The sequence below is a fragment of the Prunus persica genome, chromosome G6 (genome assembly GCF_000346465.2).
Source record: "Prunus persica cultivar Lovell chromosome G6, Prunus_persica_NCBIv2, whole genome shotgun sequence".
Lineage (NCBI taxonomy): Eukaryota > Viridiplantae > Streptophyta > Magnoliopsida > Rosales > Rosaceae > Prunus > Prunus persica.
In genome coordinates this window covers 15,058,559-15,129,526 of record NC_034014.1, presented here as the reverse complement: position 1 = coordinate 15,129,526, position 70,968 = coordinate 15,058,559, and the positions used below count along the sequence as shown (strand labels likewise).

The 70,968-nt window shown below is 39.0% G+C and overlaps 7 protein-coding genes, 3 long non-coding RNA genes and 1 pseudogene across 11 annotated transcripts in view; 8 read left to right on the top strand and 3 right to left on the bottom strand.

Annotated features, from left to right (window-relative positions):
• LOC109949654 (protein FAR1-RELATED SEQUENCE 7-like) lies at window positions 1,980-3,341 on the bottom strand. Its single transcript, XM_020565745.1, has 3 exons — window positions 3,032-3,341; window positions 2,332-2,785; window positions 1,980-2,073 (listed from the first exon to the last, which is right to left on the bottom strand). The coding sequence occupies exons 1-3, from the start codon at window positions 3,339-3,341 to the stop codon at window positions 1,980-1,982; spliced, it is 858 nt and encodes a 285-aa protein (XP_020421334.1).
• LOC18780288 (probable mannitol dehydrogenase) lies at window positions 18,519-22,008 on the top strand. The gene is made up of 5 exons (XM_007211426.2): window positions 18,519-18,760; window positions 19,363-19,476; window positions 19,999-20,512; window positions 20,981-21,134; window positions 21,546-22,008. The coding sequence occupies exons 1-5, from the start codon at window positions 18,663-18,665 to the stop codon at window positions 21,743-21,745; spliced, it is 1,080 nt and encodes a 359-aa protein (XP_007211488.1). The 5' UTR covers window positions 18,519-18,662; the 3' UTR covers window positions 21,746-22,008.
• On the top strand, window positions 23,238-24,286 carry LOC18778289 (citrate-binding protein). The gene is made up of 2 exons (XM_020567175.1): window positions 23,238-23,653; window positions 23,774-24,286. The coding sequence occupies exons 1-2, from the start codon at window positions 23,366-23,368 to the stop codon at window positions 24,164-24,166; spliced, it is 681 nt and encodes a 226-aa protein (XP_020422764.1). The 5' UTR covers window positions 23,238-23,365; the 3' UTR covers window positions 24,167-24,286.
• Window positions 33,120-35,751, bottom strand: LOC109949923. Its single transcript, XR_002272244.1, has 2 exons — window positions 35,442-35,751; window positions 33,120-33,316 (listed from the first exon to the last, which is right to left on the bottom strand). It is a non-coding gene; the product is annotated as an uncharacterized LOC109949923 (long non-coding RNA).
• Window positions 40,619-41,256, top strand: LOC109949653. The gene is made up of 2 exons (XM_020565744.1): window positions 40,619-41,190; window positions 41,247-41,256. The coding sequence occupies exons 1-2, from the start codon at window positions 40,619-40,621 to the stop codon at window positions 41,254-41,256; spliced, it is 582 nt and encodes a 193-aa protein (XP_020421333.1).
• On the top strand, window positions 41,249-42,305 carry LOC109950026. The gene is made up of 4 exons (XM_020567505.1): window positions 41,249-41,383; window positions 41,459-41,608; window positions 41,696-41,884; window positions 42,002-42,305. Exons 1-4 carry the CDS (start codon window positions 41,291-41,293, stop codon window positions 42,296-42,298), a joined length of 729 nt encoding a protein of 242 aa, XP_020423094.1. The 5' UTR covers window positions 41,249-41,290; the 3' UTR covers window positions 42,299-42,305.
• Window positions 43,196-43,648, top strand: LOC109950028. The gene is made up of 3 exons (XR_002272371.1): window positions 43,196-43,297; window positions 43,405-43,500; window positions 43,621-43,648. It is a non-coding gene; the product is annotated as an uncharacterized LOC109950028 (long non-coding RNA).
• LOC109950027 lies at window positions 43,781-44,828 on the top strand. The gene is made up of 3 exons (XR_002272370.1): window positions 43,781-44,069; window positions 44,152-44,294; window positions 44,721-44,828. It is a non-coding gene; the product is annotated as an uncharacterized LOC109950027 (long non-coding RNA).
• On the top strand, window positions 55,196-57,200 carry LOC18778768 (annotated as a pseudogene).
• On the top strand, window positions 57,708-62,760 carry LOC18779952 (probable mannitol dehydrogenase). The gene is made up of 3 exons (XM_007212996.2): window positions 57,708-57,721; window positions 57,828-57,916; window positions 62,318-62,760. Exons 1-3 carry the CDS (start codon window positions 57,708-57,710, stop codon window positions 62,758-62,760), a joined length of 546 nt encoding a protein of 181 aa, XP_007213058.2.
• LOC18779808 (probable leucine-rich repeat receptor-like protein kinase At1g35710) overlaps window positions 69,189-70,968 on the bottom strand; it is a 4,527-nt gene continuing 2,747 nt past the window's right edge. For both annotated transcript variants that reach the window (XM_007213993.2, XM_020565352.1), the window contains 2 exons: window positions 70,272-70,968; window positions 69,189-70,181 (listed from right to left, as the gene is read on the bottom strand). The exon at window positions 70,272-70,968 is cut by the window's right edge. In XM_007213993.2, coding sequence (XP_007214055.2) covers window positions 69,787-70,181; window positions 70,272-70,968 — 1,092 coding nt within the window. In that variant the 3' untranslated portion in view covers window positions 69,189-69,786. The remainder of the gene's footprint in view (window positions 70,182-70,271) is intronic.

Sequence of the window (70,968 nt, the reverse complement as noted above, 5' to 3'; positions counted from 1 at the left end):
GTGAGGTTGACATGCTTGAAAAGCAAAACCTGACACCTCTTTTTTAAAAAATTGAAAGAAAGTACATATGTTGACTACACACAAGCTTTGGTATGTTGGTCTATAAACCTATGTTCCCTTTCTCAAACGAAATTGCATATTCAATCCTCATCCTCCCAAAACAAATAGGATTATTCAAGCATGTCAACCTCTTCAGGCGCCAGCAACACAATTGAAGATGACAAATTGGAGTCGCAGGTTCTATTTCCACATTGTACTCACCGACCCCTTTCATTTTCAACATCATTTGGGAGTGAGGGCGACTCCGATGATCCATTAGAGGCAATACATGCAGTCAGTAGCAAGCTGGATTATAATTCCAGACTGATAAATTCATGGCACGAGAAATGTGTTGAAGACAAGGCCATTTTGGCTGATCTTAACATTAGAGTGAACAAAGCGTTCTCCCAAAGGAACAAGTACTTGAAGCTGAGTCATAAAAGGAAGCTGAAAGCTGAGGAGTTGGATAAAGTGATGAATGATGAAATTAAAGGTTGTTTGATGAACCATATGCGATGCGAAGAGCACCATAGTGAACTGGAGTTGGCATTCAACGAAGGATTCAAAAAATTCCGAGCATTTGCGGCAACTACTCATACAAGTTATAATTGGGACTATGTGTCCCCTGATGCTGTGAGAGAGATACTAGACGATGGTGGTGACATGAATGAGCATAAGCACGTCAAAGCTGCTCGAAAGAAGCCGACCGATACGACTAAGTGATTGCGGCTACCGCTGTTCAGTTGGTTGAGGGTGATTGTGGTATTGCACAAATTAGAAGTATATTCCCTTAATGTCATTATCTAATTTAAAATAACACAAATATCAGTTTTATTTGCTTCATATATAATTATTGGGACTATGTATTGCAAGTCATCATGTGTTCCTTCTGTCTAACATTATATTTTGCAAATATTGAAATATTATTCAATAAGTAGTCAATATCACAGCAAGTTGGGAATCAGTAAAGCCTCATTATCATGTCCATTCACATTAAAGAACTGGCGTACTTTTTCTCAAAAAATTGACACGTGAGTCATAAGTAATATAACATGTGCTATACATTGTTTAGTGAACGGTTTATGGTTTATTTATATATAATAAATTCCAAATATTGCTGAATTTTTATTTCGTCTATATCACTGGGGACATGAGTGACCATAAGCATGTGAGACCTGCTAAGAAGAAGCTGACCAATACGACCGAGTGATTGTGGCTACCGTTGTTCAATTGGTTGGGGAGATCGTGGTATTGCTAAGAGGGAGCACATAATATGTTTTGCAATCAAATTTTCTTCTGTGCGTGGAATTATGAGTAGTTCAAATGTTAGTGTACCCTTAAATATTCTCCAACCGTTCGAAATGTGATTAGCTGCAATGTACTTTTTTACATGCTGCTTTCTAATAACTCTGTTCCAACAAAGTGCTTCAAGTATCCTTCAGTTACAAATGTTTACAAAATCGTGCCCCTAATAACCAGTCGAGCTCAGATCTTAATAACCAGTAAAACACTAGAACATAACATTCGGAAAAAGTGGGTACTGCTGGAAATCATTACTGGTAATGGAAACAACAGCTGGCTCCTGGAAATGCTGCATTAGCCTGTGATATAATCAATGAATCTCTGTTAAAACATAATTCACCATAAACTACCCATTTTACATGGTAAAAGTCATTGCTTCTTCACATAACTCAAAATTTGATACTTTATCAAATGTCTATGAAAATTTCTAAATAGGGAGAAGACGTAAAATTAACATGTGTCCAAATTTCATGCAAGAATGAAACCAAGCAAATTTTCATTTCAATTATCAGTGGACATAATAAGAGCTCATCGGTGGACATGAACAAAATAATAATAATAATAAAAATTGAATCTAGAAAACTTCACCTGATCATTAGTCTTCATAACAACTGGATTTCGTCTAATAGAAACATAAATCATTCAGTTGGTCCATGCATCCTGTCAAATTCGTCGAATAATGGGTCACTACGATCTATTGGAGTTGATTCGTCATTGTTCGACGGTGATGTCCTGCATAAACATCAAACACAAGCACATAAAAAATTTACCTATTCAAATTTTAGGTGTTATTATAAATAGTGTTAGCATCTTACGGTGTGTTCAAATTTCTTGGGATTGTCTTCTATCATGACTAATGTGTCCACACTCCCGACAGTGTCTAATCCCTTGCTTCATTGCCTTTTCCTTTGTTCCCGTTACTCGTTTTTCGACCTTCCTTTGCACCTCACTCTCTTAGGGTCTTTCATATATTATGTTTGAGAGCTGGACCATCCAACTTCGTTATTACTTGGTCCATCCTTCAACAACTTCAACTTCACCTGCAAACTTTTTAGAGTCTCTGACAGTAGCTCACATCCTTCTTCACTCATTAATGCATCCTCAACCACATCTGAAGCAAGTCGAGACATTGTACTCCATTTTATTAAAAGACCAGGATCTGCAGAGTCTTTAATTTCGTTGCCATTTGCATCTGACACCAATCCAGATTTCGCAGTTTTCTTCCACCTCTTCAAAATATATTTATTGGGCATATATTCAATCTGGTCCCTTCTGAACAATGCTAGGATGTGCTTGCAAATAATTCCAACAAATTCAAATCTTTTGCAGCTACACGATGCGTGGTCAGAATCTTTGACATATACGACTTCTGCCACTCTTGTTTCCCAATTTTTCCTTTCGCTCACGTTAAAGACAACTTTAGAAGCATCCTCTGTTTTGAGCTCTAGGAAACATGTTGTAATTTGTATTAGTTCTTGCTCAAACTTTTGAAACATTGTCCTTGTGTACAAGGTAGCCATTTGTTTGTTCATTGGCATCGGTAGAATACATTGAGCCACTTCAAATGCATCTACGTGATCAGCAATCAACTCTTTTTGATGTTGATGAGAAAGTGCCCTCTCAAATCGTATTATGAAATCCATCAACGAATTTCTCTTTGATATGTATTGCTTGAAAAAACCATGAGAACCTTCCGCTCTTTGGCTGCTTGACATTCCAACGGCAAAAACTTGTCGTGCGTAGGCTAGAACCCAAGATTTCCTTAAATCAAACATTGAACTTAGCCATGGATGGTCAGTCAAACCAGCCTTTGTAACCACAATATTCCATTTTGCATCAAACTCATCCTTATTGTCAGTATCCCATATGGCTTTCTGAAAGTCACGCCAATACTCCTTATAAGCAGAATGTGGTAACTTAACAGAGAACTTTGATGTGATGTGCCATATGAAAAGTCGATGAAATGTAGTCCGGAAGGCTATTGAAATTGCTCTGGTCATTGCCGCATCTTTCTGTAATGATCATTTTAGGTTCGCCACCTGGCATGGCTTTCTTAATCTCCTCAAACATCCAAATAAACTCCCAACATGCGCAAATGTCGTTTCCTTGCTCAAAAATGCGCATGCTAAGACAATTGTCTGACCATGGTTATTAACTCCCAACATTGGTGCAAATGTCAAGTCATATCGATTCGTGTTGAATGTGGTATCGAATACAACAATATCTCCATAAAACCCGTACGCCCGTCTAGAAGTTGCATCTGCCCAAAAACATCGACTAAACCTGTCATGGCCATCTCCCTCAATCTTGAAATAAAAAGCCTCATTTTTTTTTCTGTTCAGCCATAAAATACTCAGTCACTAGTTCAACATCGTGGTTCCTCAGCTTCCCATTCACACTACATTCAAGATTGTAGATATCTTTTTTGATAAAACAGATTTTATTCATTCCTCTGGATTGCACCTCGAAAATACTTACCTTCTGATGAATGGGAAAATTAATTGAACCCAACTGTTTTGTGAGTACTTTTGTAGAATCTGAAATATGACGGTGTGATCTCAATAAATTTATTCTTTCTGAGGGTGTCATCTTATGATTGTGTCCCTCTGCAAAAAGAGATATGGTATACTTCTTGCTCCCATTTGTCTTCACAACCACAATCTTAGCTTTGCAATTGCATCTACTTATTCCCCGTTGTCTTTTTCTCTCCCGAGTTTCATCTCTCCTGTATGCACCTTGTTTGCAACATACAAATTCTTTCCTCAAAATCTCTTTCTTATTTTTCCCCCAAAAGTTGGAATGAAGTCGAATACCAAAGCCAGCTAAGAATGCATATCTATTATAGAAATTGTAAACGAGGTCAAGCGAGTCGAACTTCATCCCAACTGCTGGTGTTTCCTCATTTCTTACTTCAGGAATATAAACCCTCCCATTAGCTGTTACACAGTCATCACTCTCTGAGCCCCCAGACATTTTATCTACGTATATTATTGATCCACTTCTATATTACTGCATAGCAAATATTAATTCATTAATCAGTCATTACTGCATCACAACATATCAATGCATTCCACTTACACAAAACATTGCCCAAATTGACACAAAACACGCATAGCCTAACTTGTTGGATTCCGATTACACAAAACGCAAGCAAAATTTAATAATAGTTACGTCATCTCTTGTGAAATAATCTGGAAAAAAATAACATTAGAACCAACATGTTCAACTAAGAACACAAATGTAATTCAAACCAACAATTACAGAACTTCACCCAATATCCTCTCCAAATGCTTACTCCTAATGTCATTAAGCCCAAGTTTAGGATCTTTTACCTACATTTCATAATTTCCCACCCCCACCAAAAACAATCAACTAAGTATATTGAATATTCATAAGGAAATGACACATTATTGATTCCACAAATGACGCATTATTGATGCCACAAATGACGAATTTCCCACCTCACAAAAAATAAACCAAACCTAATAAAATTAATCCAGCAAGTGAACTTACCTCTCAAAATCAATCGGGAGCTCCGAAGTCAGTCAGCTTGAGAGAATGTGGTGGACATTAGAGAAGACTCTTTGGTATTTGAGACTCCATCTCTACCAAAATCGAGGAACAACTGCTGCTGCGGCGTCTAGCTACAAAAAGAGATATGCTACTTTGCTTTCATCTAGAATCTTGTCTGCTGAATGAAAAAGAGAAGGGGTTTTCACTTGAGCCATAGAATCAAAACAGGGCAACAGCTAGGTAAGAGCCATTAATCGTAATACCGAGGATACCATAGATCGCAGGCCTCCCAAGGAGCTGATGACAATGGAGCGACTATAGGGTTTGGGAGCTTTGGATCCTTCTAATTGTGGGTTTGCTTTACATTCAAAAAGAGAGGATTGTGTTCTTGAGTTTTTCACAGAGAGGGAAAGAGGGAAAGAACTTCAACTGAAGTTGGGTTTCTAACGGGTTAGATTTCAACCCGATTCTACATGCACCCTCTTTTAAAAACTCACCGTTGGATGAAATCCAACGGCTCTTACATACCCCTCAAAAACACCCCTTATAACTTTCCACTCACTATAGAAGCTCCCCTTTTTTTTTGGGTAAAATTCGCATCAAGTTTTATACAATTAGCCTATATATTGGGCTTTTGTAAATTCGAACTCAAACAAATTCTCACGAAGGAAATACATAGAGAGACTGTAATTAGGAGTTATAATAAGGGTCTATACTGAGGGAGTCAAAGGCCTAAGAATTCTATAGTGAGGGACTTATTAAGGCTCTTAGATAAGGCCATATCTCTTAACTGTTGGATCAAATTGATTAGTCTTTGGATTAAATTGGTTAGTTTGATCCAACAGTTAAGATTTAGGACCTTATCTCAGGATCTTAGCCCTCATTATAGAATAACTTGGCAAATGTCATCTCTAATAGTGGGCTCTACCCTCACATTTAGCCATTTCACACCCAAAACTCATGTCCAACAAATGGGTTATATGTGCCATGTCACTGGGCCAAACCCAGTAAGTAGGTCAAAAAGGTCAAATGCTAGGCCAAATGTGGCCTACTTCTTGGGTGCGCTATATCTTATTTTACTATTTCTTGGGGGGCCAGTTGTTTTTAAATTAAGGTTTTAGTTTCTTTGGTGAACTGTTGTTGTTTTTAAATTAATCTTATCCTATCTGAAAATATTTTTCTTTTCTAAAATCCTATCCAAAAATATATTTTAAATGTGAGTACTTTAATAAATTATCCCATATATTTAAAGAATATACTAAAACTAATAAAATATTGAGGGGGCTATGATTTAGCCTTGCACTGCATCCTTAAAAGGCTTTTTATTGAAAATGGTCCCTAAGGTTAGCGAAATTATTACATTTCATCCTTAATGTTTTTTTGTGACATTAATAGTCCTTAAGGTTGCTCTTTATATATCAAATTAGTCCCTACCGTTAGCTTCCATCAAATTTTCTGTTAAAGTGCTGACATTGCACATATATAGAGCTCACACATCCAATTATATAAAGCCAAGTGATTTTGAATAAAAAAAAATACCATAAAAATTAAAAACTAGACAAAGGAGCCCACATATCTATAGAGATACAGCCCACACAACCACCAAATCCCAAATCCCATACCCAATTTTTTTAAATTGTAAATTTTAAATTTATTTTTTTAGGGAAACCATTGGCAATGTAAGAGCCCTTTCTTCTACTCTCACTCAACTCAATGCCCGTGACCAATTTTGTATTTGCTCCCATCTTTTTTAGATGATTCTTTCTTGGAGAAGAGAGAGAGAGAGAGAGAGAGAGAGAGAGAGAGAGAGAGTGGGTTGTGTTGCGGCTCTAGAGAGAGAACATAGAGAAAGAGGGCAGAGGGGAGGGATAGTGGGTTGTGAGAGAGAACATAGAGAAATAGGGCAGACGGGGAGAGAGAGAAAGAAAAGGGGGAGGAATGGCTTCAATTTTTTTATTTATTGAAGTTTTAATCTCATTTTTCTTAAATTTTTTAGCCAATTCTATATGGATTTTAACTTTTATGATATCTTTAATTTAAATCCACTTGGCTTTATATAATTGGATATGTGAGCTCCACATATGTGTCATGTGAGCATTATAACAGAAAATTTGACGGAAGGTAATGGTAAGGACCAATTTGATGTAGAAAGAGTAAATACATTAATGTTACCAAAAAAAAATTAACATTAAGGACGAAAGGTGATAATTTCGTTACACTTAGGGACCATTTGAGATAAAAAGCCTCCTTAAAAAACTATAAATGGTGGGCTAAATTTTAATACAAGCGATAGTCTAAACTCACACACACAACTAAGATACCATGTGAGTTTGAACCTGAGACCTCTGTTGTAACACCCCGTCCCGAAATTTAATTTAATTTCCTAAATTTTTTTTATGGTCATAAGAAATACTTCATAAACCCCAGACAAGGGAGCCAAAAGGAGAATACAAGATAAGCATACGCTGGGAAAGGAGCACATGCTAGACACAGCTTAGTGCAAGAAACCTAACCTAGCAAAACAAAATATTAAATAACAGGGGGGCAAGGAAGCCCATCAAAGGTTAAAACACCCATAAGGGATGGTGGCGGCTGATCCAGCCAGATGACCCTATGCACCGCTCCTATACCAAATGAAGCCACAGCGTGAGCTGCTCAATTCTTCTTGCGAGGGATCCAACTCCACTCGACTGCATCAAACATAGCTTCCATACGCCTAATTTCCAAAAGGATAGGAAGAATTTCCCAAGTGCGATTTTCATGCTTCCCATCAACACCAGCCTTGAGGACAAGGGAATCTGTCTCCATAGTATCCTTACGATAATTAGAGAGCAATGCCAACTTCAGCCCACCCAAAGCAGCTTCTACCTTAGCCACCAACACAGAATGACATATCATACTTTCTGCAGAACCATCGCATAGCAGTCCTTCCGAGTCACAAATCATCACTCCAAGACCAGCACCATTGGTGTCCTTTCTCCAAGCCGCATCAGAATTAACTTTAAACCAACCTCTCCTTGGAGGAGATCAACAAGCAAAGAGGTTATCCACACTTAGATTAACAAATGAAGCAGAGGCAGACCTCAACACATCAATAGGCTCTAGTTTAACTCATTCAAAACTAAAACGACACCTACTTTTCCAAATAGCCTACAAGATAAAGCTTATATAGGTCAAGCACCAATTTTTATCTACTTTAGAAGAGAACTCCATTTGGGTCAAGTTAAGAAACCAATGATCAAAAGTTTGAAAGCTTTAGGGATTGATTCTATAATTTAACTCAGAGCCAAACCAAACTGTTAGGACCCAAGGACACAAGAAAAACAAATGTTCCTCCGATTTCTCCAATTCCTCACAGATAAGGCATAAAGGAGACTCCCTAATTTTTCTTCGAAAAAGATTCATACATGTAGTGAGAGAACGAGAGAGCAGTCTCTAGAGGAACAATTTAATTTTTGGCTGAGAAGCCAAACTCCACAATTCTTTCCACACCGCCGGATTGATGATATGGGAAGAGTGAGCACTGACTCCAGACAATTCAGAGCATAGAGCATGAATTATCTAATACCCCGACTTAACATAGTATTGGCCATTAGCACTCCATGGCCACACTATACGGTCTAGATTACCAACATTACCAATGGGAATGCTCCTGATTGCATCCATAGTTTCTCGATCGAGGACTATGCATACATTTTGGAAGTTCCATTGACATGAGTCTTTGTCCATAATGTCTGCCACCAACTCGGGTAAATTCGCAGGGACAAAACTCTTAGGATGAATGACACCGCAATGAGGAGCAGGAAGCCATTTATCCATCCAAATATTAGTATTTTCACCACTCAAGATCTAGACCTTAGCATGATTTAGCACCTCATCCCAGCCTGCAATAAGGCTTACCCAAACCCGGGAGAAATCCACCTCCTGGAAATAGCGCGCTTTAAGAACTTGAGCCCATAGGGCATTCAGGTTTCGGATTAATCGCCATACTATTTGCCGAGTAAGGCAAGGTTGAACTCCAGTAAGTCACGAAAACCTAACCCGCCATTCATCTTGCTCTTACACAACGTGTGCCATGATTTCCAATGCATACCGGAATCCTTTTCTTGATTTGCCCACCAAAATATTGCAATATCACTGTTGTTTTCTTTGCACAAGCTAGCAGGGAATTTAAAACACATCATTGGATAAGCAGGAATTGCCATAGCCACAGCTTTAATGAGGACCTCTTTTCCCACTAATGAGAGAGAGCTAGATTTCCAGCCTTGCACTTTCTTTCTCATTCTTTCTCTGATATAACCAAGAGTTAATTTTTTTTATCTTCCCCATATAGATGGAAGACCCAGGTAGACCCCTGGATTAACGACACCTTTTATGCCAAAAACAGAACAAATGCCAGCTTGACTTTCCGTGGGAGTATTATAGCTGGAAAAAAATGCAAGATTTGTCAAAGTTGATCTCTTACCCTGACGCATGGCAATAGTCTTGAAAAAACTTCTTCATTTGAAAACAATTTGATCTCTCCGCCCTGATGAAAAATAGCGCGTCATCGGTAAAAAACAAATGTGACAGAGTTGGACCCCCACGGCTCAGTTTGATCCCTTTTATAACTTCATCATTGACAAGTTTCCTTAGATTCTGGGACAAGGCTTCACAAATGATTAAGAACAGATACGGAGACAGAGGGTCTCCTTGTCTAAGGCCATGAGAAAGAAAGAAAGGACCCTAGGTTTGCCATTAAGCAAAATAGAGAACAAGACAGAGGAGATACAGGTCATCACTAAATTTATCCAAAAGTTACTGAAGCCCATTTTAGCCATAATAGCTCAAAAAAAATCTCATTCAACTCTATCATAAGCCTTGCTCATATCCATCTTTAAGCTTGCTTCAATTTGCTTTTTTTTCGTTTCAGCCTCAAGTAGTGATAAACCTCATGAGCAACCACAATATTGTCCTGAATTTGTCTTCCTTGAACAAAAGCATTCTAGGTATCCGAGATAATTGATGGAATGACTAATTTAAGATGGTTGGCCAGCATCTTAGATAGAATCTTATAAGAACTATTGCAGAGGCTAATAAGTCTGAATTGATTGGGAAACTCAAGAACAGCCAGTTTAGGAATAAGAGTAATAAACGTTTTGTTTAGCTCTTTGAGTTGAGACCGACCGCTAAACCAATCTGCAGCAGCTGAATTCACAGTGTCCTTCACTTCTTGCCAATATTTATGATAAAAAAGACTGAGGAACCCATCTGGACCAGGAGACTTGAGGGAGCCTAATTGATGGGCTTCAATAGAAATCTCCTCCTCAAAAAAAGGAGCCACCAAAAGAGCGTTCATATCAGCATTGACAGTCTCAAGGATACAATCCAAAAAGGTACCCTAATTCCGATTACCAACCGAAGTGAACACCTGAGAGAAGTAATGTTTAAATTCAACACCAATTAATTTATCACCCGAGAGCCAACAACCTCTCTCATTTTTTAGACGCAAAACTTTGTTCCTGTGCCTATGTTGAATATTTGAAAGGTGGAAGAAACGAGTATTCTTGTCCCCAGCACTGAGCCAACTGACGCGTGATCGCTGACACCAGTACAATTCCTCCACCTTCCATAACTTTTCAAGATCAGCTTTTGTTGCCTCTTGTTGTTGCAAAGTGCTGTCGGAAGCCAACGACATATGAAATCTCTCGAGCTCCCTAAGCCTAGCTTGGATTTTTTGTTTATTATTATCTCCCATGTCACGATGCCACTGGATCAACTTCATTTTGTAGGTCATAAGTTTATGGTGCCACACTGAAATGCCTGAACCTCCAACATTTCCACTCTAGCACCCTCCAATAAGCTCCTTACAATCTGGATCTTCCGCCCAACTAGCTTTAAAACAAAAGACTTTATTTCTTTTACCAAGGGATGGGGAATTGTCAATAATCAAGGGGACATGATCCGATCCCACTCTTAAGCCATGCGAAATTTGAGTATTAGGCCAACAGAGCACCCAATCAGCATTACCCAAGGAACGATCCAATCTTTCTCTAACTACAACATTATCATTACACTTTTTCTCCCATGTAAAGCATTGCCCACTAAAACCCAAATCAATCAACGAATTTGATTCCATAAACTCTAGAAGATATTGACGTCTTCTAGGATTCCAAGGGGCACCACCCTCTTTTTCAAAATTCCCTAACACTTCATTCATATCACCACTAACAATCCAAGGAATTTGATCCCCCTTATCCCACTCACGGATACACTCCCAGAACCAGTCTTCTCCGCAATATATGGAGTGCCATACAACCAAGTGAATCTTCCAAAGATATGATCTATATCAGATTTTACAGAAGTATCAATTCAATTTTTGCTCCAGTTTAGTATTTCCACTTCCATCCAAGGTTTCCACCACAAATAAGGCCCACCAGCAATCCCTACTGGATCAACAACAAAACTTTTACAAAATCCACACTACCTCATAATTTGATTCAATTTGTGTCTATTCATTTTTATTTCCATAAGGAACAGAACAGAAGGGTTTTTGGAGTGAATCAACTCTTTTAAGTACGGAACTGTCCAGGGGTTCCCCAAACCTTGACAGTTCCAGACTAGTTGTATCATTAATTCCGTGTGGCTGTTGAAGGCCAGCCACCACGACCTTGGAGCCTGTTTCGCTCCTCAAGATTCAACTTGCTTAATCGTCTTTCAACTTCTTCCATCTCTTTGGCGGGGCTAAAACCACATCTTGCAGACTTGTTTCACTTGTGACACACATTTGGTGTTGGCAGACATTTCCTTCTCGCATTCTAATTTTTCCTCCTTTATTTTTCTGATGAGGAATGTACCCTCCTCTGTTTGAGTACCGCAGAGATACTCTAGGACTAGGGCTCAAATTTAACTTGGCCTTTTTAACTAAAGAAGTGGGTCTTCACCCATGAGTTTCTTTTTTCCTTTTCTTACAATTTCTTAATAAACTTGGTCATCCTCAAGTGGGCCAAATTCCTCCATGTCAGCCACCACCTCAATACAAGGCTTATTGACTAGAAGAGAGGGGTCAATGTGGGCCTGGAAGTTGGGCTTCCCTTGATTCTCCAAAAGAGCTACACATGTGGCCCTATTCAAAGCCCATGGAGGAATAGTATCTGGGTCACACCAATTTTGATTGTGAGAGAGTCCCCCAATAGCAAGTCTAAGGGACCTGTTTCTATAATGGGTACCAACACTTTCTGGGTCCCGCATACTTATAACTCTTGATTTTATCACTCTATTCTAGGATTAGCAACATTGTCAGTCCCAGGAACCACAGCGGCAGACTGAGACGAGGCATAGGCCTGAGACATAGTAGGTGGCGCATGAAGCATGGAGTCTGAAGCCTGTAAGGGGTCAGGCGTAGGAAACATGGAGCCTAGAGCCTGTAGCCTGAGAGGGGTCCTAAGGGACAGTTCTCTCTATAGCTGGCTCATTGACTATGACAGGAACATAGTTTTGTCTGTTGCACTCATCATCGAAGAAACCGCATAGGCCACCGTTCTCTTGCTCCAGCATATGTCTCCAATGGTTTTTATCGAAGACTCCAGTATCTCTACTGTTCAATTTTGGTTTGAAGAGGAAAGTAGACCTTTTAGAGATCTACAGAGCCCGCAGTCCTTCATCATACTTCTAGCCCTCATCCTCCAGCCTTGGATTTGGTTTCAAGAGGCAACCCCTAGAATGCCCCAATCTGCCACATCTCATGCAAAAGCCTTTTAAGCCTTCATATCTCAGTCGGATTTTTCTACGACCCTTAACTTGTCAAAACATCGAAAAACCTGGAGGAAGAGGCTTAGATGCATCAATGTCAATGCACATTCTAAGAAAACCACGAAAACCCACTTCATCAATATCTTCGATTTCCAAAACATAGCCAATCCGAGCACCCAGTTTCCTTGCAGTTCCTGACGAACACAGACTTCTTGGGAGTCCATGGGCTTGTACCCATAAAATAGCACGATTTGGGACAATATCGTCAAGTGAATGATAAATTGGCCAGCTTTTAACTGTAAAGATATTACCTTTGATGAACCATAGATTACCATCCAACAATCTCCTAGCCACTGCCTCATCTCCTACACAGATGGAATAAACATTCTCTTTGGACCACATAACTTTGATCGTTCCCATATTACTCCATATTGCACGCAGCACATTCTTGACCAGTGACTGTGGTAATTCATGATTTGTGATTAGTAGACCCACCCGTGTGATCTGGTTTTTTATACTTTCTCCCACCTCACGACTACCATCAAAGTGAAAGTTTAGCTCATCTATGAGCAAGTCATCCCACTCACTATCTTGGACCTCCGTGATAAGAACCAAAACTAAGATGGATCAAGATCCAACACAAGAAAATCTCTTGAGAGATTTCACCAAAACAGAAAAAGCAAGTGTGCACTTACAACAAAACCATTCCAACCATTCTTAAGAAACAAAGACTGTCACGGGAAAAATAATTTCCTAAATTGTAAAACAAAAAGGACAATTGGTGCACTTGATCTCGTTCAACAACTGATGCAACAAAAAAATGACAAAATTCATAAACCAGAAATATCCATAATCCAATAAAAATGCAGAGGTATGCTAGTATCCAATTATACACCATCGATATGCATGCGATATGGCCAAGGATACGAAAGGATTTTTTTTTTTTATTTAAAAAATTATAGAAATTTTTGGGCGCATTTTGTGAGACCCAGCCTCTTTTTCTAGACAGAGGATAGGTTTTTTCCACACCAATTTTGACGGCTATGACACCCTGGCCCAATTTTAATTATTCATTTAAAATATTTAATTGTGAAATTGCAATTTTGCCCTCATAGTAGGGTCATTTTAGTCACTTTTAATATGGTAGGATTTTGGAGAATTGAATAGCACCATTATGTAGAGTGTGTCGATACAAGTTTATAGACACGTAGTGGGCTCAAATCGGAGTTTTAACCAAGAAATTACGATCAACGGAAGTGCAGTGGCACAACCACAAATATTTTGAAGTTGGATTTTTAAAAACCCAATCAGATTCTTCTCTCTCTCTCTCTCTCGTGAAAACCTCCAGCCGGCCATTCTTTGGCCGGTAGCACCTTTGTCTGGCTGCCATAGACAACTTTACCGGTCCTAAATGAACCTCTTCCCACCCCACCCATCCTCCGCCATAACCACCACCCCTACCGTCGTCCAAAGCTTGAAAATTGGCCGGAATTTATTTGAAATTTTCGACGTTGTTTCCGACGATTTCGGCCACAATTTTGTTAGTCCAGGTATGCTTTCTCTTCCTTTCAACGTGATCTAGCTGATGATTGGGTTGGTTAGGATTGATTTTGAAGTTTTCAAACCTAATTTTTGACCAATTTTCAGCTCGAATTTCTGACAAGCTCCAGCCACTTTTTGATCGTGACCCAAGAACAAAAGTTCCTCTACTAGTTGTCCTGATCACGTAGGTATAAGTATTGATGGGTGTTCTGAGAATTTTCCGATCGCTGAAATTTTCCGGCTCGTATGGCTCCGCATGGGCCATGGTTGGGTACCCCATTTGGTTCTAAAATTTTCCACATGTTGTCCCGAGCACGATGGTATGCCCTTTTGCCCTATGGGAAGGTCACAAATATGGCTTCCAGGTAAAAGGTTTGGTTATATATATTTGGATGTACAATAATAAATTGATTGAATAATTAAGTAGATAATTTTAGGGCATTATATTCAGTTATATAGCTTGTTGAAATCAACGTAAAGAATGATTCTAGAATTTTATTGTTGGTTTCACCTTGAACAATACTATATTATATGAATTGTGATTTATGATATAAAGAACTACTTGTGGCTCGATCCCTCAGTAAGGGTACGTAGGCAACCTAGGCTAACCTAGGTCCAACAGCAAGTTTAGGCTGTGTTTAGCATGTTCAGTTATGTCAAGATGGATTTGATAACTTATTTATGTTGTTTTGGGGTTGAGACCCGACTCAGTTACGTTTGATGAGTGGTTAATGTAAGGTAAAAGGGGTCCTGAGGCTCATTAAAACTTTTGCTAATTGGTGTGTGGTTTATAGATTGTACATGTTGAATGGTTAGGAGATTTAAATTATGTTTTCTCTACAAGTGGAAATTCTGGGTTTGGAGCCATTTTAGGAGAGACTCTGCCAGTTTTCTTGTAGAAGTAAACCTCTAAAGATGTTTTGGAATTAGGGCAAGAAGGGTATTTTAGTAATTTGAGACCACACCTACCATGTGTCGGACAAACACAGGGTTCGTCACATATTCGAAAGGGGGTTTTGAGGCGGGTCCTTTCATCTGGTCTGCAAATCAAAGCCTTTGTTCACTGGACCTTGTTGGCGACTATAGAGCTATAATTATACGATTAGATTGAACCCCTCAATTTGGGATTGTTGTCACTTTTTAAAAAAAGTTGTTTCTTCTATGCTTTGAAAATAATTAGCTGTAAAGTAAAGCAGCTCCATGTTTGGTAAACAATATTTTTAAAGTGTTTTTAGTACAAAAAACAGTGTCAAAATCGTTTGGTAAATTTTAATATAAAATTGTTGTAACTGTGAATAATGACTAAAAAAGACATGATGGTGAAATGTTATGCACTAATTATGTAGTGGTAGTAGTGGTGGTGATGGAGGTGGTGGTGAAAGAGATGGAGGTGAAGGTGGTGAAAGAGGTGGTGGTTATGAATGTGGAGGTGGTGGTTGTGGTAGTGTTGGTGGTGGGGATGGTGATTGTGGAGGTGAAGGTGGAGGTGGTGGTGGTAGAGGTTGAGGAGAAGGTGGTGGTTGCGTGGTGGCAGTGGTGTTGGTGGCAGAGGTAGTGGTGGAAGTGGATAAAGAGGTGATGTTTGTGGTGGTGGTGTGGTGTGGTGGTGGGGGCAGTGCGGTGGCTGTGGTGGTGGTGATGGTAAGTTTGGTGAAGGTGGTGGTGGTGGAGGTGGATGTGGTGTTATTTTTAAAAATTAATAATGGTATTTTGGGAATTAAAAAAATTCATTAAAGGCTGACTATGCTTCTTTTGAAAGCAGTTTTGAAAAGCACTTTAGAGCCTGTTTTTAAAAGTTACTGTCAAAAGGCAATTGCTTTTAAAATAATCGAAATATTTTATTTTTACCAAATATCTTAAATTGCTAAATTTTAAAATGAAACAGATTTTTGACCACAAAAAAAAAAAACCAATTCCAAACGAGGACATAATCCCCTCTATAAGCTTCCGGAAATACCACTATAGTGTTATTGAACAAATCTGTATGGATAGGAGGATGAACCACCTTATACTGTCGCAACTCTATTGCCACCCGTCTCCAATGCCTAACAAATTTCAGAACTTTTTTTTTTCCTCAAAAAAAGAAAGACAGAGACAAATTTCTTAATATTTATATTTTCCTTTTTTTATGCATCAATTGCTTTTCTGACAAAGCGTCAAATTTAAAACCGCACCTCCCATATCATTCAACAACTGCTTACTGCTTAAATTGATAGTAAAAGCTGGCAGTAGTATTATTAGCCATAAAGACCCGTATTTAAGTTTTAGCTGCCACTCTGCCCCACTCCAATCCTTCCCTTCCGGTGGATAGTCCGATGCCATTTATTTCATGCACAATGCAGCTGCAGCTGCAGTGACCATTTCATTATCCCACCTGCTGATGAAAATATTTTTGCTCGTTACTTTAATTTAAAATATTTATTTATTTATTTTAATATTTGACACATATTTATAAGTATAATTATAATTAATTTTTTATTTTATATTTGTAGAATTATAATTATATCCATAAATATCTGTCAAGTGTTAAGAAGAATTATTATAGTACACATTAAATTAAAATGATGAACAAAATTACTCTCATCTGCCTATATATAATAGGGAGCATTTTTGCTTACCACTTTTAACTCAATGTGTATCATCACCACTCTTTTAAAAACTTAACACATGTCTATGACTATAACCATAGTTAACTCTCTATTTTCTAATTTTTTAAAGTATTTGAAAACAAAAAACAAAGTCTAATAATTAAAAAAAAAATTTAAAAAAATTCTTTCTCTCTCTCTCTCTCTCTCTCTCTCTCTCTCTCTCTCTCTCCTCCATTGCCAACCCACCCCTACTCTTGAGACTCTATTATTTACAGCAACCGCCCTTATGTTAGCCACCATTCCCCTGCTACAACTCTAGACACCATTCCCTCCCTCAACTCCACAATTCCCTTCTTTACACGCATTGGATTGCCAATTAAATTAATAAAAAAAGGCTTATTATTACAAAACGTCTCTAAGGTTTACGAAACTATCAGATTGCATCCTTAATATTTTTTTGTGTCACTCGTAGTCCTCAAGGTTAGTATGTGCAATCACAAATGGTCTCTGCCGTTAGATTCCGTCAAAAACTCTGTTAGTGTGCTGACGTGGCACATATATATATATATATATATATATCTCAAAACATCTATGAGGTTCACGCACCTATCACAAATGATCCCTATGAAATTTTTTTATTTTTTATTTAAAATTCATAAAATTTTGGTTTTCTTTTATAAATTATTTATAAATGAAAAAATAATTTATAGAAGGATTTTAATCTTGAGGACCATTTATGAACCCTAAACCCTTAGTTTTTAAAATTTTAAATTTTATGAATTTTAAATTATTTTTAAAAAACTCAATTAGTTTGTTGATGTGACATATATATGGAGCCCACATCTACAATAATATAGTGTCACATGTATTTAAAATATAATATATATTTTTAAATAATTTAAAATTCATAAAATTTTAAAAAGAAAACCAAAATTTTATGAATTTTAAATTAAAATTTTTTGCAGGGACCATTTGTGATAGGTGCATGAACCTCATGGATGTTTTGTGATATATATATGTCACATCAACAAACTAATAGAGTTTTTTACGGAACTTAACGGCAGGGACCATTTGTGATCACACATACTAAACTTGAGGACCATGAATGACCAAAAAAAAAAAGAAAAAAGAATGCAATTTGATAGTTTCGTAAACCTTAGGTATGTTTTGTGATAATAAGCCAATAAAAAATACCAACTTTAGCAGAGAGACTGAATCAATTTAGGACTAGCCTCCTTTGATAGCTCTTCTTTCGATTTCTTATTAAATCATGAGTCATCACCATATTTGCTCACCACTTTAACCTTAGGGAGAGATGGTGATGACTCATGATTTAATAAGGTGATGACCCAGGGGAGGTTTTTCTTATTTACTTTTTTTAATAAGGTGGCAACAAAGTTGTAAAAAAAAAAAAAAAAAAATCAATACATTTAATAAGAATAAGACTTGGAAAACAAAAATTAGCTTGTATGATGCATTAATGACATTGTTTTTAGTGTAAGAAAAGTGATACATGTAACTAAGAAAAAAGAGAAGGTTTAAAAGAGAATGTTAGAGAGAAGGTTGCTAGCATTGAGATAATGTGATGGGTTACACTTTGGTATATTTGCCTGCATAATTTTTTTATAGATAAATATTTCTCTATATAATATTAGAAAAAGATCAATAATAAAAATGTTCGTAATATTCAAATTTGTCTAAACCATTTAAATGATAAAAAATAGAAACCGGAAAGTCAAAAAATATGAGCATTTATTGTAGACGGTTCAGTTTTCTTCTATATATTTGGTTGTACGCATTGAGTGCCCTGTCCCTCTCCCTACACTTGATAGTGCAGTGACCCTCTGTCTATAGATAGTGACTCTACAGAGAGAGAGAGAGAGAGAGAGAGAGAGAGAGAGCGCATTGAGCATTGAGCATTGAGAATTTGAGGGAGGGAGGAAGAAAATGGCAAAATCACCGGAAGAAGAACACCCAGAGAAGGCTTTCGGGTGGGCTGCCAGAGACACTTCTGGAATACTTTCCCCATTTCGTTTCTCTAGAAGGTATATCGTATATGCTTACCTTTCCTATTTTCTTGTAATATTCTTTATATTGCTTTTTTATTTTCTTTGAAAATGATCTAGGCTGATCCTACAAACTTGAATAGTGCATAAACTTTTTTGTTTGTTTTTTTGTTTACTTGTTTCCCTCTTTGTTTTTTTTTTGGCTTCTAACAGTTGATTAGACCCTAACACAATGTGATGGAAGCTTTGCTCCAACGTTCTTTACACACCATGTTTTTTTTTTTTTTTTTCCGCTAGAAAATACAGCATGTAATTGATTTAAGAATTTCTGGTGGGTTTTGTTTATTGGTTTTGCTTAACTTAGCAGCTATACCCATAACTTGTGTAAGATTACTTTGACAAAACGATAAAAAGAGAGTTACAAAATAACCCATTCTGTTGTTATCAAGTGTTTTAATGCTTTTGAAATTCAGGGGGATAAGAAGGGGATCACTCCCCAGGTGATTAATTTTCTTTTACTAAAACTTGCAAATATAAAGACTGATAAAAAAATTGGAATGAAAATCATTAAAATAATAGATCACTCAGTTTTTGTAGTACATTTATTTATTTACTTGAGCTGTTGTTTGTGTTATTTGCAGGGAAAATGCTGATGATGATGTAACAATAAAGGTCCTTTACTGTGGGGTTTGCCATTCAGACGTGCATTCTGTCAAGAATGAATGGGGGTTCACCAACTACCCTATTGTACCTGGGTAACATGCTAATCTCGTGTCACTCTGTATGAAAGATAATATGATGTGTCTCTGTTAAGTTTGAATGAAAATGTTATTTACGGAAGCCTACTTCACAAGGATCAATGTAGTTTTTGTCTTAATAAGAGTCTAGACTGTCATGAATCTTACTATTGAAAACATTTTACTATTATAAGTTATAGTAAATTCATTTGATTGTTATAAATCAAACGCAAATGATTTCGATAATGTTCTTGCTATAGGCATAAGGCATGATGTCATTGTAAATATTTGGTGGATTAGTTGTTTGGTAGATGGAATTTTAACATGCATATTTGTGTGTTTTTTTTAATAAATATTTGCATTTCAAAATGTTTTTTATTCTGTTTACCTCTGCATGTGACCAAATATCTTATAAAAAATTGCATTCATGTGTGGGAATTGGTTGTTGTATGCCTCTGCTTTTTGCAGCACATAGTAGAAATTATTCCTGTGAATGAAATCATTCCTGTGTGTGTTGAACATTTTCAATTGATTTTCCAGGCATGAAATTGTTGGTGTTGTGACCAAAGCTGGGAAGAATGTGGAGAAATTCAAAGTAGGTGATCGTGTAGGAGTTGGGGTCATAGTAGGTTCCTGCATGAAATGTGAGACCTGCGACCAGGACTTAGAGAACTACTGCCCTCGAACAATATTTACCTATAACTCACTTGATCACGACCGAACAAAAACTTATGGTGGTTATTCCGATATGATTGTTGTTCACCATCGCTATGTGCTCCGCTTTCCAGATAACTTAGCCCTTGATGCGGGTGCACCACTTTTATGTGCTGGGATCACTGTGTACAGTCCAATGAAATATTATGGCATGACTGAGCCTGGAAAGCATTTGGGTGTGGCAGGACTTGGTGGGCTTGGTCATGTGGCTGTGAAGATTGGTAAGGCTTTTGGTTTGAAAGTGACTGTCATCAGTTCCTCCCCAGGAAAGGAGGATGAGGCTGTTAAGAGACTTGGAGCTGATTCTTTTCTCCTCTCAAGTGACCCTGCAAAATTGAAGGTAATCTATATCTACAAGGAGGAACCATGAAACTTACAAAATCCCTTAACATGCTCCACTTAAGAAATGGCTACAACAAACCAATTTATATAACAAGAGTAAAATATTCCATTGAAATAGTTTACAAATTTATAGTAAAATATAACCGTTCTTAGCTTTCTTTCCCACTACCCTCAATACTTATCAATTTAGTTAGTCATCCTCGAAGTCAATAACAGTTTAGTTAGTCACCCTTCATGCACCAGTGCAAAGAGGCTAGTGGTAAATAATACAAGAAATGAAACATCTAGGTGCAATGCTGCGAACAAATCTCAGATCTTTGATATGACCTACCTCAACAACTCCACATTATACGTTGTTCTGCAGATTGATTCCATAATGTTTATTTTTTGGTTCCTCTTCTCAGAAGGTCTAGAATATTTAGTGATTTACCCTAATATTTTGCTGTTTCCTGCTTTTACTATGCAGGCAGCAATGGGTACCATGGATTACATCATTGACACGGTGTCTGCAGTTCATGCGTTGGCTCCATTAATTGGTCTACTGAAGCTGAATGGGAAGCTGGTCACGGTGGGTTTGCCTGACAAGCCCCTGGAGTTGCCAATCTTTCCCTTAGTTTTGGGTATGCCTATCTGACCACAAACACTTCATTGTTTTGTTTTATAACAACAAAGACTGAATTTTTCTATTAGGAGGAGGATGCATCAATGTGCAACTTTTAACTTATTTCCAGGCTTATAGCTTTTCGTGGGCATTGTGCCTAAGACGTTATGATGGGGATATTCTATTCAGGAGAAACACGAAGTGTTAAATTGCCTGATCAATCCCTGATTTCCAAACAGATATTAACAAATTGCTTATGCTTTCTTTTGGTGGTGTTTATGTTTGTTTGGTGCTTGTCTCCGCCTATCCTAGTAGAATGCAAGGGGCTCTAGAAACATGAACTAATGCTCGAATTCTGTATCATGTGTTCTAGAAACATAATCTACTGTTCAGTTTCTGTAATATCCTCTAATCTTGTCATGGCTTTCAGGACGGAAGCTTGTAGGGGGAAGTGACATAGGAGGGGTGAAAGAGACGCAGGAGATGCTTGACTTTTGTGCCAAGCACAATATTACCTCAGACATCGAGCTGATTAGAATGGATTACATTAACACTGCGATGGAAAGAATTGCCAAATCTGATGTCCGGTATCGGTTTGTGATCGATGTGGGGAACTCCTTGACTCAGTAGATTGGCTGTGATGGCTTTACTGCTAGCTTCACATGCTTTCAGACTCTCATTAAAATAAGTAATGGTTAATTATTGTATTGGTGATAAATTGATCTTCCACCTTAGGGTTTATGGAGGTTACATCAGAAACCTTTTTGTGCTGGACACTTTATGGTTGAACCCGTCTAGTTAAATTGGTCTTCCACCCTTTCGGTTGACGTTTATGATGTGAATCAACTTTCACCTACTCTTTGTGCAATTATATTTCTCGTCTTTATTGTTTTGCGCTTTGGTTCCTTCGTGAGATCTGTCTCTTTTTTTGGTCAAACCAAGGCCCCTAGTCTTTGTGACCCTGTGTTTGACTGAAAAAATGAAAGAGACTTCATGACGCTGTGACTTTAACTTCCTTGCTAAACCAAGCCCCACAATCCTAAACGTTGTGTTCTTGGAGGGAAAAATTCTCTTGTGAAATAATTTTACATGTTATGTTGCGAGATTGTGAAATTGTTAATCTAGACTAGATATGCTTTCTCAATTAATAATTTAGTAACATAACATGTCATTTATTTGGAAAAAGACTACTACCCTACATAGATTAATGCAGTCTTGGAAAAAAATAATGTAGATTTATGTAGTCATCTAATGCGGACGTCCTTATTTTTTCTAATCTTGGCATGTCATTGAGCTCATCCCAATGGATTACATTAAAACAGCAATGGCACGGCTCGCCAAATCGAATGTCAGGTATCGGTTTGTGATCGATGTCGAAAAGTCCTCAGGTACTAGTTGGCTTTGAGCCCTTGGCTGCAAGCTAGGGATAGCTTGACATGCTTTGCTTTGAGAGGCTCTCTTAAACAAATAAACAAGCAATGTTTAGAGGGGGAGGCAGCATAAGAAAGTTTGTTGCCCTGGACAACTATGGTTGTAGCGGCTGTCTAATTAAATTCATCTCCACCTTTTCGGTTGACGTTAATGCTCAATAGCATCTTAATCAACTATCACCTACTTTTTTTCCAATTATATTTTCTTGTCTCTATTGTTTTGGATTTTGTTTCCTGTCATCTGTCCAGTTTTTTTTTCCTTTTCTTTTGGGCTAGACCTAGCACTCCGAGTCTTGACTTGAACTCCTAACTAAACTAATAATTGTTGTGTTTTTTTCCGGGAATGTTCTGATTCTTACTCTAGACTATTGCTTGTTAGGTTAACTTTAACATCACATGCTAGACTTTTGAAAGAACATTACCCTATATATTTTTGTAAGTTTGTAAATATAAATTTTATTGTTTCTTTATATCTTTGTTGTTTGTTTCTGTTTGACGGGAACCCTTAAGAATGTGATGGTTGTAATATTGTTATAATTTTAATATAATAGTGCACATTCAGTACGGTTTTTACTTCTATAAACAGCACTCGTTTTTAACCACCATTAATTTCTGGTATGATTATACAATCACCTGGACTAGTTGCTCCCATGTATTATCATTTTAAAAGAGAGGAATCTACGTGAGGAGAAGTGTTGAAGAATAGTCTCACATTGTGGTTTGGCTCCGTGTGAGTATACTTGTCATATCACTCTATATATATGTATTTCAACCACTCCAACCTATATGCAATATTTTCGATAGTCTTCTTCAGAAAAGAATGGCATATGACTCTTCTTTTCAGTTGCTAGGTTTCTTCTGCTTGATGATCAGCTTTCTTCAGCCCATTCTACTCCAAGCCTTAGCTTGGGGACCTGATGTTCCTACACAAGGCTTTGTCTCCCTCCCTTTTAACCGATCATACTACCATATTCAGAAGCCTTATGATGTCCCCGAAGAGCAGCGCTACAGCTTCGTCGATGGAATTCATAAATGTTGGGTCTACTCTACAGACAAACCTCACACTACTACCAGCCAAACCATGCCCCGTACTGAGATTGCCATACAAGTAAGATTCTCTTAACAAACTAATGTTACAATTGTTTAGACCGCACATTACATTATGTCAAAATTCAACATGATCAATGGTCCACATTCACAGAACATTAACTCTTTGTATGTATTGCAGGGATACAATTACTCTTCCGGGGTGTGGGAATTTGAAGCATATGGCTATGTACCATATGGGACATCAAGTGTGTGCATAATGCAAGTGTTTGGAGCAAGTGCTCCTCATGCCACAACTCTAATGCTTGGGGTTTACAATGGTTCACTCATGTACTACACGGGTCCAGTGTTGGTACCAAACATCTATGACAAATGGTTCAAGTTGAATGTGATTCACGATGTTGAAGCTGCAAAAGTGAAGGTTTACATTGATGGATGTCTCAAATTAGAGGCAGATGGTCGTGGAGGCACATCTCATGCATTCAAATGTGGTGTATACGCCCAGCATAATGACTCCTTTTACATGGAGTCTCGTTGGAAACACATCCAAGTTTCAAGAAAGTGTAGACCTTGAACCATTAAGTAGCACAGCAATATGTGAAATATGGTATGGTCATATGCATATAACTTATTTGCTTCGACCCAACCAAAAAACAAAAAAAAACAAAAAAAAAAATGCTTGTTTTCTTTTCATGTCTCGTGAATAAATATGTAAACGAATAAATAAAAGATAAAAAAAACCTCAAAATAATAAGGGTCAAGGTCGGCCAGAGACGATAGGGATAAGTTTCATTGTCGACATGGAAACAATCCGAATCACCAGCTAAGCGATGTACAAGCCAATATGAGTTTTAGATCAGGGATCCAACGACCATCGTCGGTATCTAAAGTGTATGGTCTTGAGTCCTAGGTGAGCGTTGAGTTTGATGGCCTTGAGTCTAAATGACCTCGATTGTTTAGGTGTTACGGTTATCTATTGTTTTTAAAGTGATGTAGTTAGATTGTTCATTAATGTTGTATTCAATTATTCTCTTTTTCTTTTTCTTTTTGTCTTTTTTGGATACAGGTGATATTGAAAAATCGAACTTAAAACTTTGGATGTAGAGGTAAATGCTCTTGAATCTTAACCACTTGAGCTATGTCCAAACCCCTTGCAATTATTCTTTAATCCTTAATAACTTTTGAAAATATTCAAAAACACGTAACATATTTGTTTGAAAGAATAAGTCCCTCACTAAACATCAGCACATTCACGGAACATAAATCACGTTTTAGTCCTCATGTCACAAATTCATATTTTTTGAAATTAGGATAGCGTACTCTAATAATATGAAAAACCAATCAACAATGAAGGGAGTGATTTAACTTCTTATAAGCCTATGTTAGCTCCTTTAACTCTTCAATGTAGGACAAATTGTTAGCATGCCCCCAAATGTGTAGCGAACTTTGAAGCTAACATTTAGACAACACATATTGTGTGACATGGGAGCACGTGTGGCTGTTGAGTCCAACACGTGGATAACCTGCTCTGATACCATGAACGAAATTGAGGTCCCACACGAAAAGCAATTGGCATTGAACGGAGTAGCCTAACTACTTATAAGCCTGTTTGTATATGGTCACCAAATTCCAACCAAGTCAAGTGATATTCAGCTCCACAAGGCCTAGCCAATAAACAAATGGCAAAAAAGTTCGATAAAATCCAATGAGTTGGATTTGGAATAAATAATCAGCTAAGATAATCCAAGATTTTGGACTTGACTCACCACTCACTTGTGAGACCTTAAAACAGCCAGGTTGAGTCCACCCCATCAAATCAAGTTCTTGCGACACGATCGTATTCCTAAAGCCCAACAGCTAGATTTAAATATATATATATATATATTGTTATTAAAATAGTGGTTTTTCCCTTTTTATAAAATTCTTATTCAAAACTTTTAGATATAAATAATATATAAAATAAATATTAAACAATAAAGTAAAATAAAGAGCCAAGTAAACAAATAAATAAAACAAGTTAAGATTAAGAAAGCAAGCCTGGTATAGTGAAAGCACGTCAAAGACGCTGTCCTAAAGCCTTTGTAGCCTCCCTACGTGCAGGTAATGACGGTCTACAAGACTCCAAGATACGACCCCAATACACAGGCTTAAGATCCGCTATGAGCACGTTCACAGTCGGATAGAAAACTCCAAGCCACAGAACCGTTGCCCAAAAATAATATAGAAAGTATGGAATATGTGAAAGTATGAGAATAGAGAAATCTGATTGTGTTATATGAAATGTGAAGGAGGAGTGGCCTTTTATAGGCATCCAAAACTCGTAACCTCCAAACACATTTAACCATAAAAGTTGGTGGCAATGAATAGAAAATAAAAACTGAAAATTAAACAATTTGTAACTCCTATAATAAATAAAGGAAACCAACCAAAAATTAAAACAGAAAATAAAAACGTTTTAAAATTTAAAATCCTTTCAAATAATAACATATATATATATATAAGGAAAATGGGATGCTGTTGTTTAACTTGAAGATTAAAGAAGGAAGGTCAACTCACTTTTCTTCATGGAATCTTGGTTGCTGGATATTGGCTTGAGAACGATGCGATTGGAAATTTGAGGCCCTGTGGGGTTTTCAGCTCTGCTTTGTGAGCTTCAAAGTAAAATAGCTAAGTGACAAAGCTTCACAAGCGAGGTGAGACAGCTGAGGTTTATTGAACCCAATGAGGAAAGTGGGTCTCGTTTGTCTTCACCACAGCACAAAACCCATTTGCAATTGTTGCTGGGTATTGACTTGGAGGAGTTAGATGGCTGTGACTTCCCTTAGAAGTTGGAGGTCTTAAGCACCTAACAATAAAATGTGGGGCCCTTTCTTAAGGCCAATGGTTTTGTGAACAAATGAATGAGATTTTGGTAGCCTGGGGATGCATGCGGTTTGAGGGCTAGAATCGATGAATGCCAAGTCTATGCACAATATAATAATGCATTATTATTATTATATATATATTAGCACGAACAAATGGCCAAAGATGATCTTTTAAGTTGGCTGGAGAAGTGTGGCTGAGAAGATAGTAGCTGGCGGGCATGTTAAATGGCATTCTGACATAAAGAATTTAGGATATTAAAATATTAATTGGCCAGCCAAATGGTCATTTGGCCAACTAGACTTGATTGTCCATAGTCTAGGCCAGAAAAACTTATTGATCTATGCAAATATATATTTTGATATGAAGGGACAAGAGGCCACATCACCTTGGCTGAGCTTCTTCAAAAAGCGAGAATTCTGTGGTGCCTCAGCTGTACCGGTACAGCCGGCTATCCAACGGTTGAGGTTCCATGTTAAAAAAGGATGGCTGAGATTCAATGACTTAATGACCTGTTCAGCCTTTGTGATTCAGCATGTGAGTGGCATGTGAGGAAAGAGAAAGGCAGGTTTGGAGGAGAAGAAGACGCGCCAAGTCCGCTCCATCTGGTTTCCCAAATCGAACACAACATAGGGAACTAGAGGACTCTGTGAGACCCCATTTCCTGTCTACCTCAGTGAATACTGAATTTTCGGGGCAGTAGAGAGTCGGGCTTTAGCCCTTTCATCTGAAGTGAAGGGGGGCTTACAGAAGTCACAGCACCAGAGGAAACTGTACATGAAGCCCATCCAATCCGTAGCGCTTCCAGGAGCTCTTCTCTGTGCTTGCCCAAATCCAATCCTTAGCAACTCCTGTCTGTGCTTGGGCAAAACGCATCTGCAAGAAGGTAATGGTAATAGAATTGAGGTCCTCAACTCTTCTCTCTAGTTGCCCAAAACTGATATGCAGATACAAAATTGATGGTGGGTCCAACCTCCATGATGAAATGGTCACCAAATTGGAGGGATTTAAGTAATTTAGTATGGGCTGTTGGCATTGTCTGATATATAATTAAAATGTTGCAGGGGAATGGATTTGTAATAATAACGTGGTTGTAAAGATTTTGAAGATCCTTGGGTGTTAACGACGAAATTTGAGGTGGTGGCAAAAGGAAGTGAAAGGAGGAGGCTTTGAAAGTATGGAAACATCAAGTAAGATTTCAAAGAACCCTATTTTCTGGTTTAGGACTTGAATGTATTTTGGGTACTGAGTTGATGCAATTGCATGTTTTTTGTTGCGAAACAGTTATACGTGGTGCAATTAAAAGAAATTTGCTCTTTTAATTGCTCTCAAAGAAATTTGCATCCAAGTAGACATGCATGTGTGAATATCTCATCAGGTAGTGAAGGATATCAGTATACTTCTGATATCCGGCCGTTCCCGGACATTAGCTACAGTTATCCTAGTCAAACAGTTTCTCAATGCCATGGGAACTATGTGGTTGATTTACCTGGTTCTGATAGTTTTTCTACTGCAGACCCAACTGGTTCTACCCCCAACAGTGACGATGGTTTCTCATTCGACAATGGGGAACCTAATTCCCTATGTACTGGTTCAACCCAAAACAATTGTAGTTTTCGAACTTGGTTTACATGTAACAATTAATATTATACATTCATTAATCAGCATTAATCAGCATACCGTTGTTAAGCTTTGTTGTTCTTTGGTATATACATTCATTAACCAGCATAGCGTTGTTAAACTTTGTTCAGTTTGCACACAGGGGGTCGGTATTTGCATTTAACACATGCAATTGCATGCCGATGATGCAATGCAAGTGCTTCTGTGCGCAAACCCCTAATTGTTCAGAAAATTTGAATCATACTCTTTTGTACAAGCATAATTACACCTGTTTTTTGAACTATAAATCGAAGGTTGAAATGAACTGAAATACGGAGCATGAGAAACGGTAATGCAAATAAGCCGAACATATTATATTACAAAACAACCAATTATCGAAATTACGTTGTACTACACATTGTCATGTAGCACAAATGACTTGAGGGTAGATCCCGAATTGTGTAAAAGACAATGTCATTAACCCTAATATTGAATAAGAGACATAGGGGCAACTAAGTGTTTGCTTGGTTTTGTTTGTCTTTGCGCTATACATTAATCCGCATAGCGTTGTTAAGATTTGTTCACTTTGCACACAGGGGGTCCGTATTTGCATTTAACACATGCAATTGCATGATGATGCTGCAATGCAAGTCCTTTTGTGCGCAAACCCCTAATTGTTCGGAAAAATGAATCAGACTCTTTTGTACAGGCATAATTACACATGTTTTTTGAACTATAAATCGAAGGTCGAAATTAACCGAAATACGGAGCATGAGAAACGGTAATGGGCAATAAGGCGAACATATTATATTACAAAACGACCAATTATCGAAATTACGTTGTACTACACATTGTCATGTACCACAAATGACTTGAGGGTAGATCCCGAATTGTGTACAACACAATGTCATTAACCCTAATATTGAATAATAGACATAGGGTCATAATAAAGTCTGTGCTTGGTTTTGTTTGTCATTGCGCTATACATTAATCAGCATAGCGTTGTTAAGCTTTGTTCAGTTTGCACACAGGGGGTCGGTATTTGCCTTTAGCACATGCAATTGCATGACAATGCTGCAATGCAAGTCCTTCTGTGCGCAAACCCTTAATTGTTCAGAAAATTGAATCATACTCTTTTGTACAGGCATAATTACACCTGTTTTTTGAACTATAAATCGAAGGTCGAAATTAACCGAAATACGGAGCATAAGAAACGGTAATGGGCAATAAGGCGAACATATTATATTACAAAATGACCCATTATCGAAATTACGTTGTAATACACATTGTCCGGAAAAATAGCCATAACTAACTTACTTTTTCAAACAAATGGGCTATTTGTTCACGCAAATACAAGGGTTGCGTTCGTTGAGTAAAGTTGCCCATTCTGCGGAAAAATGGCCCCAACTAACTTACTTTCTCAAACAAACGGGCTATTTGTTCACACGAACGCAAGAGATTGCGTTCGTTGAGTAAAGTTGTCCGTTCCCGAAAAAATGGGCCCAACTAACTTACTTTTTCAAACAAACGAGCTATTTGTTCACGCGAACGCAGAGGTTGCGTTCGTTGAGTAAAGTTGGTCATTCCCCGGAAAAATGGGCCAAACTTTCAAACAAACGGGCTATTTGTTCACGTAAACGCAAGGGTTGCGTTTGTTGAATAAACTTGCATGTTCCACGAAAAATGGGCACAACTAACTTACTTTTTCAAACAAACGGGCTATTTGTTCACACGAACATTGGGTTTGCGTTCGTTGAGTAAAGTTATCCGTTCCCCGGAAAAACTTGGCCAAACTAACTTACTTTTTCAAACAAACGAGTTATTTGTTCACGTAAACGCAGGGGTTGCGTTTGTTGAATAAACTTGCTTGTTCCACGAAAAATGGGCACAACTAACTTACTTTTTCAAACAAACGGGCTATTTGTTCACGTAAACGCAAGGGTTGCGTTCGTTGAGTAAAGTTGCCCGTTCCTCGAAAAAATGGGCCAAACGAACTTACTTTTTCAAACAAACTGGCTATTTGTTCATGCGAACGCAGGGGTTGCATTCGTTGAGTAAAGTTGTCCGTTCCCTAGAAAAATGGGCCCAACTAACTTACTTTTTCAAACAAACGGGCTATTTGTTCATGCGAACACAGGGGTTGCGTTCGTTGAGTAAAGTTTCCCGTTCCCTGAAAAAATGGGCCAAACTAACTTACTTTTTCAAACAAACGGGCTATTTGTTCACATAAACGCAGGTGTTACGTTCGTTGAGTAAAGTTGCTCGTTCCTCGGAAAAATGAGCCCAACTAACTTACTTTTTGAAACAAACGGGCTATTTGTTCACATAAACGCAGGGGTTACGTTCGTTGAGTAAAGTTGCTCGTTCCCCGGAAAAATGAGCCCAACTAACTTACTTTTTCAAACAAACGGGCTATTTGTTCACGCGAACGCAATGGGTTGCGTTCATTGAGTAAAGTTGTCCGTTCTCCGGAAAAATGGGCCCAACTAACCTACTTTTTCAAGAAAACAAGTTATTTGTTCACGCGAATGCAGGGGTTGCGTTCGTTGAGTAAAGTTCCCCGTTCCTTGAAAAAATGGCCAAACTAATTACTTTTTCAAACAAACAGGCTATTTGTTCATGTAAACGCAGGGATTGCGTTCATTGAGTAAAGTTGCTCGTTCTTAGAAAAAATTGGCCCAATAACTTACTTTTTCAAACAAACAGGCTTTTTGTTCACGCGAACGCAATGGGTTGCGTTCGTGGAGTAAAGTTGTCCGTTTCCTAAAAAAAGGGCCCAACTAACTTACTTTTTCAAACAAACAGACTATTTGTTCACGCGAACGCAGGGGTTGTGTTTGTTAAGTAAAGTTGCCCGTTCCCCGAAAAAATAGGCCAAACTAACTTAATTTTTCAAACAAACGGGCTATAGAGGTTGCGTTTGTTGAGTAAAGTTGCCCATTCCCCGGAAAAATGGGTCCAACTAACTTAATTTTTCAAACAAACGGGCTATTTGTTCACTCGAACGCTGAGGTTGCGTTCGTTGAGTAAAGTTGCCCATTCCCCGGAAAAATGGGCCAAATAAACTTACTTTTTCAAACAAACGGGATATTTATTCATGCGAATGCAAGGAGTGCGTTCGTAGAGTAAAGTTGCCCGTTCCTCAGGAAAATGGACCCCACTAACCTTCTTTTTCAAACAAACACACTATTTTTCACGCGAACGCAATGGTTGCGTTTGTTGAGTACGTTGTGTTCATTTGATAAAGTTAAATGTTGGTGTGTTCGGTAAGAAAAAAAATAAGAGTTCATGAGAAAGAAGAAGACATGATTTTTTATTTTTTATGTTGTTTTGTTTTGTTTTGAGTCGAAGGAATTATTATTATTATTTTTTAAAGAAAAAGCGTATGGGTGATATATAGTATTGTTAATTTAACTGGATCTTTCCCCTGATATTTTTCAGGTGCTTCTTTTTTAAAACTATTTAAAATGTGGTTCTTAAAATTTTTCATGTAAGCCTTGTACCAAGGGATATGCACTAGAAACCAACTCCACTAAATAAATTTTTGTGTCAATTTGTTGCACGTTGGAGTATATATACAGTTGTTATAATATTAATATAAATTATGTAAAATAAAAAAATTTAGGGGGTCCTCAAAAATCAGGGGCCCTGTGTATTGGCGCCACTTGCACTATTTCAGGGCCGCCCTTTTCTACTAGTTGGGTTAATCTTAACTATCTCATATATGGGAAGATAGTAGAGAGCTCAAGCGAGACCTATGTGCACCATGTTCAAACATGGCTTACAAACTGCTCGGGTTACGTAACTTGGTATGACTATTGTATGAATCTAGATGGTTGTTCCTCATTGTTTGAACCTCATTGGAGCTCTTCATTTATGTAGATGGACACTTATCTAAATTGTAATCCAATGTTAAAACAAACTATGGATTTATGCATGGTTTATTCATTCTAATCAACATTTTATTTTCAAACTTTTCATTAACACGCATTACATACCACTTATATTTCATCATATGTATATCTTAGTATTAGTAAATTTTGAGTTTTATTTGTTCAATACATTCATTGATAATGTACATAACATTTATGAAAGTTTTATACCAAAATTATGTGTTTCAATACCTATATGTCTTTTTTTTTTTTTTTCCGATACCTAAGACGATAATAATATATCCCCCGAAATATCCGTAAATTGGAGGCCCTATATTATTTACATGGTTGATATTGTAATCCTTGGCCTTATCTCTGTGAGGTGAAGAAATTGGATTCAGGTCTCGAGTAAATAGTTTAGATTTACAGTATGTCTAAAATCAATATATACTTATATTTATTATATCTAAATTATATCTAAATACAAAGTAATAGAAATAAAATAGAATTATAGTGGATGAATATTGAAACAAGACATGTACCATAGCAAACAAATGAAACTAGGCGGTTCAATCTGGTCGTGAAATGTTTCGATGTCGTGAAGAAAACCAAAAAACCATTTGTAAGCGAATAATGGAATTACATGACGTGCGACGGTCGTGTCATGCAATTGCACTTGCTATACTACAAAAGAACCCTGACTGTGCGCAAATAGGGATATATACATGCAATTACACCTAATTTGTAAACTATAAACCCTTATGACTTACTGTCAAACTTTCTACTTTGCTTGGGAGCGTGTTATTGGCTTCCTTGCGATGGGATGATGAGGGATGAAGGGACCATGTTCGGCCAACTTGTCAAGTTGTTCGTCGACAACTCTTCGAACGAACTCCCTTACTTCCTTTAGACGCATGTTTTTTGGAATCGGTCCGGGCTGCATCTAGTGATAAAACCCTTCTCATTCACTGAGTCGTTTACTTGCCCACTCGAACCTTCCAAGGCAGAATCATATGTAGCCTTCTCTTTAAGATTTAATTTCCTCCATTTATTAGCAATCTCTTCTTGTACCTGGAAAAAAAAATCTCATTAAAAGAGCCTTTTTAATAAAATAATTAATAAACTAACCCAATCCATTGCCATCTCTCACCTTATTGTCCAACTTTGCATTTGCCACTTTCCCCATTTTATGTCTTTTTTTTTTTTTTTGTAAATCATTTATTTTTAATCAAAAAACCATCATAATATTAAGCAACTACATTTCCGATTTTTAGATGTACGTGTAACTTACATGAAATTAAAAAATGCATCTCGGCCAACTCTTGATTGTTGCACATTACTGTCGACTTTGCGCTTTCCTTTTGTTGATCCCCTTTTTTGAGCTTCCATAACTTGCACAAATCAAGTACAAAATACTATCATGCAATTGTCTCTAGCGCCGAGAATTTGAATACTAATCCAAAGCCTAATACCCCCTAAACCCCGTAAACACCACAACATCACATTGCTTAATTAAAAAAATACGGCGACCTGGATTTGCATACAGTTGCTTAGTAATTGCATATACTGATATGCAATTGCTCGATACTACTTGCAAGTGCATCAGCCCTCGATTATAACATTGCATAGATAATGCACACAACCCACACATGCATTTCTCTATTGGGCCGAGATTCTTACTCATTTCAAATCCCAATCCAAATCTTAACGAAGCCTAACATTACACTTTCGGAACACTTTACTCCCTATAACAAATTATTCAAAAACACAGTCAAACCTACCTACCTACCACGAAATCACCTCACTTGCATAATTTGAAAACAAAACTATATACTCTAATTGCATTCAATGACTTGGATTTGCATACAGGCTATTAGTAATTGCATATAGAGATATGCAATTGCATGAACATTACAACCATGAATGTGAGATACCCACTTCACTTCACGACACTTTCAAAATGACAAACCCACTTCATCTCATGAATGTGAGAAACCTACTTCCCCTCTTGCCCCAAGTCATCACCACAGAATTTCAATTAACAATACCATAAAACAATGTTAACTTACCTTCACAAGGAACTAATACCAAATGCTTTCACAAGGGCTCGATTGCAGACGAGAGGAGTGCCAATAACCCACCAGTGACTGGAAAAACTGAATTCCAATTCCTATTATGAACCCAAAATGCTAACCCCTAAAATTTTCCCCAAAATTCAAACCCTAGAATAGGTGGTTTTTGACAATGATGTCAAAGAAGAGAGAGAGAGGTTGCAGAAAGGAGGAAGAAACTTTCTACAGAAGAGGAGTTGAAGAAAATGACTTTGAAGATGATGAAGATTATCAGTTTGAAGTTGAAGCATACCACTTTGCGGAAGAAGAACGTCAACTGAGTGTGCATGTGAAATCGTTTACCTGTTCACCTTAGCAGCAGCTCGTGAAATCGTTTACTTGTTGACCAGGTCAGCTGGTTTCCCTTGTATTTTAAAAAAAGTCACGTCCTCGGCTGTACAGAAGGACTCTAATCAAATACACCAAAAATCTGACCAACAGAAGCTTTATATTTTGACTACCTAATAAATTTTTGTTCACACAACAGACCCCCATCTTCCCTTTCAAGTTCTTAAAGTTGAGTTTAAACATATCAACACCCTCCAAGTATTTGGAATTCAAGCAAACACATACCAACATAAAGGGTACATAAATGATCTCCGGGTTTCTACATGGCATATCTTAAGAGACTGAAACGAGTGCTTCATACCAGGCACTAATGCTTGCAATACAGGCTTCAGATAACCAACAAATTACTGAAACATCGACTTGCTTGCCAAGTCCTGTGTGAAGTGAAGTTCCCACCACAATTAAATCATACACAATCAGAGGCCTCATGGGTATTTATATATACAATCAGATCAAGAGGCGCTATAACAACCCAGCAGAAATGCAGAGTGGGAAAAGAAATACAAAATTTGAATAATTAATTTCTGGAATTGTTCAGTGAAAAAACTGAAACAACAATTCAAAATCACTAGTGATTAGCAATTTACAGCACCAAAAATCACCTCACTCACATCATATAAACATGATAACAAAATCCTTGATTTAATTACCAAAAAAGATAAAATGAAAGCTGGTTGGCTGACTTAATAGAGATTACTTACTAACAATCATTACAGAACATAAAAATATATGCGATAAAATTGGAGTTGTCTATCTTTTGGCACAAAAAGGGAAGACAAATCGATGTTTACCTAGAGCAGCAAGTTACTGAAAAGCAAAAATTGTTCGTTAAGTACATAACTTTAATTTTCTAAATTCTTTAATCAACTGCACAATAATCTACCAAATTCTCATTTACAGCCAAATTGTAAATCACATATTAAATTTTAAAAGGAACAAATAAATGGCAAAACCCAAAATTTCATTTACAGCCACACCGGTCAAAATTCACACAAAAGAAGAATAAATTAAATAGAACCATCAATTACACATAACGAAAATCAACACACGAACTTACCGAGATGGAGGAAGCAGCTGGAGAAGACGAAGTGGGTTTCTGGGTTTTGGCTGAAATCTGCTCCTCAGATGGAGAAGACGAAGTGGGGGGAGCTTCTTCAGGCTGTAGAAAGCTGTGCAGCTGTGACTTCGACGAAATAGAGCTGTGGCTGTGCAAAGCTATGGAGGAGGAGATAGACGAAATCGAGTACGCATCCTAGGTTTTGAAGGAGCATGATTTTTTTTCCTCATTTTAACTGGTTAACCAAAACAACCAGTTTCAATTGTTTTAAAAAAAAGCCCACGTGACTAGCATGTGATCGGCGTACCGGTACAGCCGATGCACCACAGACGAACTCCTTCAAAAGGCCAAATGGCCTAGAGACCTTTATCCAAAAGGTCTGATGAAAGTCGGATGGCTATTTAATTAATGGCCTTATACCATCTATATAATAATATATTTATTTATATATTTATTTATTTATATATTTATATATATTTGTTTACAGTCTTGATCTTTTGGACCACAGGGGTCCAAGAGACTGTAGTCACCAACTATTGGATGTAATATCCAACGGTTCAAAAAAAATTCTTAAAAAAAGTGCAAAAGTGAGTGAACCATTGAATTTACATCCAACGGTGAGCGACCACAAATCTCTTGAATCCTGTGGCTTTATTTATATATTTATATATATTTGTTTATATATATATATGGTGCAGATGGACTCATTGAAATTCCAAGTCACCCAACATCAATGGATTATGTTCAATCAAAATTAGAGATTCTAGGAGCCACATCGTCTGACCAGATGTTAGGCCTAAGTCCTTGGAGGCCCAAGCTCTACCCACGGAATTTAGAAAACCACACAAGGAAAGATTTTGAACCAAGTTGACCTGTGGCCATTTAATGGCCAGCCCATAGGCTGACGAATGCCCCTATATAAACTACATCAAACAAAGAGCAGTCGACCCCAACATCAGACACAAAAACCTACTTTTTGTCTTTCAATTTTCTATCCCTGGACTAGGTCTTTTATTTCCCAAGCAAGTAGACTAGATCAGTTCTTCACTTTTGTTAGTGTAAGTTTAATTTCTTGTATTTTTCATTACGTTGTCTTAAGATTCAATTTTATCGCTTTATTGTTAACTGTTATCGAATTTGTTTTAAGCTTAATTTAATTTCAAATTGCTTTATTTTATTGCCTTTATCATTTATATCGTTCTTATTTCGTTCTTCGCTTAATTTAAGTTTATTTATCGCTTTGATTACTTTATCGCACTTCAATTCTCGTCTTTAAGTTTAATCGCATATTTTAATTTAATTTGCATCGTTATCATTAATAATCTCAAAAATACTAAAATACCTGTACGAAACTTAACCATCCTCGACCCCGAGGAAGTGAAAGAACCTAGGCCAAGAGGAGGTTCCTTGCTTGGCCGATCAATCGGCTGGTTAGAAGTCAGAAGCACGAACACAACAATCCAACCTTTTCCATTCAAGCCAGTCAGTGACTTTGTGGTGGCATGCCTACGCAATCTAAAAGAAGAAGGACCAAAAAACTCCTTCAATTGGCCTACCCAGTCAAAAAGAGAGAAATAAAGCCCATGTTAGGTCCCTTAATGTTTCAATATAGGACAAAACTCTCAACATATTAAAAGGAAAGTAAAAAATCGATTACTTCATAGCTTGATCTAATTATCTAAATCATTCTTCTTCTTCTTCTTTTTTCTTTTAAAATCACTATTAAAAAAATTAATCAAATGAAAAAATAAGACTCAGTCAATTATCATAACAACAATTTTAATGTTTACTAAAAACATGATGTTTATCTATTTATTTGATTTTAACTCTTTTTTGTTAAGCCATCGATTTTTTTATGAGATGTGGATCAAAATGCTTAAATCATTGGCTATTGTATTGAAAAGCCAACTAGGCGACAAATCCCACAAATGAAAACCTCCATTTCGAAAATTAGAAGATAAGCGGTATGGTCAAAATTGAAACTGCGACCCAGCCGAAGAGGGAGAGAGAGAGAGAGAGGAGAGAGAGCCAACAACTTTGCCCATTATTGTAGTAGTGGAGTTTTTAGGGTTAGTGGAACATATTTAAAAACATTGTACACATGAATATGAATAGTTGTATTTTGTGGAAAGAGAAAATTAGGATTGAGTGCTTTAAGGGAGTGTTTGTTACACCATACAGGCATGGACTGTCTTGGTTAAGATTTTATTTCACGTTTGTTTTATCTGGTTTTAATTTTAATTGGGATTAACTAATACAATCCGTAACAAAAACACCTCCTTAGGTGTTCTTCGTGAAACCTGTCTGGAGAGGAGGGACTAACAGTCCCGACCCAAGTGACGAGCAACCAACCCCACCCATGCTCCCTACAACTAGCGACCACTCAAGTGGCAGCCACAACCATCAAACGCAATCACCAACCACAACCACCCAAGAAGGAGAAGACAAAATAGAAGAGGAAGATAAGAGAGAAAGAGAAAAGAGAAGAGAGAAGAGAGAAGATAAAATTTTCAAAAAAAAAAAAAAAAAAAGAGAAGGAGAAGACAAAATAGAAGTGGAAGAATAGAAAATTTTCGAAAAAAAATTGAAAAAAAAGAGAAGATAGAATAGAAGAGGAATAAAAGAGAAAGAGAAGAGAAAATTTTCTAAAAAAATTAAGAGAAAATTTTCTAAAAAAATTAAGAGAAAATTTTCTAGAAAAAATAAAGACGAAAGAAGAGGAGAGAGGATGGAGAAGAAGAAGACGAAAGAGATGCATAGAGGAAGAAAGAGAAGCAGAGAGAAATACCAGGAAGAAGGGGAAAGAGAAAGAAGAAAATTAAAAATACTTACTTTTCAAAAAAAAAAATTTTTTTAAAATTTAGTCGTAGTCCAATCAAACATACACCAAACGCAATACAAGTGTTATCCAACTCATAACATGCCAAGTCAATTCAAGACAGTCTCAATATTTAATCCAATATATGACAATCCGCCGCATCAAAACGACCCCGAATTCGATAATGTGATGGGTTACACTTTGGTATATTTCCCTGTATAATATTTTTATAGAGAAATATTTCTCCATATAATAGTAGAAAAAGATCAATGATAAAAATGTTTGTAATATGCAAATTTGTCTAAACCATTTAAATGATAAAAAATAGAAACCGGAAAGTCAAAAAATATGAGCATTTATTGTAGACGGTTCAGTTTTCTTCTAATATTTGGTTGTATGCATTGAGTGCCCTGTCCCTCTCCCTACACTTGATGGTGCAGTAACCCTCTGTTGAGAGAGAGAGAGAGAGGCAAAATCACCGGAAGAACAGAGACACTTCTGGAATACTTTCCCCATTTCGTTTCTCTAGAGGGTATATCGTTTATACTTTACCTTTCCTATTTTCTTGTAATATTCTTTATATTGCTTTTTCTTTTCTTTGAAAATGATCTAGGCTGATCCTACAAACTTGATTGGTCCTGAATAGCATATAAACTTTTTTTTTTGTTTTTTTTGTTTACTTGTTTCCCTCTTTCTATTTTGGGAAATATGCTGATATAATCAGTTTTCACAAGTGGTGTTCTGAAATGACCAGGTTACAAATTGTGTTCTGATATAATCACTTGTGAACGTGAAATGACCAAACTGCCCTCCATATAAAAGCACATGTATTGGGGAGTTATTGGCCTTTGATTGCCGACCTAACGCTTCTGGCTTCTCTCCCTTTCTCAGCTCTCTGTCACGGTTCTCTTCCTCTCTCAGCGGTTTCTGTGTCCATCGACCACCACCACTCTATTTCTCCCGCTGTCACGAAAACCTAAGCAGCACTCTGTCGTTCTCTCTCTGCAGGCAATGTTAGGGTTTGGTGAGGGGGTTCTTGACGGTGTCTCAGTTCCCTCTAGTTTCGAGTCTTGAATCGACGTCGGTCTCTTCTCCTCTGCTCCTTCAAGGCCTAAAAAAACCCTAAATTTTGGTTTCGGTTATGACTTTGTTCACAAACGTCCTCCTCCTTCTCAATCCTGTGACAGACAAAAGTCGCGATTTGCTGTAGGTGTTGCTGGGAGTTCGAATTGGGTTCTGTGCAGAGAAGGAGTGATTCTAAGGTGGGTTTTGTATTTGTTATTGACTAGTTTGTGTTTTTGTATGGTTATCATTTGAGAAGGAAAATTTCACTAACCTGTGACTGAATTTGTGAAGTTTAGTAATTAGAGAGATTGCAATAATAATGTAATTTAACTGTGAATTAGATCATGCTGGGATCAAACTTGTATTGGTGTATTGAGTTTGCTCTATGGACGATGAAGTGCCTCAAATTGCTATTTGTCATCTAGGATTGGTTCGTTTGTGATGCTTGTTTTGACTTCCATTTTATGAGTCATATTTAGTGTGGGAAAATATTCTGGTGGCAATGGCTATTCCATTATAACACACCATTACCTCAGTAGGCCCTGAATTAGCTGTTGAGTAATAATGCAAAAGTAAAATTGTTGGTATCATTGGTGTTTCAGCACGTAGTAGCATATTTTGCACCCTTCCAGTGTTAATGGTTAATTATGTGATTTTGAAATACTAAAGTTAGTTGGCGTGGAAATTTTCTCTTCCCTGTGGTATAAAACCTGCTAAATTGTGTTGTTATTCCTTGCTTGCAGCTTGTGATATATGTCTGAAAATGGTATTTTATGGGGCTTCAGTATTTGTTTAGAAATTGCATGTTCATCCATCTAGGTTTAGCAGTTGCAGTTGCAGTAACATTTTGACGTGTCTAGTTTGCACACAGAGTCCATAACTGTGAATACTGATGTTCCATGTGTGGTACTGTATTGCATATGACTAGACATGTATATAACTATGGTCATGAGTAGATTGTAGTAGGCATTGATGCATTTGGAGTAATTATTGTAGCCATTTCGCCCAAACCCTGTATGAAGTGGATCCGTGGTTCATGAAATTGTTTTCAGACTTGGGTGGTATTTGGTTTTTGGATGGAATGGGATGTACATTTAGTAGAAGGGAATGTAGATAAGAGGAGAGTGTGGAGAGAGTTGGAGAGTAGAAAAGAGGCTTACAAACATTTATGGTTTTGTCATATGTATATACATATATCAAAATGGGTTGAAAGTATTAGTTTGAGTAATGTACGTATGAAATATGGGTAACCAATGATCCATATGTATGATGTTGTTGTGCAGGGAACTTGAGAATGGCTTGTAAAGCAAAGCTTATGATTCCTGAGGATGAGAAGTACGAAGGAAAGCCATTTGCCCTTTCACACACAAGGACCGCCATTACAACAATAAAGGCGAAGTTCAATACGCAGCAGTTACAGAGGTTCGAGGGAAGTTGTTTTGGTCATCTATTACTGATAGAGGAACTCAAGTGGAATTCACAAATTGTCCACGGCCTGTTGATGAGGAAGGCTGATCCTAAGGCAGTTACACAGGTGAACGGGATAAAATTCATTGTGGGTAACAAGTTGATACAATTCACAGCCCAACAATTTTGCCTCATCACGGGGCTAAGGTTCGGAAAGCTCCCTTTCATTCCGAAGGCGACAAATGAAAATTTGTCGTTGAAGCGAAAATACTTCAGCAGTAATAAACCTGCCACCCTTTCGGACCTACACACCGTCTTCATCGAGTGCACAGATGATGAGGATGCGTTAAAGCTTGGAATGGTCTATTTTGCCATTTTTGTTCTATTGGGTAGTGAAAAGCATGTGCTTATTGACATGCGGTATTTGAAGTTGGCTGAAGACCTAGAGGAGTTTGACAAGTATCCATGGGGCGCAGTGTCATATGCAATGACAAATGCTTTACTGTTGAGGGCAGTTTGTGCTGAATACCAACGAGTGAAAGTGCCCCAAAAAAGAAAAATGCCCAAACAAAGTGGAAAGAGAGCGCAGACAAGAATGCGAAGTGGTAGACCAAGAGAGTACATCATAAGGGGGTTTGGCTTCGCTCTTCAGGTGAACACATATCCAGCAATTAACTATTTTATGTAAATACATTTACAGATATTGATGTTTCATTGTTGTGAATAGATTTGGGCTTTTGAAGTGTTCCCAGCATTGGAAGCATTGCATTTCACGGTCCATGAAGACAATAGTCACATCCCTCGAATATTACATTGGAGGAGCAACACGGTGGCCCGTTTTCGGGAGGTTATGAGTCAGGTTTTTGAAAACTTTGAGGTTAGATCTGTTTGTATTAGTCATGTTATGATTAGAAAAAAGTACAAAGTTCACTGATTTTTTTTTTTTTATGTGTTTCAATTGGAGGTTGATGTGCAACTTCTCCGGCCAACAGATATTGACAAGCAACAACCTTACTGGAGTTGGGGTGATGATGACAACGAAGAAGAAATTGTTGAATTATTTGGGGATGAGGCCGAAGAAAAAAACGGCACTTCTAGTGAAGAAAAAGACGCGGATGTCGAGGAAACAGCTACCCTTCCCTCCTCTTCTAAGGTGAGCATGACCTCTTTCCAATGTTGTGAAAATATTGCGAATACGATAGGAATGAAGTGGAAATAGTTTCCTGGTTTTTTGTAAGCTTTCTAACTGTTGCAGTATAACTGTATGCAGGGCAAAGGGTCTGTTAATGACGTTCGCAGTTTGAAGCATCAATTACGAAGCACTAAGGATCAGTTGGAAAAGCTACGTAGTTCAAATCGGGGGCTTAGGAACAGAGTTCGTGACTTGGAAGCTATTGTACAGAAGAACTGTTTCAAGCATGAGAACGAGTGTGACAGAAATAAAAACGCTATTCGGGATTTGACCCTAAAAATTGCTTCAGTCGAACATTATTTTAAGTTGGAGATGGAGGAGTTAAAAAAAATTATGGTGGAGAAGGGCATGAGGAAGTCTGTATTGCTCAGATGAATGAAGGAGGGCAGAATGAAGTGTCACCCTTCAATGAACCTACTAGTCCGACTACAGCAGCACCTAAAATGGACACTCAAGTTCCAGCTGATGGAGTAGAAGCCTTCCCAGGCATGCATACAGAACGGGGTGAAATGGAAGCAACAGTCTGTGGTGATGGAGTGGAAGGCTTTCCAGCCATGCATATAGAAGGGGCTGCAAGGGAAGCGGAAGTCCCTGCTGATGGAGTGGAACCCTTCCCAGCCATGGAAGTCATAGATACTGAAATTGAAACTTCAGTTCGTGAGAGGCAGGTGGACCAACAACCTCACAAGGTTCCTACCTCTGAAGATGTGAAGCTTCCTAGTGTTGAAGATGCCCTCCTTCCTACTCCGGAAGATGGGAATGGGTATAGAGTTATTTGTAAAACAATGTTACATTTGTTAGAGGATTGGAAGAAGACAGAAATTGAGGGGGTGGGATGCAAGGTCAGGCCTCCCATGAAATGTAACATAAGTCTGGTTGGTGATGAAGGGGACAACGAGGCTACTGCCACAGTTCGGAAACCAGATGCTGAAGGCAAAGGGTGCAGACTTAATCGGGCTGCGACACCATTGTTGAGTCCATTCACCGATCCCTCCAGGAAAAAGAGGAAGGTTACTGATTTGCATGCACAGACACCTCAGCCCCGTTTTGATCCGACAAAACCCGTGGCCATGGACGATGTGAAGGCTATCATACAAGTTTGCAGGGCTTGGAAAACTGACATCAGGTTAGGATTTGTATCTTGGCAAAACCAATATACTTGTTTTTTGATGTATGCAAACAATTTATACGCAGCTATACTATACATGTGTGTGTCATTGTCATATTATACAAGGTGTTCCACTTGTCTATTATATTTCAATTTACCTTTGCAAGTGTTGTTTTTGTAGTGCGGAGCTGGAGCTCGAACCATTTGAAGTTGGGGCAGATTTTTTTTACAAACTGATAGATGAAACTGCATGGATGAGCTCGAGGGTAACAATTTGAACCCGGCTTTATTTCGATCAATCTCTTATTTGATGACATTGACTATGTGTCATTTGTTGTCATCTTGACACCGTTGTTGTGTTCTGAAATAGCAGCACCTTGACATGGCCATGTTTCTAATACGCAAAAGACAACTCTCTCATCCTCAACTATTTGGAAGGGAGTGGACAACCGCCGAGTTTTGTCTGCAGGTATGATTGTATCCATATTATGTGTCACTGCAGTTCTTGCATTGGTAGGAGTCATGTAGATCTCTCCTTTTGGTGCTTTGGTTCGGGTTTATGTAACGTGTCTTTCACACTTGGTTGCAGCAATTTTTACAGCCGTTTGCAATGCCAAGTGGCAAACAAGTCACGAGGAAACAATATGCTTCAAGGAACGTTGACCCTCCGCCTAACTACCTCAAAAATGTACACCACTTTGTCAATGGGTCATGGCAACATGGGTATGCACAAGCATGGACGAAAGTGCGCAAGGTCTATCTCCCGTATAATGTTCGACAGTCCCATTGGGTGGCAGTAGAAGTCGACTTTGTGCGACATACTGTCACTGTCTATGACTCGTATTCTGATTTTACCTCCAACAGTATGCTTGTCCGATTCATGGAGCCTATTACCCATACGCTTGCAAAGGTGCTGCATGAAATGAGGTTTTATGAGAAATCGGAGGTTGAAGCGGTGAAGAGAAAGGGGACTGACATGTCAAACTTTAACCAATTCACAATTTGCAGAATTTCCGATGTTCCTCAACAAAGTGATGGGTAAGCTGTGTTCTTTTAAAGCACTATAATCGGATGTTATCAATACGTGCACTTCTAACTTGTCTACTGCTCGGGTGGACAGTACTTCATGTGGCATTATGACAGTCAAATATATTGAGTACCTTAGTGCCGGCATTCCTTTACATACCATTGACCCATCGAAGTTTGGCTACTACCGATTGAAGCTTGCAATCGAGGCTTTCAGGGGGGAGGCCTATGTATGAGGTAAAAGCCCTAAACTGACCTCATTGCTGCTTTATTGTTAACTATTGCCTTTGGAATTGCGTTGTTATTTACTTCATTGTAGTTACGTCGTACGTACTCACCTGTGACGTCAGTGTTCATTTAAGATAACTTACATTATGTTCGGAACTTGTCCAACTGTGATGAATGAAAATGGCTACTTTTGTGCATCAAAGTTTAGGGTATTGGGGATTTGAACACTATAGATGGTAATGTCAATGTTTCGCAACTGGCATCTGATTTACGTATGTCATATGTTCTAAACTCCGACTGTGTCTAATCCAAAACTTGTTTCATGTTCTTTATGAAAGGTTCAAACAATTACTTCTTCAAATTGAACATGTCTTATGACATCTCATTTTCCCTTTATATGAATGCTGAAGTGGCACATATGTCCTCCTTCTGCAGGTGGTCCTTCGAGCTTCATACCCATATTGACATCTCAGATTCTGTACACGTATGTGAAAGAAGTTGCAGGCTGTTTTGTCGTATTGTGAATATTGAAACTGAATATGAGTTTTTGCGTAACATGGCACAATTTTTGACATTTTGCTCACCACGCGATAAAGTGGGGTGATTTTGTAGTTTGTTGCAGGGTGTTCATTTATGTAACGGAATTCAACTGTACTTGTCTTCCATGGTAGAAGGGTTGTATTCACTTTCCTTTGTTACAAGTAATTGTTGACATTCTGTGCTTAACAGAGATTGTAAATCCATCATTTGGCACAAGTTGCAGCGAAATGCAATTTTTTGGGGCCACCCACATTGTAGCCTTTTTCCATTATTTTATCGCCACTATAGCGAAATATTCGACTCTCATTTGGCAATATATTAGGGTGTTCATTTTCGTGACAGTTGAAAGTATATATTGGGTGGCTATGTCATGGACCTGTAAACATGAGACGACAGTGCATTGTCGACTGTTTAGTTTAGTTTAGTTAGGTTGAATACTTTGTTTTGTATATGCATTTTTTAAATCCGATCCGCACGGAAATGTCGGGGTTCGTTAGCACAAACATTTTCATTAACGCTCGGCTGGGCCAATTAGAAGCTCAAATTTGACGTCATTGAGTTGTAGTTTTGGGAGGTCCCTCACCGTCAAATATTTAGTTCTTTCTCATGTTTTACGTGGAATAATTGGTCTGACGATTGAGGCTGCATAAGAGTTGATACCAAAATACCTGAGCCTGGGGTTATTGGCTATGCCTTTTGTGTTTGCCTTTTCAACCCAATATGAAATAGAAAACGACCATGTCTGCCATCACTGATTTATAATAAATCAAACCTGTTCCATTACATCTATAACCTAACCAACTTTAACCTGCCAACTGTAGATGACCAGGAGTCCTATTACATTTGGAAAACAACAAATAAATGACCATTCCAACCAAGAAAACAGAGACCCAAAACCATGGGTTTTTCATCTTCCCTTTTCCAGCATTTTGTTCTTCTTCCAAGCGGTTTATTTTCCTAAGCAAGCCTGGAATGATGTGCTTCGATCTGTCACACATCTCTAGGTCAGCCCATTCCCAAAATGTACATCCATTCCTCTGCAGAAACGGAATCAATGTTTTCAAACAAAGACAGCCAACATCAGATTTGGAATACAGACAATTCCCAAATGTCAGCTCAAACTTACACAGAAATAAACTTACCCTTGCACATACTTGAAACCTCCTTCCAGGATGAGCAACCGTCCACGATGTATGCGTTTTGACAACGTTCCCACAGTAGCACAGCCGTGAACACACTGAACTTGCGGCTTCCATTTCCCAGCGAGATCTTGAAGTCGCCTCTTGACCGGGCAACCGAGACGTCACTGACTCACCCTCACGGTACGGAGGCTCCTCCTACTCATCTTCTTGTTTTGGAAGGTATGAATTGTTGTTCATGTTGCGCGATATTTAGGGTGTTGAAGAGGGTCATCCCAAATTCAAAGGGTTACACTTGCATGTGCACAATGTTTCAGTTACATGGTGTGAGTGCACAAACATGAAACCTGGACTTAATGGGGTGTTTTACCATTGCCTACAGTAATTATATATTGGGCCTAATGTTATTCATAGCCTTGGTTTATGACAGATACGGCATGGTATACACTTGCATATACAGTAGATGCCATTCTTCGTTGTCTGTATATTGGTGTATGATTGACGTATTGATAGGACAGTGGCACTATATTGGTATCGTATTGCACCTTTATTGTATCGATATTGATTTGTATTGATTTTATAATGCCCGATATTGGTGTTATATTGGCATTCCAATGTAACCTCTGCATGATTTGCAATTGGTACAGCTATTATAAATGTTTTTATACTGTCTTACGTATTGGTTTTGCACTGTCATTTAACAAGTCTACAAATATGAACTATGCGGAAGGTAATTACGTTATATCGAATATGAAATGAATGCAGCCAAACTACATCAACTGCAGTTATCAAACCTCATGCATACAACACAAAAGAAAGGCACCTGAAACGTACATATAATACGAAGGCCACCTCAACCTGGCAGCATACAAAATAAAATAACAAGCCAGGTGAAACTTACTGAAGACAAAATTTACAAAGAGGTGACCTCAAACTTACATAATACAATCTTAACAAAGACGGCACCTGCAGCTTACATTATACATATGTACGAACGAGGCCCCCTCAAACTTACAGAAAACAAACGAAATAAATAAAAAGGGCACCTCATACGTATATATTACAAAAAGAGGGCACGTCAAAAATTCCACTGTACTGGGTTTGTCCCCAATAGTAGCCATGGTAATATTACAAGGCAAACCCTCTGGCTGTGGCCGAATTTCGAGTTGCATACCCGTCAAATGCGGCGACCGCGACCCATTAAGTTCATGACCCCTCCCACAGTGATGTCCCACTTTCCTTCTGCATCCACAATTTGTGCAAACTTCCTAAATAGTTCGAAGCCGGATTCCAGTTGTTGTTGCTTCAGCTGAGCCATTTCGTCTGATTCTTTGAATGCAATAACTGCACCGGCAGGGGCATTTTCAATTCTAGCTCTGACAGCCTTCATATGTAGGAGATGCATCCGGGCTTGATAACGCGCCCGAATTGTGCGTTTTTTTATGACACCCCACCTAGCTTGGCCCTCTTTAATTTTGCTAACTATGTCTGCATGGAGATTTTTCCAGAACATGGTATTGGCTCGACATTGCTGCAGTCCATGGACCCAGTCTTCAGTGTCTTCTGTTGCTGCTTTGGCAGGTGTTTCCGTGTCCCCTCCTTCAGTAATGGCAAAGGTTGGGTTTGGTGTGGGGTTGGGGTCCATGGGTGTTGGGTATTTACTGTGGGTTGGTGTGGCCATTAGTTTGCCCAAACTGCCATTCATTGTGATGTAGGTGAAATAGCTGCGCAGGCAGGGGGGTTTGGTTGCAGTAAGTGTGATGGAAATGTTGGGTGGATGCAGCTGGGTTACAATTAAATAGTGGGAGGTATTAATGACCAAGAGTAAATGACTGTGATGAAGAGGCGGGAGTTATTGGCGGCAGTTGTTGGGTCCAATTTTAGGCGGGAGTTATTGGCGGGAGTTGTTGGGCAACACGTTTGACTTGGGCTTTGCATGATAACAGCTGTATATATAACTATCATTTACCATTGGTTGGTGGTTGTTGTATGGGACCCTTGTTGAATTTGCAATTGATTCCTTTTGTCCTCTTTCCCCAATTTCCGTCCTGTACCAAAACTACAAATTGTCCCAAATATATGAGTACAGTAATTTGACAACGAATGGGCCAATTACAAAAATGGACCATGAAACTATTTGTGTTTCCAATTTCCTTTTTGCTGTCTTCTAAATTCCTTCATATGAGTTCCATTTTTGTATATAACGGTGAATTCCTAACTCTGATTTTTTTCCATTTGCAAATATTTGTAGGTGTATTCATCCTACCTGACGTTTTATTCGCCTTAACATTTAGGTCGGGACTGTATATGACTGATTTGGTGGTATTAATTTGTTTTTAGATGGACTTGCCTATTGTCGTCATTTGTAGGGGATACTTTGTCATTTATGAACAAGTCTGTACAGTTGGTAAAATGAGTTAATGGGGAACTTGCTACTAAGCTATTATTCATATGGCAGCACCTTCAATATTAATATAGTATAGAATTGTGATGAAGATTGTGTGTAATTTGTGTAGTCACTGTTGTTCAGGTGTGTATATTGGTACGGCCGAGTATTCCAACGTTGACAGGTGTGTATATTCGTATTTGGTCCGATGTAATGGGCATATTACAATGCTGTCAGTGACAGAGAGGAGTAATGACTGAAGACTGATTTTGTAATGTAGTCATTGAAAGCAATATAAAACACACAACTTCCTCTATATAAGAGGGTCTAACCTACTCATTCAATTCCATATATATTAGACACGATAGCTGTAGTAAAGCTCACCCTATTGTTGGTAACGAAAACGATGCTCCAGATTCAACCTAACGTTAACTGTTTTTCAGGGTGCATGTGTGCATTATCCCCATTTGAAGTTGAAGATGTCAGACGTAATCCCTCCAAACGAGGTTGTTAGTTACCCAGGAGACCAGCCATGGCATGTCCCTTTCCCATCTCCACCTGGGACTCCAAATAACGATCCCACGTCATCCGGAAGTGAGGCTGACAACATTGATCCGCTAAAGAAAATAGCTGAAGTGAAGCGTCACCTCCAATATTTGTGTACGGCAACGGATTGGTGGGAAACCAAATGCGATATTCATGGCCAGGTGATGGGCAACTTGACGAACAAGCTGAACAAAGCATTTGCTAGAGAAGTTAAGCAAACAATGAAAGCCCAAAGTCGAAGCGCGAAGTTAGCCTCGTTGACGTTACAATTGGAAGAAACAAAGAAAGATGCTGTCCAAAAATTCACTGAATCTGAAGAATTTAACCATGAACTGGTTGAATGTTTTAACAATGGGTTCGAGATGTTCCGGGATTATGCTTCCGTCGTGTCACCTGACTACAATTGGAGCGAAATAGATGTTGGTGGTGTCTGGCAGGTGCTGAATAAGGGTGGCCAGGGAATGGCTGATCATAGCCTTGTGCATGCAGCGAGGAAGAAGACCAAAGAATTGGATCTATTCATGGACCTGTAAACATGGTGATTTTGTGGAAGGGTTTCTGTAGCTGGGTCAGGGTAAGTACGGGTGGAATCATTTTGTATGTATTTGGTGGCTTTTGTATGAATGTGGTGCCTTGTTTACGCCTTCCTCTTATTCTCACCGTTGAGTGGGAAATTACTTAGTTTGTATAAATTTGAAGTGCTGTAACGTGGAGGTGTGCTTATTAAACGTTTATTGGCCTCATATTAGAAGCATTAAGCATGTATATTGTGTTTGTATTGTATAATTATTGACTCATATTGCAATCGTATTGTGCTTATAGTATGGTTTTATTGCTGCTTTATGGATATACACCTCATATAATAGCCTCTACATCTGAGTAATGATAAACAGTGACTCTAGCAACGGTCGTATATATGGAGGGTTTCGGACAGATCGATGGTTATGACGCGCGGAATATCCATGGAAATATGGGACATATATCGATACCTTAAGGCAATTGGATACAAACCACGGACACTATAAAAACATGAAATTTTTTACTAACAAGACAAATAAAGTTATGAAAGCAATAATAATAAATGCCCCAAAAAAAAGGATTATAGACATTTAATTAATGAAGTAACAATTTGAAGGGATAGGTGGTAATATTCAGTACTGATTTAAGTTCAGTAGTTAGTCATTTCAGTACTATAATGAACATTGGAATTAAATAAGCAATAACTATGGCAATCAGAACAATGAGCATGGATAGTTTCCCAAAAACTATATATAGTTTGGTCTATGGCAATCAGAACAATGAGAAATCATGAAGTACAATGACGCTCCCAGTAATTGCGTAACATTTGCATTTGAAGGAGTTTTACGTACGAGATTACATTTTAGTTAGCCTTCTAGGCCATTTCATTTTGGACACAAACCTTTTTAATTACACTACCAATAGCAGTGCAACAAAGGTACAATACAATACCAATACGAGGGCAACGAAGGTACAATACAATACCAATACGGCGCAACAAAGTCACAATACAATACCAATACGGTGAATATAAAGACAGGACAAAACGTTGTGTAGGAAAGGAAACCAAGTGATGCCAACGTGACTACAATCACAGTTCACAACACCAAATCGAATACAATTTAAATTAAAATAAATAAAAGGTACATCACAAACGAATAGAAATGCTAATGTGTAAGACACATTGGCCAGTGGAACACTGTTAAATAACAGCTGGTTTCCTTTTCACAGGTGGAAGTGTAAGTTCACAAATTTGTACTAATAATAGGCTCTCATTGCAAGGAACTTGTTACCTTGTTCCATATGCTTCACATGACCGTTTAATTGACGGACTTCCATCCCTGCAGCATCACCGAACCTATTCATGAACTTCACAGTTGATGACAACTGAGGTACAAACTGAACAACTGTACAATATGCGCAAATAGACACTTCAGTTCTTGAGAGGGACAGATTGTTTGCATGTATTTCGGTAGTGGCCCTTCACACCACACCTTGAGCATTTTTTTTGCCGGGAGTCCTCTCCTTTGGAAGGTACTCTTTGCATTTTGCGATGGCCCGGCATAACCTTACAAACAGGAGGAAGGATTTTGACATTGTTCAAATGTTCGGGAATAACCCATGTGCCTTTATGTGGTACAGGATAAATAGATTCAGCATATGCAGCTGCCCATGTAGCTCGTGTATAATAAGAAGAGGCAAAGGAGTAGGGGTTCAAATTCAAGTGCCGACATACCGCAATAGCATGCTTGCACGGGAGTTGCTCCAAGTCAAACTTCCTGCACGTACAACTACGGTTTGCCAAGTGCACCAGACCGTTCAAATCACCATCCAGAACATTATACTCGACATCATTGATTTTGACCACATTCATCCTTGACGCAGCGTCTAACCTCTTCCTTAACTTCTGTTCACCCAAATTAGGGCACAATGTAGAATGACATTTCATTGCTAAATCTCGACGTTGACTAAACCAAGTGAGAAGTAAATTTGTGATTTCATCGATCAAGTGTAGGACCGGAAGCATCCTTGCAAAACGAAGAACTGAATTAATGGACTCCACAATATTCGTTGTCATCACACTATAGCGTCGTCCATCACAGTGGGCCCGAGACCACTTCTGAACGCCTGCATGTAGTAGATAAGTTCTCACTCGCTCATTGTTTATCATCGAAAAGTGACGATTGAACTCCGCTAGACGATAAGACTTCGCTGCCCTTACAAAATACCCCAATATCGGATCCCGTCGCTTCAAGTGAAATGAGGCTTTCATATTGCCCTTCAAGTGATAAAAGCAAATACCATGGCTTGCCCCAGGAAAAACTCTACGCAACCCATGTTGTATGCTAACATTGCGATCAGATATGACAACAAGATTCGAGCAATCACCAATTGCACAATGTAATTTTCTCAAAAACCACTCCCATGCTGCATCCGTCTCCAAATCTCCAATCGCAAAGGCAACAGGATATATGTTGCGATTTCCGTCAAATGCGGTCGCAACAAACAAAACACCTTTATACTTGCACTTCAAATGGGTAGCATCAACAGCAATCACGGGCCGCATTGACGACTTAAATCCTCGTATGCATGCACCAATTGACATAAAAAAATATAAGAAGTGGTCGGCTGCATCAGTCTGAATGTATGTCAAAGTTCCCGGATTTGTACACTCCAATTCACAACAATAGGAAGGGAGAAGGGAATACGACTCTTCTGCAGACCCTCTCATTGTTTTGAAAGCTAACTCTCGGCTTCTCCAAGCTGTAGAGTAGCTTATGCTGACACCAAATTTTTTTTTCACATCTGTCTTTATATCAGCTGCAGTATAAATGCTGCGCGAATCCTGAAATCTTCATTTAACACAGTCAGACACCAATTCGGCCGTAGCTTGAGGATGGTGACTACTTACAAACCTCAGATCACATTCATGAAGTGGATCGTATTTAACAACCTTAAACTCATGTAATCCAACTTTATATGCCCAAAGTTTCCAAGGGCAAGGCACCTGCCAACAGCGAACACAAAACCGACGCTTCCCAGATTGGACTGTTCTGAACCGAAAGTGGCCTCTAATTGCTGCTAAACTGATGGTTTTTAAAAGGGCAATCTTATTTGGATAAACTCGGCCAACCTTCAAATTTGCTTCCCAATTTATGCACGAAAGGCCTCCACCATAACCAATATATTCCACACTCTCACCATGCTTCGAATCAACCCGAATTGTATGCATTTCACTCGAACTTGATTGCCGGGGAGGTTCAGATTGCACCTGTCTACACTGCACAGTGGAGGGTTCCGCATTGCTGTCCTCAGGAGGATGCACAATTGGTGCAGAGTACGGTTCCTCTTCATTGCTAGGTTGATATAAATCAGCAACTATGTTTTCACCGCTTTCAAAATGAACTTCTTCAACCCAATCACTCCAATTAAAACCATTCCCACCATTTTCAGTTTCATTGTGCGAAATTACCACATTTCTTCGTTCCACAACAAAGGTAGCAGGAGCATTGCTACTCTCAACGCTTACAATGCCATTGCACCCTTCAATACCATGACCTTCGATATTTTTCAAGCTTGCTACTAAAGGGGTTACTTTAGAGGCCATAACATCTGTGTTGTACTTGAGAAAATACTGAACATCATCATTGTCTTCAACCCTTATGTGCTTACTGACAGATGCGGATACAGGAACTGAATACTTCAATGTGACACTATATTTCGTGGGCTCTGCATCCATGATCTTATAAATGCGTTCAACAAGTTCGGAAAACGTTACGTTCCGTGACACTATTATGCCTTTAGCCTCCCCACCTTCATAACTCTCAATGTTATCCTTCTTAACCCAACTTCCATTGTAGCATACCAAAATTCCAACTGTATCCATTTCTGCAAATAACATAAATAATTACTACACCGATTCATAACACTAAAAAATAAAAAATAGATGAATAAAAACATGCACAACAGTCATTCCACTACACATATCATCTTCTAAATCCTCAAATCTTCAAACTCAAATTGTAGCTGCTTCAACAAGTAACTTTTATTCCTTTTTGTTTTTTCTCTGATTTTGTACATATCTGTGGGTTCCAAGTTATTAACAAACTAACATACACATACAATGGCAGAAATATGAACCCTCTAACCCTCCAAGGCTTTTGACAAATGTAAACACCTTCAACAAAAGGATCAGGTTGTGATAGAAAACGTATAATGTAGTACAAGCTCAATTACCAAATTCGAAACCAAAACACACAAACTATACTTCTTATTACCAAAACAAACCCAGAATGCCAATAAATTCCCCACATTAGCATCTAAATTGAGCCTAACACTAGCCGTATTTACAAATTTTTAGGCTAGACAAAGTTAACATATGATTTTTCTGTGTGCTGTTATTTTCACCATTATCAAACACATTGCACTACATTATACACGCATTCAGTCAATTTTAAACAAAATTCAAGTTCACCAGACAGATCCCACTGCAGATAATATCACAAACTATGAATTTCAACATATCATAACTCCTTCAAACTGAAAATTTAAGCTTTTATCTCTCTGTGGTGAAAAGGGGCTGAACGATTTCATAATACACATACACTACCAAACCAATATCACAACTCACATCCGTTCACAACGACACCGGAAGTCGCCACTTTCCCTTCTCTGTGGACTCGCAGCAGTCACCTCGATCTGGAGGTCAACAATGGAGGCCGTGCCTTCCGGCTTCGCTGCGCCCAAGCTAGGGTCCCAAATTTGAGGACATTTGGGTTATGACGATGGATGGGTTGCGAACTGGATTGCTCAGTGGGAACATGTCTCGCAACCTTGAGTTCCCCCAATTTTTGCCAACCTTCCAACACAGAGGAGAGAGAGTTTTAGGAGTTCAGACAAGTTCCCTTTCAGAAAAGGGGTGGCAAAGGGTTGCTACATGTGCTTTTATATGGAGGGCAGTTTGGTCATTTCACGTTCACAAGTGATTATATCAGAACACAATTTGTAACCTAATCATTTCAGAACACCACTTGTGAAAACTGATTATATCAGCATATTTCCCTTGTATTTTTGGCTTCTAACAGTTGATTAGACCCTACACAATGTGATGGAAGCTTTGCTCCAACGTAGGGTCGGTGCTGCACCTTTTTTGGTTTTGTTTTTAGTGGAATAAAGTACTTTTTATTTATTTAGAAGAAATTATATATTAGAAATCAGTTCTACCAAATACATTTATGTGTCAATGTGCTGCACGTTGGAGTATATATGCAGTTTTTATAATATGAATATATCTATATATATAAAGCAAAATGCTGAGAATGATAAAACATTCAAAATACCAGAAAATACCCTTGGTCAATGCAAACATTAAGAATTGAAATTATTAATTAAACGAAGATAATATGATAAATTCACACTTTTTCATATTAAAAAAATTAAAATTAAAAGAAAAATCAAATAATGGATCCTATTTTTATGGAACACAACTACCCATTATCTTTTTTAATTCTAAAATAAATTTAAAATTTTCTATAAAAAAAAGCCTCCCGCAGGCGCGGAAGCGGGAGAGGCTAGTATAATATAAAGTAAAAAAAATTCAAAAACCCTGTGTGGTGGCGCCACTTGCACCATGCTAGAAAATACAGCATGTAATTGATTTAAGAATTTCTGGTGGGTTTTGGTTATGGATTTTGCTTAACTTAGCAGCTATACCCATAACTTGTGTAAGATTACTTTGACAAAACGATAAAAAGAGAGTTACAAAATAACCCATTCTGTTGTTATCAAGTGTTTTAATGCTTTTGAAATTCAGGGGGATAAGAAGGGGATCACTCCCCAGGTGATTAATTTTCTTTTACTAAAACTTGCAAATATAAAGACTGATAAAATAAAAAAAAGAAATGAAAGTCATAAAATTAATCGATCACTCAGTTTTTGTACTACATTTGTTTATTTACTTGAGCTGTTGTTTGTGTTATTTGCAGGGAAAATGCTGATGATGATGTAACAATAAAGGTCCTTTACTGTGGGGTTTGCCATTCAGACTTGCATTCTGTCAAGAATGAATGGGGGTTCACCAACTACCCTATTGTACCTGGGTAACATGCTAATCTCGTGTCACTCTGTATGAAAGATAATATGATGTGTCTCTGTTAAGTTTGAATGAAAATGTTATTTACGGAAGCCTACTTCACAAGGATCAATGTGGTTTTTGTCTTAATAAGAGTCTAGACTGTCATGAATCTTACTATTGAAAACATTTTACTATTATAAGTTATAGTAAATTCATTTGATTGTTATAAATCAAACGCAAATGATTTCGATAATGTTCTTGCTATAGGCATAAGGCATGATGTCATTGTAAATATTTGGTGGATTAGTTGTTTGGTAGATGGAATTTTAACATGCATATTTCTGTGTTTTTTTTAATAAATATTTGCATTTCAAAATGTTTTTTATTCTGTTTACCTCTGCATGTGACCAAATATCTTATAAAAAATTGCATTCAGGTGTGGGAATTGGTTGTTGTATGCCTCTGCTTTTTGCAGCACATAGTAGAAATTATTCCTGTGAATGAAATCATTCCTGTGTGTGTTGAACATTTTCAATTGATTTTCCAGGCATGAAATTGTTGGTGTTGTGACCAAAGCTGGGAAGAATGTGGAGAAATTCAAAGTAGGTGATCGTGTAGGAGTTGGGGTCATAGTAGGTTCCTGCATGAAATGTGAGACCTGCGACCAGGACTTAGAGAACTACTGCCCTCGAACAATATTTACCTATAACTCACTCGATCACGACTGAACAAAAACTTATGGTGGTTATTCCGATATGATTGTTGTTCACCATCGCTATGTGCTCCGCTTTCCAGATAACTTAGCCCTTGATGCGGGTGCACCACTTTTATGTGCTGGGATCACTGTGTACAGTCCAATGAAATATTATGGCATGACTGAGCCTGGAAAGCATTTGGGTGTGGCAGGACTTGGTGGGCTTGGTCATGTGGCTGTGAAGATTGGTAAGGCTTTTGGTTTGAAAGTGACTGTCATCAGTTCCTCCCCAGGAAAGGAGGATGAGGCTGTTAAGAGACTTGGAGCTGATTCTTTTCTCCTCTCAAGTGACCCTGCAAAATTGAAGGTAATCTATATCTACAAGGAGGAACCATGAAACTTACAAAATCCCTTAACATGCTCCACTTAAGAAATGGCTACAACAAACCAATTTATATAACAAGAGTAAAATATTCCATTGAAATAGTTTACAAATTTATAGTAAAATATAACCGTTCTTAGCTTTCTTTCCCACTACCCTCAATACTTATCAATTTAGTTAGTCATCCTCGAAGTCAATAACAGTTTAGTTAGTCACCCTTCATGCACCAGTGCAAAGAGGCTAGTGGTAAATAATACAAGAAATGAAACATCTAGGTGCAATGCTGCGAACAAATCTCAGATCTTTGATATGACCTACCTCAACAACTCCACATTATACGTTGTTCTGCAGATTGATTCCATAATGTTTATTTTTTGGTTCCTCTTCTCAGAAGGTCTAGAATATTTAGTGATTTACCCTAATATTTTGCTGTTTCCTGCTTTTACTATGCAGGCAGCAATGGGTACCATGGATTACATCATTGACACGGTGTCTGCAGTTCATGCGTTGGCTCCATTAATTGGTCTACTGAAGCTGAATGGGAAGCTGGTCACGGTGGGTTTGCCTGACAAGCCCCTGGAGTTGCCAATCTTTCCCTTAGTTTTGGGTATGCCTATCTGACCACAAACACTTCATTGTTTTGTTTTATAACAACAAAGACTGAATTTTTCTATTAGGAGGAGGATGCATCAATGTGCAACTTTTAACTTATTTCCAGGCTTATAGCTTTTCGTGGGCATTGTGCCTAAGACGTTATGATGGGGATATTCTATTCAGGAGAAACACGAAGTGTTAAATTGCCTGATCAATCCCTGATTTCCAAACAGATATTAACAAATTGCTTATGCTTTCTTTTGGTGGTGTTTATGTTTGTTTGGTGCTTGTCTCCGCCTATCCTAGTAGAATGCAAGGGGCTCTAGAAACATGAACTAATGCTCGAATTCATTTGATTGTTATAAATCAAACGCAAATGATTTCGATAAGGATCTTTTTATAGGCATAAGGCATGATGTCATTGTAAAAATTTGGAATCTTAACATGCATATTTGTTTGTTTTTTTAATTTTAAATATTTGCATTTCAAAATGTTTTTTATTCTGTTTACCTCTGCATATGACCAAATATCTTATAAAAAATTGCATTCATGTATGGGAATTGGTTGTTATATCTCTCTGCTTTTGGCAGAACGTAGCAGAAATGATCGTTTTATTATTCCTGTGAAATCATTCATGTGTGTGTTGAACATTTTCAATTGATTTTCCAGGCATGAAATTGTTGGTGTTGTGACCAAAGCTGGGAAGAATTTGGAGAAATTCAAAGTAGGTGATTGTGTAGGAGTTGGGGTCATAGTAGGTGCTAAAATATGAAAACTATGAGAGAATATTTGTTTGTGGGAATTTTCTGTGTATTCTTCTCCTTGTAGGAGGTCATATTTATAATACAACGAAACCTGAATGGGCAAGTAAATAATAAATTCCTAAATCTATTTACAGTAGGAAATCAGGAATTAAAGTAAATCAATTACAATTATAATAGGAATTCTTGGTGTGTAAGGAAAGTAAGTCAATATCCACAAGTCACGCCAACACTCCCCCTCACGTTGGTGCATAGATGTCGCCAATGCCCAACTGATCCAGTGAATTGTGGAATGCTTTACTGAAAATTGCCTTTGTCAAAATATCCGCCAATTGATCATTGGATTTCACAAAAGGAAACTGAAACACTTTAGCCTCAAGCTTCTCTTTGATGAAGTGTCGATCCACCTCAACATGTTTAGTACGATCATGCTAAACCGGATTCTGTGCAATGGCTATAGCAGCCTTGTTGTCACAAAAGAGATTCATTGTGGATGTAGGTTTATACCCAAGTTCAGTAAGCAACTTTCTTAACCAAACAAGTTCACAAATCCCTTTAGTCATGCCTCTGAACTCGACTTCTACACTGGATAAAGCTACTACATTCTGTTTCTTGCTCCTCCATGTCACCAAATTACCTCCCACTAATGTGAAGTAACCCGATGTGGATTTTCTATCTGTTACATTAGCTGCCCAATCTGCATCTGAATAACCATCAATATTTAGATGACCATGCTTTGAGAACATAAGTCCTTTTCCAGGTGCAGACTTCAAATATCTAAGTATCCGAAGAACTGCATTCATGTGGTCTTCACTTGGAGAGTGCATAAATTGACTGACAACGCTCACCACATAAGCAATGTCTGGTCGAGTATGTGACAAATAGATCAATCTTCCCACTAACCTTTGGTATCTTTCTTTGTTAGTTGGAACTTGATCCGGATATTCTCCAAGATGATGATTCTGAACAATTGGAGTGTCCGCAGGTTTACAATCTAGCATTCCTGTGTCTGTCAACAAGTCTAAGACATATTTCCTTTGAGAGAGAAATATGTCTTGCTGCGATCGAGCCACCTCAATTCCCAAGAAATACTCGAGTCCACCTAGATCCTTCATCTTAAACTCCGTAGCCAGATAGTCTTGTAGCTGTGATATTTCCTGTTTATCATTCCCAGTAATAATCATATCATCAACATAGATTATTAATGTTGTTACCTTCCCTTTTCGATGTTTCAAGAACAGAGTATGATCTGAGTTGCACTGTTTGAAACCATTGTTCTTCAATGCCATGGTGAACCGTCCAAACCATGCACGTGGTGACTGTTTCAATCCATACAATGCTTTTTATAACCTGCAAACTATTACAGTCTGAGTAGTATTATATCCAGGAGGAATGTCCATGTACACCTCCTCTGTGAGTTCGCCATGTAGAAAAGCATTCTTTACATCAAACTGGTGTAGTGGCCAATCCAAATTAGCTGCAAGGGACAATAAGACTCTGACGGTGTTTAACTTTGCAACTGGAGCAAAGGTTTCTTCATAGTCTATACCATAGGTCTGTGTGTACCCTTTTTCCACAAGTCTTGCCTTGTATCGCTCGATAGATCCATCTACATTGTGTTTTATAGTAAACACCCATCTACATCCGATAGTCTTTTTTCCTCGAGGTATAGTCTCGAATGTCCAAGTCTGATTTTTCTCAAGAGCTTTCATCTCCTCTTTTATAGCTTGGACCCACTTAGGATCTTTCAATGCTTCAGAGACCTTGGTTGGAATATGGATAGCAGACAACTGATGCACAAAAGCCTTGAGTGGTTCAGACAGCTTCTCAGTGGATACATGATTTGTAATTGGATACTTGGATGTCTTGCCAATATCAAGTGAATAACGATTTGGTGGCTTCCCACGATTTTGCCTGAAAGGTAATTGATATCCAATAGTTTTATCATATAAATGCACAAGTCTAGTAGGAGTAGTTACCTCAAGGATATTCTCAGGAGATTGGTCTGTTGGTACTGTTGAGTTAGAAAGGGGTCTTCATCTTGTTGTTCTGTATTGTCTATAGGTGTGAGACTCGGATCAGAAATATCTTCGCATGGATCAGGTGGGTCAGGCAATTGATCGCTATGAATGGGCGATTGGTTGCTTTTCGACAGAGAGTAATCTCGTGCTCTAGACTTAGGATGATCAATCATTTCTGTATAGAGGAGAATTTCTTTATTTTCTAAGTTGCTCCAATTTTGCTCTTCACTTTGTATCTCCCCCTGAAGCGTAGAATTGGATGATGGGTCATGGAAGAACAGCTCAGATTCCAAAAAGGTCACATCCAAAGTGACATAGGTTCATTGGGTAGGAGGGTGATAACAGCGGTAGCCTTTCTGATGAGTGGCATAACCCACAAAAACACAACGAAGCGCACAGGGATCAAGTTTGCTACATTGATTTTTGTGGAGATGAACGAAAGCCACACATCCAAAGATTCGGGGTGTGAGTACCAAAACAGAGGGCAGAGGTCTGTGTTGCGTAAGCACCTGTAAGGGAGTTTAAAGGTCAATACACCAGAAGGCATGCGGTTGATCAGGTGAACTGCGGTGACAATAGCATCATCCCAGTGATGGCGAGGAACATGAGCGCTAATCAGAAGTGCTCGGGCGGTTTCAAGAAGATGTCGATTTTTTCATTCAGCAACACCATTTTGTTGCGGTGTCTGAGGACAAGTCGTCTCATGGATAATTCCATGTTGTTGGAAGTAAGTCTGAAAGTCATGATTGACAAATTCTCCACCATTGTCTGAGTGAAGAATCTGGATTTGAGCATTAAACTGAGTTTTCATCTGTTTGTGGAAGGACTGAAAATGGGAAAACACTTCGTTTTTATTCTTCAGCAAATAAAGCCATGTCATCCGTGTACAATCATCGATGAATGTGACAAACCATCGAACACCAGAAGGAGCAGTGATAGGCGAAGGTCCCCAGACATCAGAGTGAATTAACGTAAATGAAGGAGTACACTTGTTCGTACTCAACGGGTAGGGCATATGGTGACTCTTGGCTAAAATACAAGTATCACATGTGAAGTCGGAGTCCTTGAAACATGAGAATAAATCTGGTATAAGATGCTATCTAAAAGACGGATGTCCCAATCGACGGTGCCACAACCAGATTTGCTTTTGTTTGCTATCAAACGGATGTGTCACACTGTTAGCCACGTCGGGACTGAAGTCATCGACATAATATAGCCCCCCTATCTTAGTACCACAACCAAGAATCTCCTTAGTACGAATATCCTGAAGCAAACAAAAACTCGGGTAAATGAGTACACAACAATTCAATTCAGTAAGCTGACTAACTAACAACAATTTAGTGGATAAAGATGGAATAAGTAAAGTATTAGACAATGTGAGAGAGGATGAGAATGCAACAGTGCCAGCCCTTGTCACAGGATAAGTAACACCATTGGCATTTGCAATACAGGTTCGTCGAGGTTGTGTAGTATTCAGAAAATCATCAGGATCAAACATCATATGATCAGTTGCACCAGAATCAATTATCCAGCTCCTAGAATCAATCTTATCGGAAGTATGGAATCCATAACCAGTACCATTACTGGTGCATTGTCCTCGATATGTAATAGTAGCCCACCAATCGGGGTAGACATGCGATTTAAAACAAGTCTCACAAGTGTGTCTCGAATCACCACAATATGAGCAATCTGGTCCATGTGTCGGGGTCGTTAGTCTAGAAGTCATAATCTGTGCAGCGGAAGATGCATAGGATACAGGTTGAGTAGGAATTTGGATCGAAATCTGAGCCTGTGTCGGGGCCGGAGTCGGAGTCGAAATCGGGATCAGGGTCTGAATCAGAGACAAATTCGGGATTGGGGTCATCATCGGAGTGGGGGTCGGGGTCGTCGTCATCGTCGTCATAGTTGAGGTCAGGGTCGTCAAAAGAGGATCCTAATTCTGGATCGGGTTCAGGGTCAAAGTCTGCATTTATAGGAGCGGAGCCATCTGGGCACTCAACTCAACGATGGTTTATTGAGAATGAGAGAAGGAGTCGGTGGTGCTACCTCCATGAGGGTTGAAAAAATCATCAACCCCCATAACGGTGGCGGGGGTTTGAAACTAAAGTGAGCAATTCCAAGATCGCCGCTCTGATACCATGCTAAAATATGAAAACTATGAGAGAATATTTGTTTGTGGGAATTTTCTGTGTATTCTTCTCCTTGTAGGAGGTCATATTTATAATACAATGAAACCTGAATGGGCAAGTAAATAATAAATTCCTAAATCTATTTACAGTAGGAAATCATGAATTAAAGTAAATCAATTACAATTATAATATGAATTCTTGGTGTGTAAGGAAAGTAAGTCAATATCCACAAGTCACGCCAACAGTAGGTTCCTGCATGAAATGTGAGACCTGCGACCAGGACTTAGAGAACTACTGCCCACGAACAATATTTACCTATAACTCACTCGATCACGACCGAACAAAAACTTATGGTGGTTATTCTGATATGATTGTTGTTAACCATCGCTATATGCTCCGCTTTCCAGATAACTTAGCCCCCGATGCGGGTGCACCACTTTTATGTGCTGGGATCATTGTGTACAGTCCAACAAAATATTATGGCATGACTGAGCCTAGAAAGCATTTGGGTGTGGCAGGACTTGGTGGGCTTGGTCATGTGGCTGTGAAGATTGGTAAGGCTTTTGGTTTGAAAGTGACTGTCATCAGTTCCTCCCCAGGAAAGCAGGATGAGGCTGTTAAGAGACTTGGAGCTGATTCTTTTCTCCTCTCAAGTGACCCTACAAAATTGAAGGTAATCTATATTTGTTGATGCTCAAAATGGTTCGGTTAAAATTGAGTCCAACTTAGTGATGAGGTGTGATGGATGATGGATGAAGGTGAGGACCTTCACTAAGTGTGTGAGGATTTGGGCAAGCGATAAACATATAGAAGACAAGATATACGTGGTTCACCCGAATGATGGGCTACGTCCACGGAGAAGGATGTTCTCATTATGATAATGTTTGTTTACATTTGTACAAGGAGATTAGACCCAAATATAAAGATAGCAAGTGAGAAGCCCAGCCCAGATATGGATCCCCTCCTAAGTGGAGAGTGGTCTCCTTTTATAGGTGAGGGGGAGTCTTCACTTCTTGTAGTTTTCCGATGTGGGACTCCTCTTACTTTGCTTAGAGTTGTGACTTGTGGTAATGCCTCTTTGGCTAAGGTGATGACCTCTCAAAGCATGGCATGTGGATGATCTAGGCTAGCTAGTTGCTCGGTCAGTTACGGTACTAACAGTAGTCCCCAAGTTCGCGAGTAAGAAGGTATTTCTTGATTGAGGACTTGTAATTTTAAGTGCACTGGTCGAGCAACACCACAGTTTGTCCTCCAAGCTGTATAGTGCACTACCTATAGTCCCCCAAGTCCTCTGGTAAAAAGGACATTAGAGGGAGGGAACTTGCAACAAAAAGCCAAGTGGTTTGCAAGTCCCCATTTTTTTTATGCAAAGGTGCCGAAGGGCATCATAGTACACCGAAGGGCGGGGGTGCCAAAGGTGATGTGGCTAGGCACGGGGGTGCCGAAGGCGACACAAAGCTTGCATGTCGCAAGACAATATGGCTAGGCATGGGGGTGCTGAAGGAGACACAAAGCTTGCATGTCGCAAGGCAATGTGGCTTGACACGGGGGTGCCGAAGGCGACACAAAGCTTGCATGTCGCAAGGCAATGTGGCTAGGGACGGGGGTACCGAAGGCGACATAAAACTTGCATCTCGCAAGGCAATGTGGTTAGGTACGGAGGTGCCGAAGGCGACACAAAGCTTGCATGTCGTAAGGCAATGTGGCTAGGCATGAGGGTGCCGAAGACGACACAAAGCTTGCACAAAGTTTGCATGTCGCAAGGCAATATGGCTAGGCACGAAGGTGCCGAAGGCGACACAAAGCTTGCATGTCGCAAGGCAACATGGCTAGGCACGAGGGTGCGACACAAAGCTTGCATGTCGCAAGGCAATGTGGCTAGGCAGATGGTGCCGAAGGGGACACAAAGCTTGCATGTCGCAAGGCGATGTGCTTAGGCACAGGGGTGCCGAAGGCAAAGTGGGTTTGCCAAATGCACAAGGGTGCTGAAGAGAAAAATGCAAGTGTGCATTTTTATTTATTTATTATTATTTAGGAATACACGGCATGACCCCTGCCGTTCGGCAAGGGGTTTGAAAGCCTCGGGCTTGGGCCTTGTTTTTGGTGTTTTTTTGTTTTTGTTCTGCACGTGCCCTACTGATCGGTAAAGCTTGGTCGAGAAAATTAATGACTTGTTTTATCGTGTAGTCGGCTAGGTCTTTGGCTAGGTCTCGAGAGAATTGTGAAGGCTTTGGCAGCTAAGCAAGAGAGTGGTCTGGGCTGTTGGAGCTGTCGGCAGAGGTTGTTTTGGCTAAGAACCAAACAACACGTTTCCTCCTTGTTCGTAGCACAGACCCTGCCCATCGGCAGGGGTGGATTGGAAAGAAAAATTTAAGGCATTTCACCTCTTCGGCAGGAATGCTGCGCACGTAGGTGTAGTTTGTAGGAAGAAGGCCTTCGTTCGCGGTTCCTACGTTTTGGCAGGGGGTATTCGGAATGAGGTTGCGGCGCCAGCACGTCTTCGACAAGCTGACCTGGAGCCGTGACTTTCGTGGGCCTCTATTCAATTTCGCACCGGCATTGCCATTCGGCAATGGTGGCCTTGGAGATTTCTTGAGGTTTTGGTTCAACAAGATCTGGTTTTGGATGAGGGGCTGGCGCAATCTCGCTTCAGCAAGGTCCTTGCCGATTGGCAAGGGCTCAAGGTCTTTGTGAGCTTGGTGTCGAAACCGGGGGCTGGGCCTTGAAATTTGGTCGTGGGTCTGCGGTGGTGGCTAGGGAATTTTTAGAAGGAGAGTGTAGTCTCAGAGCTTCGGATCGAGACTTGGTGCTCGGTAAGGGAGAGTTGAGCTTGGGCCCATAACGGCAAAGAGAGAGGTACCCACGCAGTTCCACACAACCCTTGTCGTTCGGTGAGGGTGGATCGAAAAGTTTTTGTTGAGAGGACAGTTGGAAACTCACGGTGGTTGCAGTTCGGCAACTCATGGTGGTCGCGGCATCTTCCTAGTTTCGGCAAGATTAGCTGGGTTTACTTTGGAGTCGAGCTGTGAGGGCTGATTCAAAAGAGGGGCTGCTGGGCAGATTCGGGAGCTTAGGGACTTGGCTGCTGAGAGGACCGTGAGGTCCCACGAATGCGGCAGATTTGATCGGTAGGTGCTCATGGCTTTGATCTTGTAAGAATTTTGGTATGAATGGGCTGGGAAGATGTCTTCAAGCTCCGTCGTCATCCTACTGAATCAGTTGGGTGCTTTCGGAGGTGCCGTAGTTCACTTGCCGATCGGCAAGAGTGTTGCCGATGGTTTTAGGAGGTTGGATGGGGACTGTCCACATAATCTATAGTTGGCCTACTCATCGGCAATCAGTTTGGTGGGCTTGGGTGCCTTTTGAGAACTATTATCAACTTGTCGTTCAGCGTGTATGACACCATGGGTGTCTTGAGAGATTTACCAACAGGTGAGAGATGACATCTATTTTCAGTCGATGAGAGGTGCCGAGAGGCATGTCACGTTCTTCCCCTATTCTTCTTTGTGTTTGCTCCAGATGGGCATGTCTCAGAGATGCTGAAGCGTAATAGATTTTGTCATCGAATTGTAAATTCCCATTCGAGAATTAAAAAGGGGGTCCTAGTCGATGCTGGTAGCTTCGACAAGTTGGTGCCGTGAAGCCTCAAGTTTGCCTTGGCAGGTATGGTGTCTTTAGCATGCTATCTTTTTCCTTTGTTGAAGATATCATGGGTGTGTAGATCAATTTGGGGCTGGGTGCTGTTTGGTTTGGTTGGATGTGTCGTGCGGCACTTTCAATCTTTGGTTGTCCGCAATGCATGAGATGTTGTTCGGCAGGCCTTGGTTTGCCAGCCATGAGATGTTATTCGTATATCTGTCGGCAATTTTGGGGTAGGAATTGGGTGGCTTGATAAAAATTGCTGGTATAGAGATCCAAACCGTAGCCCCATAAAAGAGTAACAGCAAGCATGATTCTCTGAGTTATGAACTTTCTGAAGCATAAGGTGCTGTTTGAAGGATGGGGTGCCATTTGGCTTGGCCACTTAAATTGCTCCAGACTTTCCTATATGGCAAATAGGACAAAATAGTATTAAAATGAGAATGAATGAAGCCTAAGCCACCGATTGAGCCACCTAAATAATATATGCAATCATTGAATGCTTACGAATATACTAAAATATAAGATAAGAAAATGTGTTGTATCTCTTAGAAATAATGCACGTGGCTTTTCTTGATCCCAAGAATAATAAGTTCCTTCAATATTAAATAATTTGTAAAAATAATGAATGTGCCACTTATCTGATGGAGGTTTCGACAAGAGTAGTGTCTTCGGCATCTTGATACTTTTTGGTGACTCATAGTTGCCTCATGACGGTTATTGCCGAACGACAATTAAGTGATGTTGATGGTAAGGGTGCCGAAAGGCACTGAAGAAGGGAGAATCGATAAAGGCTTTTTGTGTCGATATACGTGGTTCACCCAAATGATGGGCTACGTCCACGGAGAATGATGTTCTCATTATGATAATGTTTGTTTACATTTGTACAAAGGGATTAGACCCAAATATAAAAATAACAAGTGAGAAGCCCAGCCCAGAGATGGATCCCCTCCTAAGTGGAGAGTGGTCTCCTTTTATAGGTGAGGGGGAGTCTTCACTTCTTGTAGTTTTCCGATGTGGGACTCCTCTTGCTTTGCTTAGAGTTGTGACTTGTGGTAATGCTTCTTTGGCTAAGGTGATGACCTCTCAAAGCATGGCACGTGGATTATCTAGGCTAGCTAGTTGCTCGATCAGTTACGGTACTAACAGTAGTCCCCCAAGTTCGCGAGTAAGTATGTATAGATCTTGCCGAACGACTGATCTCGCCTCGCAGCCCAGCTCCTCATATCCCTACGCTCACCTTACCAATCACGGTTTCAACAGCCACCAACCTTGCCGAATAGCAACAACCATTCAGATCCTAGCCTACAAATCACGTTATGCCGAAAATGGAAAGGGATGCCTCTGGAGATGCTTACAAGTAGAGTTTCCCTTCCAAAAAAGGGACTCGTTGCACATGAACCCCCGTTTTTTTTTTTTTTCGAAACCTTGCAGATCAACAAGTATGCTGAAAGCGAACCGTACTTGGCGACCCTTCTTCTTCGGAACCAGCCTTGCCGAAGCCTCCTTCCAAAAGACAAGTTCTGTATAGCCCTAGGCCAAACAAATTTGCCTTGCCGAATGGCAAGAGCCATGAACAAGATTCTTGGAGCTCAAAAAAAAAAAAAAAGCCATTATTATTATTATTATTTCTTAAAATAATAATAAAAAATGCACATACTCGCAAGTGGAGCTTCCCTTCCAAAAAAGGGACTCGTTGCACATGAACCCCTTTTTTTTTTGAAACCTTGCCAATCGGCAAGTGTGCTGAAAGCGAACCGTATTTGGTGACCCTTCTCCTTCGAAACCAGCCTTGCCGAAGCCTCCTTCCAAAAAACAAGTTCTTTATAGCCCTAGGCCAAACAAATTTGCCTTGCCGAATGGCAAGAGCCATGAGCAAGATTCTTGGAGCTTAAAAATAAAAAAAAATAAATAACTATTATTATTATTATTATTTCTTAAAATAATAATAAAAAATGCACATATGAATTTCTTCCCTTCAACACCCTCGTGCCTTCGGCTTCTCCTTTGCCTTCGATACCCCCGTGCCTAAGCACATCGTCTTGCGACATGCAAGCTTTACACTTTCGGCACCCTCGTGCCTAAGCACATCACCTTGCGACATGCAAGCTTTGCGCCTTCGGCACCCTAGTGCCTAGGCGCACTGCCTGGAGACATGCAAGCTTTGTATCTTCGGCACCCCGTGCCCTTCGACATTTTATCTTGAGAAATGCAATTCGAATGCCTTCGGCAATTTCCTTGCGACATGCAAATGTCTTCAGCACCTTCTCTTACAATATGCAAGTTTTATACCTTCAGCACTCTCATGCCTAAGCACATCGCCTTGCAACATGCAAGTTTTATACCTTCGGCACCCGCATGCCTAAACACATTGCCTTGCGACATGCAAGCTTTGTGTCACCTTCGGCATCCCCTTTGCCTTCGGCACCCCGTGCCTAAGCATGTCGCCTTGCAAACATGCAAGCTTTGTGTCACCTTTGGCACCCTCGTGCCTAGGCCCATCCCCTTGCGACATACAATTCTTATGCCTTCGGCACCTTATTTTAATGAGAATATACTTCTCCATGGACGTAGCCCATTCATTAAGGGTGAACCACGTGTATCTTGTCTTTTGTGTATTTATCGCTTGCCCTAATCTTCACACACATGCTGAAGGTCCTCACCTTCACCCATCATCCATCATTCCACCTCTATCTAAGTTGACCCTCCCAAAAAGAGCATCAACAACTGCGATGGAACAAATTGCTAAATCTGATGTCCGGTATCGGTTTGTGATCGATGTGCGGAACTCCTTGACTCAATAGATTGGCTGTGATGGCTTTACTGCTAGCTTCACATGTTTTCAGACTCTCATTAAAATAAGTAATGGTTAATTATTGTATTGGTGATAAATTGATCTTCCACCTTAGGGTTTAGGGAGGTTACATAAGAAACTTTTTTGTGCTGGACACTTTATGGTTGAACCCGTCTAGTTAAATTGGTCTTCCACCATTTCGGTTGACGTTTATGATGTGAATCAACTTTCACCTACTCTTTGTGCAATTATATTTCTTGTCTCTATTGTTTTGCATTTTGGTTCCTTCGTGTGTTCTATCCTTTGGTCAAACCAAGCCCCCTAGTCTTTGTGACCCTGTGTTTGACCAAAACCAAAAGAAAGAGAAAGACTTCATGACTCTGTGACTTTAATTTCCCTACTAAATAATATTCAACTCTTCATAGTCCAAAATCAAGAAAAACTTCGTTAAAGTCTCCCTAAACCCTTTTTTGAAAATGTATTGTACGTGGTTTGGGGGAAAACCTGATCACGTGGGCATTCTGTCTCAATCGGCAATACTCCTCAATCTCAAATTACTCGAAATCAACCCTCCATATTCAAAATAGACAATAAGCTTAGTCCCATAAAATCATAAGCTTATTCTTATTATTTTTAATATGAGTTAAAGTGTTAGGCTCTGTGTGGGAGGACATATGTTGAAAATTTAGAACAAGTACAGGGAAGGGACACAATTTGGGGATATCGGATCCACTTCTGTTTGAGAGGCCTAAGGGGTTAAGTGGTGGTGGGAGCAGGGAGAAGGGATGGTGGGGCTGGGTATTGTTGGGTAGGTGTGGGGAAGGGGGCTGACGACGGAACCGGGGGAACATGGGATATGATTTTTTTTTAATTATTAAATTTTATATTGAGGTTAATTATTTTTAATTTAATATTAAATATTTTTTAATTAAACAAACTGACGGAATTTGTTAACTATTGCAAATGCGGTGATGAAATTGGGAAAATAGAAATCCAGTGACCAAATTTGATTTTGAGCGAAAATTCAGTGACCAAAAATGTAATTAACCATAAACGAAAAGTTTGACATTGCAATATTGCAACAAATTCATAATACTTTAGGTGGTAACATGAGACATACATAGATAGCAAAAAAAGTTCTACATACCAATAACCCTTATTAAAGCATGAGCCAAAAGACAAAAGTGGGCATGAAATAGAATACAATAAGCCAAACATCTAAGAATAATAAGAACAAAGCAGACACAAATGAAGTCAAATACAGAAAAGCAGCACATGTCCTGATCAGGTAGTGAATCCATCAACAGCAAGCAATTCACCACATGTTGTCATATGTAATGGCTTTGGCAAATGTAGCCTCTGAGTTGATGAGAGGAGTTGAGAAATTTTTTTCATTGTTGGACGACACTGCGGATTGGGATTCAAAGATGCAAATGCTATCTTCACAAGAGACACCACCTCCCATGCTTCTTGTTTTGTGGGTTGGGAGATGCGTTGGTCCAGAACATCCGAAATTGGCATTTCATGGGCAAGTGATGCAGATGAGGACGATGATGACGCCCCGGATGATAAAGATGAGAAAACATCTCCTGGATGGCTTCCCATAATTATTTCCAGTGTGACAGCTCCAAAGCTATAAACATCGCACTTCTCATTCACTTTCATTGTATATGCAAGCTCTGCTCAGAAAAAGCAGATAGAAGAAATTGTATCATGTATCAATTATGCACAAGTACAGAGAACAGAGAAATTGCATATGATAATATTACCTGGTGCAATGTAGCCAAATGTGCCTGCAGCGGCAGTCCAATTAGTTGAGTCTGGATTTAAAAACTTAGCAGTGCCAAAGTCTGAAACACAAGCCTTATATTCAGAATCCAACAAAATGTTCTTGCTTGAGATGTCACGATGTACAATCGGTGGCAAGCAATCGTGGTGCATGTAAGACAAGGCATGAGCTACACCTTTTACAATATTCACCCTTTTGCTCCACCCTAACTCTTTAGCCTCTTCCTCTTTGCTCAAGATTGCGCCCAAGCTACCTCTTTCAAGATACTCGTACACCAAAAATGAGTGTCGTTTATGTGCACAAAAACCATAGAGCTTCACAATGTTCCGATGTCGTATCTCCGTGAGTGCCCTTACTTCATTTAAGAACTCATTTTGAAGATTTTTCTGGTCATTTTGCAACAAATGGAGTTTCTTCACAGCCACTACATTGGCAGATGGCAAACTTGCTATGTACACGCTTCCATGTCTTCCCTTCCCAATGCAATATGGGGGATCGAAATCTTCTGTTGCCCTTATGATTTCCTCATACATTGACTTTCCATCAAAATTTAAAACTGAAAAAGATATTTCTTCATTCATGTTTTTTTGTGCTTTATCCTGATGCTTCTTCTTCCTTTGCACTATTACAAAGACAATAGTAAAGGAAGCAGATAGAAAAACAATTACTGCTAGAAG

What these genes read in the sequence shown, in the direction of transcription:
- LOC109949654 (XM_020565745.1), bottom strand. Translation starts at nt 3,341, where the DNA reads ATGACCAGAGCAATTTCAATAGCCTTCCGGACTACATTTCATCGACTT. An exon ending in AAGCAGCCAAAGAGCGGAAG is followed by an intron (nt 2,786 to 3,031) that starts GTTCTCATGGTT and finishes CATGTTTCCTAG; the next exon opens with AGCTCAAAACAGAGGATGCT. An exon ending in AGTAATAACGAAGTTGGATG is followed by an intron (nt 2,074 to 2,331) that starts GTCCAGCTCTCA and finishes ATGTTTATGCAG; the next exon opens with GACATCACCGTCGAACAATG.
- LOC18780288 (XM_007211426.2), top strand. Translation starts at nt 18,663, where the DNA reads ATGGCAAAATCACCGGAAGAAGAACACCCAGAGAAGGCTTTCGGGTGG. An exon ending in AACTACCCTATTGTACCTGG is followed by an intron (nt 19,477 to 19,998) that starts GTAACATGCTAA and finishes TTGATTTTCCAG; the next exon opens with GCATGAAATTGTTGGTGTTG. An exon ending in GTGACCCTGCAAAATTGAAG is followed by an intron (nt 20,513 to 20,980) that starts GTAATCTATATC and finishes TTTACTATGCAG; the next exon opens with GCAGCAATGGGTACCATGGA.
- LOC18778289 (XM_020567175.1), top strand. Translation starts at nt 23,366, where the DNA reads ATGGCATATGACTCTTCTTTTCAGTTGCTAGGTTTCTTCTGCTTGATG. An exon ending in GTACTGAGATTGCCATACAA is followed by an intron (nt 23,654 to 23,773) that starts GTAAGATTCTCT and finishes TATGTATTGCAG; the next exon opens with GGATACAATTACTCTTCCGG.
- LOC109949653 (XM_020565744.1), top strand. Translation starts at nt 40,619, where the DNA reads ATGGCTTGTAAAGCAAAGCTTATGATTCCTGAGGATGAGAAGTACGAA.
- LOC109950026 (XM_020567505.1), top strand. Translation starts at nt 41,291, where the DNA reads ATGCCCAAACAAAGTGGAAAGAGAGCGCAGACAAGAATGCGAAGTGGT. An exon ending in GGTTTGGCTTCGCTCTTCAG is followed by an intron (nt 41,384 to 41,458) that starts GTGAACACATAT and finishes TGTTGTGAATAG; the next exon opens with ATTTGGGCTTTTGAAGTGTT. An exon ending in AGGTTTTTGAAAACTTTGAG is followed by an intron (nt 41,609 to 41,695) that starts GTTAGATCTGTT and finishes TTTCAATTGGAG; the next exon opens with GTTGATGTGCAACTTCTCCG.
- LOC18779952 (XM_007212996.2), top strand. An exon ending in AGGAGTTGGGGTCATAGTAG is followed by an intron (nt 57,917 to 62,317) that starts GTGCTAAAATAT and finishes CGCCAACAGTAG; the next exon opens with GTTCCTGCATGAAATGTGAG.